General features: G+C 35.1%; 2 protein-coding genes and 1 long non-coding RNA gene across 5 annotated transcripts; 1 reads left to right on the forward strand and 2 right to left on the reverse strand.

Moving 5' to 3' along the window:
* The first annotated feature begins 20,837 nt into the window (after positions 1–20,837).
* On the forward strand, positions 20,838–23,865 carry LOC133778804 (uncharacterized). The gene is made up of 5 exons (XM_062218826.1): positions 20,838–21,720; positions 21,822–21,846; positions 22,005–22,350; positions 22,504–23,405; positions 23,784–23,865. Exons 1-5 carry the CDS (start codon positions 20,838–20,840, stop codon positions 23,863–23,865), a joined length of 2,238 nt encoding a protein of 745 aa, XP_062074810.1.
* Positions 23,866–29,552: 5,687 nt separating this feature from the next.
* LOC133834341 (uncharacterized) lies at positions 29,553–33,230 on the reverse strand. Of its 3 annotated transcripts, XR_009893341.1 has the most exons (5): positions 33,076–33,230; positions 32,527–32,595; positions 32,041–32,157; positions 31,804–31,950; positions 29,553–31,412 (listed from the first exon to the last, which is right to left on the reverse strand). It is a non-coding gene; the product is annotated as an uncharacterized LOC133834341 (long non-coding RNA). The 3 variants fall into 3 exon arrangements; XR_009893340.1 differs by having other exon boundaries at positions 29,553–31,950; positions 32,041–32,153; XR_009893339.1 differs by having other exon boundaries at positions 29,553–31,950.
* Positions 33,231–38,812: 5,582 nt separating this feature from the next.
* Positions 38,813–42,046, reverse strand: LOC133778805 (auxin response factor 16-like). The gene is made up of 3 exons (XM_062218827.1): positions 42,010–42,046; positions 39,205–40,229; positions 38,813–39,079 (listed from the first exon to the last, which is right to left on the reverse strand). Exons 1-3 carry the CDS (start codon positions 42,044–42,046, stop codon positions 38,813–38,815), a joined length of 1,329 nt encoding a protein of 442 aa, XP_062074811.1.
* Positions 42,047–72,089: the final 30,043 nt, after the last annotated feature.

A 72,089-nucleotide genomic window follows, 5' to 3' on the forward strand; every position in this document is an offset into this window, starting at 1 on the left:
CATAACTCTTCCTTGTCCCACCAATCATCCAACTTATCAACATCATCATACTACACTACCTAATATCCATCCTAAACAACCTCCATACATAATAATTTAAATAATTCATATACAAATAACAATTATCTTACTCAATCTCATTTAACATTCCATCAGTGGTATCAGAGCTCCGTTCGATCATATCACTGGGCGTAATCTTTTCCGCTCATCAACATGAGTTTGGAGTCCAACCGCTCTTCTCTACCTCTTCCAATTTTCCATGGAGAAAACTATGATTTTTGGTCCATCAAAATGAGGACCTATTTTCGATCACAAAATCTATGGAAAATTATTGAAGAGGGAGTCACTATTCCGGAAGACATTACATCTCTTTCGGAAGATCAAAAGAAGGTAATGGAGAAGAGTCAACAAAAGGATTCTCATGCATTATACTGCTTGCAGCAAGCTATGGCAGACAATCTTTTTCCACGGATTATGGGCGTAGCAACGGCAAAAGAAGCATGGGACACGCTGCAGGAGGAGTTCCAAGGAACAATTAAGGTACACACTGTTAGACTACAAAAGCTTATAAGAAATTTTGAAAATCTTAAAATGAAAGATAATGAGACTGCAAAAGATTACTATTCTAGAATTAAAGAAATAGTAAATCAAATGGGAGCCTACGGAGAAATAATTTCTGACAAGAATATAGTACAAAAGATACTAATTTCTTGTACAGAAAAATATGATTCAATAGTTTCTGTGATAGAGGAAACTAAAGATTTAGAAACTCTATCACCAACTGAACTAATGGGCTCTCTTGAAGCTTATGAAAGTAGACGAGAAAGGCATAAGGAAAGTGAAGTTGAAAATGCCTTTCAGTCTAAAATCAATCCGCGGTCTCAAAAACCAAAAGTTGATGGGAAAAAGACACAAGAAAAACAAAAAGAAAATAACGACAAGTATCCTCCATGTGGCATTTGTAAAAGAAAAAGTCACTTGGAGAAAGACTGCTGGTTTAAAGGAAAACCACAGTGCCAAAATTGTAAAAAATTTGGCCACACTGAAAAAACTTGTCGTTTAAAGAAATCCCATCAAGCTAATTTTTCCGAAGAGAAAAATGATGAAAGTAATCTCTTCTATGGCTGCCAAGCTGCAACAGAAGAAGGAAAAGATACTTGGTATCTTGATAGTGGTTGTAGTAACCACATGACGAAAAATGAAAGCATCTTTTGTAGTCTTGATAAATCCAAGACTAAAGTCAAAATCGATAATGGTGACTTCATGGAAGCAGTCGGCAAAGGCACCATTGCCACTGACACTAAAAAAGGCAAGAGATACATCAATGATGTACTCTTGGTACCCAACATCGATCAAAACCTACTTAGTGTAGGCCAAATGATTGAAAAAGGGTACTCTTTGCATTTTGAAGGAAATTCTTGCACAATCTATGATAAGCAAGATAAATCCTTTCAAATTGCAAAGGTAAAAATGAAAGAAAACAGATGCTTTCCTATACAATGGAGATATGCAAGCAGTGTGGCAATGCAAGCACAAACAGATGAGTCGTGGTTATGGCATAGAAGGTTCGGTCACTTTAACTTCCATGGGCTAAAGATCCTCAAGCAGAAGAATATGATGCGAGACCTCCCAGTAATTAAGGAGATCAACACAGTCTGCGAAGGATGCATGCTCGGGAAACAACATCGACAACCTTTCCCATCCGGCAAAACTTGGAGAGCCAAAAAACCACTGGAGCTGGTCCATACTGACGTCTGCGGGGCAATGCGCACTCCATCAAATGACCAAAACAGGTATTTCATTCTCTTCATTGATGACTTTACTAGAATGACATGGGTTTATTTTATGCAACAAAAGTTGCAAGTCTTCGATATGTTCAAAAAATTCAAATCCCGTGTCGAAAAACAAAGCGGTCACTACATCAAGACAATTAGAAGTGATAGAGGCAAAGAATACACTTCTAATGAATTCAACAAGTTCTGTGAAGATGAAGGGATGGAGCACCAACTCACTGTTGGATACGCACCAGAACAAAACGGCGTATCTGAAAGGAAAAACAGGACTGTTATAGAGGCAGCAAGAGCCATGCTACTAGAGAAAGGTCTCCCAAAACGATTTTGGGCAGAGGCAGTAAGCACTGCAGTCTACTTGCTCAACAGATGTCCAACCAAAGCCGTGCAGAATAAGACGCCGATCGAAGCTTGGAGCGGACGTAAGCCATCAGCAAAGCATCTCAAAGTCTTCGGCTGCATATGCTACTCTCACATTCCAAAAGAGAAAAGAGGCAAGCTTGATGAGAAGACTGAAAAAGGAATCTTCTTAGGCTATAGTACTCAATCAAAAGGTTATCGAGTCTATAGCTTGGAATCAAATAAACTAATAATCAGCCGAGACGTAAAATTTGACGAAGATGCTGCATACAACTGGGAGACACAAGAAGTTGAAAGAAAGACAGTCAATATTCCTCTACCGCCAAGACAAGAAACAGATCAAAATGAAGTTCCAACTCAGCCAACCACAGAGGAACCGACACAAGTCATAGAATCCCCGCCAGACTCACCAGTAAGGCGAACAAGACCGCTTGCTGAGATCTATGAGACATGCAACCTAGTGCTTATGGAGCCAGAAAGTTTTGAAGCAGCTCAACAGCAAGAAGTATGGAGACAAGCCATGAATGAAGAGATAAAGATGATTGAAAAGAATGAGACTTGGGAGCTTGTAGATCGTCCACGAGACAAAGATACTATAGGAGTCAAGTGGGTCTACAAAACAAAGCTAAACGCAGATGGCTCTATCCAAAAGCACAAAGCAAGATTAGTTGCGAAAGGATACTCACAACAATACAGAGTCGACTACAACGAAACATTTTCTCCAGTTGCCCGCCTCGACACAATAAGGGCATTGATAGCTCTAGCCGCACAGAAGAAATGGAAGATTTTTCAACTCGATGTTAAGTCGGCATTTCTTAATGGCTTTCTCGAAGAAGAAATATACGTGGAACAAACTCAAGGATTCGTGGTGCAAGGACAGGAAGATAAAGTTCTCAAGTTGAAAAAGGCCTTGTATGGCTTAAAGCAAGCTCCGCGAGCCTGGTACAGTAGAATCGGCCACTACTTTACTGAACAAGGATTCAGGAAGAGCAAAAGTGAGCCAACACTCTATATCAAAACTCAAGGTACGAATGAAACACTTATTGTCTCCTTATATGTTGATGATCTCATCTACACAAGCAATAATGAGAAGATGATAAAGAAGTTTAAAGAAGACATGATGAAAGATTTTGAGATGACCGACCTGGGATTCATGCACTACTTTCTTGGGATCGAAATAACTCAAAAAGAAGATGGGATCTTCATCTCACAAAAGAAGTATACGGAGACACTATTGAAGAAATTCAAAATGGAGGGATGCAAGACTATATCAACTCCATTAGACAACAACAAAGCTCTCAAGAAGGAAGATGGCTCACCAAAAGCAGATGAATCAAAATTTCGAAGTCTAATCAGCAGCCTACTCTATCTAACTGCTACAAGACCAGACATAATGTACGCAGTTAGTCTTCTATCGAGATTCATGCATGATCCAAGTCAAGTTCACTACGGAGCAGCCAAGAGAATCCTTCGATACTTTCAAGGAACAAAACTTTACGGAATCTGGTACGAAGTCGTGAATGAGTCAAAACTGATTGGCTACACAGATAGTGACTGGGCAGGATCCATGGACGACATGAAAAGTACGTCAGGATATGCCTTCACACTTGGATCTGGAATATTTTCATGGGCCTCAAAGAAACAAGCAACAGTTGCACAATCATCAGCTGAAGCAGAGTACATTGCAACAGCAATGACTACAAGCCAAGCTATATGGCTTAAAAAAATACTAGAAGACATGGGAGAATCACAGAAGGAAGCTACAAAGATATATTGCGATAGCAAATCAGCTATAGCAATGGCGAAAAATCCAGTATTTCACAGTAGAACTAAGCATATAAGCATCAAGTACCATTTCATCAGGGAAGCAGAAGCAAATAAAGAAATCGAGCTCAAGCACTGCAAGACTGAAGAGCAGGTAGCAGACATATTCACAAAGGCACTACCAAGAGGCAAGTTCGAGCTACTGCGAGACATGATCGGAGTTACCGAAATGTGTACCAAGGAGGAGTGTTAAAATGTGCTACACATTTCTAGAATATTTGTATCTTAGAATATTCTAGTGAAAATTTTAGAAATCTAGAAAAGCCTAGAATATTTAGAAAACTAGAAGTAACCAATCAAGAAGAATGTAAATCAATTAGAAAAGTCTAGAAAAGTTGTAAAACATACAGAACTAGAATAATCTAGATAAAATTAAATGTAGGGGTAAGCAACTATAAATACCCCATCAAGCCTCCAAATTGTAACCAAGCTTGAGTAGCCAAATCAAGTCTTTTACTACTAACTTACTACCTTGTCTCCTCTTTTCCTACACACATAAAAATTGAAAACATAACTCTTCCTTGTCCCACCAATCATCCAACTTATCAACATCATCATACTACACTACCTAATATCCATCCTAAACAACCTCCATACATAATAATTTAAATAATTCATATACAAATAACAATTATCTTACTCAATCTCATTTAACATTCCATCAGTGGTATCAGAGCTCCGTTCGATCATATCACTGGGCGTAATCTTTTCCGCTCATCAACATGAGTTTGGAGTCCAACCGCTCTTCTCTACCTCTTCCAATTTTCCATGGAGAAAACTATGATTTTTGGTCCATCAAAATGAGGACCTATTTTCGATCACAAAATCTATGGAAAATTATTGAAGAGGGAGTCACTATTCCGGAAGACATTACATCTCTTTCGGAAGATCAAAAGAAGGTAATGGAGAAGAGTCAACAAAAGGATTCTCATGCATTATACTGCTTGCAGCAAGCTATGGCAGACAATCTTTTTCCACGGATTATGGGCGTAGCAACGGCAAAAGAAGCATGGGACACGCTGCAGGAGGAGTTCCAAGGAACAATTAAGGTACACACTGTTAGACTACAAAAGCTTATAAGAAATTTTGAAAATCTTAAAATGAAAGATAATGAGACTGCAAAAGATTACTATTCTAGAATTAAAGAAATAGTAAATCAAATGGGAGCCTACGGAGAAATAATTTCTGACAAGAATATAGTACAAAAGATACTAATTTCTTGTACAGAAAAATATGATTCAATAGTTTCTGTGATAGAGGAAACTAAAGATTTAGAAACTCTATCACCAACTGAACTAATGGGCTCTCTTGAAGCTTATGAAAGTAGACGAGAAAGGCATAAGGAAAGTGAAGTTGAAAATGCCTTTCAGTCTAAAATCAATCCGCGGTCTCAAAAACCAAAAGTTGATGGGAAAAAGACACAAGAAAAACAAAAAGAAAATAACGACAAGTATCCTCCATGTGGCATTTGTAAAAGAAAAAGTCACTTGGAGAAAGACTGCTGGTTTAAAGGAAAACCACAGTGCCAAAATTGTAAAAAATTTGGCCACACTGAAAAAACTTGTCGTTTAAAGAAATCCCATCAAGCTAATTTTTCCGAAGAGAAAAATGATGAAAGTAATCTCTTCTATGGCTGCCAAGCTGCAACAGAAGAAGGAAAAGATACTTGGTATCTTGATAGTGGTTGTAGTAACCACATGACGAAAAATGAAAGCATCTTTTGTAGTCTTGATAAATCCAAGACTAAAGTCAAAATCGATAATGGTGACTTCATGGAAGCAGTCGGCAAAGGCACCATTGCCACTGACACTAAAAAAGGCAAGAGATACATCAATGATGTACTCTTGGTACCCAACATCGATCAAAACCTACTTAGTGTAGGCCAAATGATTGAAAAAGGGTACTCTTTGCATTTTGAAGGAAATTCTTGCACAATCTATGATAAGCAAGATAAATCCTTTCAAATTGCAAAGGTAAAAATGAAAGAAAACAGATGCTTTCCTATACAATGGAGATATGCAAGCAGTGTGGCAATGCAAGCACAAACAGATGAGTCGTGGTTATGGCATAGAAGGTTCGGTCACTTTAACTTCCATGGGCTAAAGATCCTCAAGCAGAAGAATATGATGCGAGACCTCCCAGTAATTAAGGAGATCAACACAGTCTGCGAAGGATGCATGCTCGGGAAACAACATCGACAACCTTTCCCATCCGGCAAAACTTGGAGAGCCAAAAAACCACTGGAGCTGGTCCATACTGACGTCTGCGGGGCAATGCGCACTCCATCAAATGACCAAAACAGGTATTTCATTCTCTTCATTGATGACTTTACTAGAATGACATGGGTTTATTTTATGCAACAAAAGTTGCAAGTCTTCGATATGTTCAAAAAATTCAAATCCCGTGTCGAAAAACAAAGCGGTCACTACATCAAGACAATTAGAAGTGATAGAGGCAAAGAATACACTTCTAATGAATTCAACAAGTTCTGTGAAGATGAAGGGATGGAGCACCAACTCACTGTTGGATACGCACCAGAACAAAACGGCGTATCTGAAAGGAAAAACAGGACTGTTATAGAGGCAGCAAGAGCCATGCTACTAGAGAAAGGTCTCCCAAAACGATTTTGGGCAGAGGCAGTAAGCACTGCAGTCTACTTGCTCAACAGATGTCCAACCAAAGCCGTGCAGAATAAGACGCCGATCGAAGCTTGGAGCGGACGTAAGCCATCAGCAAAGCATCTCAAAGTCTTCGGCTGCATATGCTACTCTCACATTCCAAAAGAGAAAAGAGGCAAGCTTGATGAGAAGACTGAAAAAGGAATCTTCTTAGGCTATAGTACTCAATCAAAAGGTTATCGAGTCTATAGCTTGGAATCAAATAAACTAATAATCAGCCGAGACGTAAAATTTGACGAAGATGCTGCATACAACTGGGAGACACAAGAAGTTGAAAGAAAGACAGTCAATATTCCTCTACCGCCAAGACAAGAAACAGATCAAAATGAAGTTCCAACTCAGCCAACCACAGAGGAACCGACACAAGTCATAGAATCCCCGCCAGACTCACCAGTAAGGCGAACAAGACCGCTTGCTGAGATCTATGAGACATGCAACCTAGTGCTTATGGAGCCAGAAAGTTTTGAAGCAGCTCAACAGCAAGAAGTATGGAGACAAGCCATGAATGAAGAGATAAAGATGATTGAAAAGAATGAGACTTGGGAGCTTGTAGATCGTCCACGAGACAAAGATACTATAGGAGTCAAGTGGGTCTACAAAACAAAGCTAAACGCAGATGGCTCTATCCAAAAGCACAAAGCAAGATTAGTTGCGAAAGGATACTCACAACAATACGGAGTCGACTACAACGAAACATTTTCTCCAGTTGCCCGCCTCGACACAATAAGGGCATTGATAGCTCTAGCCGCACAGAAGAAATGGAAGATTTTTCAACTCGATGTTAAGTCGGCATTTCTTAATGGCTTTCTCGAAGAAGAAATATACGTGGAACAAACTCAAGGATTCGTGGTGCAAGGACAGGAAGATAAATTTCTCAAGTTGAAAAAGGCCTTGTATGGCTTAAAGCAAGCTCCGCGAGCCTGGTACAGTAGAATCGGCCACTACTTTACTGAACAAGGATTCAGGAAGAGCAAAAGTGAGCCAACACTCTATATCAAAACTCAAGGTACGAATGAAACACTTATTGTCTCCTTATATGTTGATGATCTCATCTACACAAGCAATAATGAGAAGATGATAAAGAAGTTTAAAGAAGACATGATGAAAGATTTTGAGATGACCGACCTGGGATTCATGCACTACTTTCTTGGGATCGAAATAACTCAAAAAGAAGATGGGATCTTCATCTCACAAAAGAAGTATACGGAGACACTATTGAAGAAATTCAAAATGGAGGGATGCAAGACTATATCAACTCCATTAGACAACAACAAAGCTCTCAAGAAGGAAGATGGCTCACCAAAAGCAGATGAATCAAAATTTCGAAGTCTAATCAGCAGCCTACTCTATCTAACTGCTACAAGACCAGACATAATGTACGCAGTTAGTCTTCTATCGAGATTCATGCATGATCCAAGTCAAGTTCACTACGGAGCAGCCAAGAGAATCCTTCGATACTTTCAAGGAACAAAACTTTACGGAATCTGGTACGAAGTCGTGAATGAGTCAAAACTGATTGGCTACACAGATAGTGACTGGGCAGGATCCATGGACGACATGAAAAGTACGTCAGGATATGCCTTCACACTTGGATCTGGAATATTTTCATGGGCCTCAAAGAAACAAGCAACAGTTGCACAATCATCAGCTGAAGCAGAGTACATTGCAACAGCAATGACTACAAGCCAAGCTATATGGCTTAAAAAAATACTAGAAGACATGGGAGAATCACAGAAGGAAGCTACAAAGATATATTGCGATAGCAAATCAGCTATAGCAATGGCGAAAAATCCAGTATTTCACAGTAGAACTAAGCATATAAGCATCAAGTACCATTTCATCAGGGAAGCAGAAGCAAATAAAGAAATCGAGCTCAAGCACTGCAAGACTGAAGAGCAGGTAGCAGACATATTCACAAAGGCACTACCAAGAGGCAAGTTCGAGCTACTGCGAGACATGATCGGAGTTACCGAAATGTGTACCAAGGAGGAGTGTTAAAATGTGCTACACATTTCTAGAATATTTGTATCTTAGAATATTCTAGTGAAAATTTTAGAAATCTAGAAAAGCCTAGAATATTTAGAAAACTAGAAGTAACCAATCAAGAAGAATGTAAATCAATTAGAAAAGTCTAGAAAAGTTGTAAAACATACAGAACTAGAATAATCTAGATAAAATTAAATGTAGGGGTAAGCAACTATAAATACCCCATCAAGCCTCCAAATTGTAACCAAGCTTGAGTAGCCAAATCAAGTCTTTTACTACTAACTTACTACCTTGTCTCCTCTTTTCCTACACACATAAAAATTGAAAACATAACTCTTCCTTGTCCCACCAATCATCCAACTTATCAACATCATCATACTACACTACCTAATATCCATCCTAAACAACCTCCATACATAATAATTTAAATAATTCATATACAAATAACAATTATCTTACTCAATCTCATTTAACATTCCATCAGTGGTATCAGAGCTCCGTTCGATCATATCACTGGGCGTAATCTTTTCCGCTCATCAACATGAGTTTGGAGTCCAACCGCTCTTCTCTACCTCTTCCAATTTTCCATGGAGAAAACTATGATTTTTGGTCCATCAAAATGAGGACCTATTTTCGATCACAAAATCTATGGAAAATTATTGAAGAGGGAGTCACTATTCCGGAAGACATTACATCTCTTTCGGAAGATCAAAAGAAGGTAATGGAGAAGAGTCAACAAAAGGATTCTCATGCATTATACTGCTTGCAGCAAGCTATGGCAGACAATCTTTTTCCACGGATTATGGGCGTAGCAACGGCAAAAGAAGCATGGGACACGCTGCAGGAGGAGTTCCAAGGAACAATTAAGGTACACACTGTTAGACTACAAAAGCTTATAAGAAATTTTGAAAATCTTAAAATGAAAGATAATGAGACTGCAAAAGATTACTATTCTAGAATTAAAGAAATAGTAAATCAAATGGGAGCCTACGGAGAAATAATTTCTGACAAGAATATAGTACAAAAGATACTAATTTCTTGTACAGAAAAATATGATTCAATAGTTTCTGTGATAGAGGAAACTAAAGATTTAGAAACTCTATCACCAACTGAACTAATGGGCTCTCTTGAAGCTTATGAAAGTAGACGAGAAAGGCATAAGGAAAGTGAAGTTGAAAATGCCTTTCAGTCTAAAATCAATCCGCGGTCTCAAAAACCAAAAGTTGATGGGAAAAAGACACAAGAAAAACAAAAAGAAAATAACGACAAGTATCCTCCATGTGGCATTTGTAAAAGAAAAAGTCACTTGGAGAAAGACTGCTGGTTTAAAGGAAAACCACAGTGCCAAAATTGTAAAAAATTTGGCCACACTGAAAAAACTTGTCGTTTAAAGAAATCCCATCAAGCTAATTTTTCCGAAGAGAAAAATGATGAAAGTAATCTCTTCTATGTCTGCCAAGCTGCAACAGAAGAAGGAAAAGATACTTGGTATCTTGATAGTGGTTGTAGTAACCACATGACGAAAAATGAAAGCATCTTTTGTAGTCTTGATAAATCCAAGACTAAAGTCAAAATCGATAATGGTGACTTCATGGAAGCAGTCGGCAAAGGCACCATTGCCACTGACACTAAAAAAGGCAAGAGATACATCAATGATGTACTCTTGGTACCCAACATCGATCAAAACCTACTTAGTGTAGGCCAAATGATTGAAAAAGGGTACTCTTTGCATTTTGAAGGAAATTCTTGCACAATCTATGATAAGCAAGATAAATCCTTTCAAATTGCAAAGGTAAAAATGAAAGAAAACAGATGCTTTCCTATACAATGGAGATATGCAAGCAGTGTGGCAATGCAAGCACAAACAGATGAGTCGTGGTTATGGCATAGAAGGTTCGGTCACTTTAACTTCCATGGGCTAAAGATCCTCAAGCAGAAGAATATGATGCGAGACCTCCCAGTAATTAAGGAGATCAACACAGTCTGCGAAGGATGCATGCTCGGGAAACAACATCGACAACCTTTCCCATCCGGCAAAACTTGGAGAGCCAAAAAACCACTGGAGCTGGTCCATACTGACGTCTGCGGGGCAATGCGCACTCCATCAAATGACCAAAACAGGTATTTCATTCTCTTCATTGATGACTTTACTAGAATGACATGGGTTTATTTTATGCAACAAAAGTTGCAAGTCTTCGATATTTTCAAAAAATTCAAATCCCGTGTCGAAAAACAAAGCGGTCACTACATCAAGACAATTAGAAGTGATAGAGGCAAAGAATACACTTCTAATGAATTCAACAAGTTCTGTGAAGATGAAGGGATGGAGCACCAACTCACTGTTGGATACGCACCAGAACAAAACGGCGTATCTGAAAGGAAAAACAGGACTGTTATAGAGGCAGCAAGAGCCATGCTACTAGAGAAAGGTCTCCCAAAACGATTTTGGGCAGAGGCAGTAAGCACTGCAGTCTACTTGCTCAACAGATGTCCAACCAAAGCCGTGCAGAATAAGACGCCGATCGAAGCTTGGAGCGGACGTAAGCCATCAGCAAAGCATCTCAAAGTCTTCGGCTGCATATGCTACTCTCACATTCCAAAAGAGAAAAGAGGCAAGCTTGATGAGAAGACTGAAAAAGGAATCTTCTTAGGCTATAGTACTCAATCAAAAGGTTATCGAGTCTATAGCTTGGAATCAAATAAACTAATAATCAGCCGAGACGTAAAATTTGACGAAGATGCTGCATACAACTGGGAGACACAAGAAGTTGAAAGAAAGACAGTCAATATTCCTCTACCGCCAAGACAAGAAACAGATCAAAATGAAGTTCCAACTCAGCCAACCACAGAGGAACCGACACAAGTCATAGAATCCCCGCCAGACTCACCAGTAAGGCGAACAAGACCGCTTGCTGAGATCTATGAGACATGCAACCTAGTGCTTATGGAGCCAGAAAGTTTTGAAGCAGCTCAACAGCAAGAAGTATGGAGACAAGCCATGAATGAAGAGATAAAGATGATTGAAAAGAATGAGACTTGGGAGCTTGTAGATCGTCCACGAGACAAAGATACTATAGGAGTCAAGTGGGTCTACAAAACAAAGCTAAACGCAGATGGCTCTATCCAAAAGCACAAAGCAAGATTAGTTGCGAAAGGATACTCACAACAATACGGAGTCGACTACAACGAAACATTTGCTCCAGTTGCCCGCCTCGACACAATAAGGGCATTGATAGCTCTAGCCGCACAGAAGAAATGGAAGATTTTTCAACTCGATGTTAAGTCGGCATTTCTTAATGGCTTTCTCGAAGAAGAAATATACGTGGAACAAACTCAAGGATTCGTGGTGCAAGGACAGGAAGATAAAGTTCTCAAGTTGAAAAAGGCCTTGTATGGCTTAAAGCAAGCTCCGCGAGCCTGGTACAGTAGAATCGGCCACTACTTTACTGAACAAGGATTCAGGAAGAGCAAAAGTGAGCCAACACTCTATATCAAAACTCAAGGTACGAATGAAACACTTATTGTCTCCTTATATGTTGATGATCTCATCTACACAAGCAATAATGAGAAGATGATAAAGAAGTTTAAAGAAGACATGATGAAAGATTTTGAGATGACCGACCTGGGATTCATGCACTACTTTCTTGGGATCGAAATAACTCAAAAAGAAGATGGGATCTTCATCTCACAAAAGAAGTATACGGAGACACTATTGAAGAAATTCAAAATGGAGGGATGCAAGACTATATCAACTCCATTAGACAACAACAAAGCTCTCAAGAAGGAAGATGGCTCACCAAAAGCAGATGAATCAAAATTTCGAAGTCTAATCAGCAGCCTACTCTATCTAACTGCTACAAGACCAGACATAATGTACGCAGTTAGTCTTCTATCGAGATTCATGCATGATCCAAGTCAAGTTCACTACGGAGCAGCCAAGAGAATCCTTCGATACTTTCAAGGAACAAAACTTTACGGAATCTGGTACGAAGTCATGAATGAGTCAAAACTGATTGGCTACACAGATAGTGACTGGGCAGGATCCATGGACGACATGAAAAGTACGTCAGGATATGCCTTCACACTTGGATCTGGAATATTTTCATGGGCCTCAAAGAAACAAGCAACAGTTGCACAATCATCAGCTGAAGCAGAGTACATTGCAACAGCAATGACTACAAGCCAAGCTATATGGCTTAAAAAAATACTAGAAGACATGGGAGAATCACAGAAGGAAGCTACAAAGATATATTGCGATAGCAAATCAGCTATAGCAATGGCGAAAAATCCAGTATTTCACAGTAGAACTAAGCATATAAGCATCAAGTACCATTTCATCAGGGAAGCAGAAGCAAATAAAGAAATCGAGCTCAAGCACTGCAAGACTGAAGAGCAGGTAGCAGACATATTCACAAAGGCACTACCAAGAGGCAAGTTCGAGCTACTGCGAGACATGATCGGAGTTACCGAAATGTGTACCAAGGAGGAGTGTTAAAATGTGCTACACATTTCTAGAATATTTGTATCTTAGAATATTCTAGTGAAAATTTTAGAAATCTAGAAAAGCCTAGAATATTTAGAAAACTAGAAGTAACCAATCAAGAAGAATGTAAATCAATTAGAAAAGTCTAGAAAAGTTGTAAAACATACAGAACTAGAATAATCTAGATAAAATTAAATGTAGGGGTAAGCAACTATAAATACCCCATCAAGCCTCCAAATTGTAACCAAGCTTGAGTAGCCAAATCAAGTCTTTTACTACTAACTTACTACCTTGTCTCCTCTTTTCCTACACACATAAAAATTGAAAACATAACTCTTCCTTGTCCCACCAATCATCCAACTTATCAACATCATCATACTACACTACCTAATATCCATCCTAAACAACCTCCATACATAATAATTTAAATAATTCATATACAAATAACAATTATCTTACTCAATCTCATTTAATATTCCATCATAATTATTAGCTCAAAATACAAATAAATATAAACATAAACAATTTTGAAAATAATAAAAAAAAACTTATCTCATTAGAATCAAAATCATTATTAAAATTGTAATATTCAATTTACGTACTTAAAATAAAAATCATAAACTAAATAGCACACTATAATGTTTTGAATCTGTGGTAGAAAAAATAGTAATATTTTTAATATTTATTGGGGACACTATATAAACTATTTTCTGTATCAGATGTGTTTTCAAATTGACTATAAAAAACTATGTTGCCAAACACTTTTTATTTTATTTTTTAAATTATAATGTGGTTAGTGGTTAATTACACTACTCTACTTATTTATATACAATACATCATCATACACTCGTGTATTATTATAATTATTTTTGCCTTGTTTATTTGACCTTTAGCAGACATATAAGATAATAAATTACTCTTTTTTAATATATACTATGTAAAAGCAATTTACAATGCAAGTTTGTTTAATTTTAAAGTTGTAAATATTGTCTATAATTTTAATAAAAACTGGTTCACTATTATATATATATATAATAAAGTGAATTATAGTTCTATAATATATATAAATATTTATATCAATAATTTCTACATATATAACATTTAAACACAACGTCGACATAAATATATATTTATATAGTTATATGATATATATATAATACAACAATATTTAAGAATAAATTAATTATAGAAAAAGTCATAGTGTAAACAGTAATATGCATGTATCAACTATTTTTAGTTTCTAATATTAATTTATTTAATTTTATTTAAGTTTAAGTCATGTTTACAATAAGAATATTCCGTTAAAATTAACCAAAAAAAAATAAAAAACCGTTAAAACCAAAACTTTACAATATCTACACACTTTTTATATAGAAGAGACATAAGAGTATAGAGAATATTCCTCTATTTTATTCTTCTCGTAATACTATTTCCCACTATAGAAATTCAACAATAATTCAATCCACTTCGTCCTTTTATTTCATTTAACCCTAAACTTTTATCATATTAAACCAATTAAAATGAAAACACATAATTTGTCAAATTAATTTAAATTTTTAGATAGTATGATAGTTACAACATACATCCCATCAATTTTTAAAAAAATTATAAATAATTGAGAGTGTTGGATCGTGTTGCGAATAGTCTATTTTACAAGCATATAAAAACAATCAAACACGCGTACAACTCATCATTTGAACTCTAATTTCATTATTATAAATTATTTAGAATTTCTTAAATCATATAATAATTTTTTTACGTGTCAAAATAAAAATACCTCAATGGGCAAGTTCAAAAATAATATTCCTACCCAAAAATTGTCCCAAATTTTTATTTCCTTAATCAAAAGTTTTTTTTTTATATATATACAATAATAGCTTTAGCTTCATTCATAGTCTATTGAAGTTAGCAAAGAACAAATCACAAATTCACAATTCATTTATCATTTTATCCTAAATAGAAAGTAAGAAGAAAATTAATATAGGTTGTGTTTGGTAAAATTTTTGTTTTTGAATTTTTTAAACACAAATTGAAATATTATTTTTATTTTTAAAAAATTAAAATATTTTTCGTAACTATTTTTGTTTTTTGTTTTTAAAAATAAAAAATAATAAATTTGTTTGATAACTTTTATTTTTATTGTTTGTTTAAAAAAATAAAAGAAATAAAAAGTGAAAAGCAGTTTTAAAAAATTTTTAAAAAAATTATTTTTAAAATATAATGAATTTTAATTAAAAATTTTAAAAATAATAAATAAATAATTAATTATTTTAATTATGCTTGTCAAAATTTTAATTAATTAAATAAAAAAACTATTTTTTTTAAGTATTACCATACAGCAGCACCATGGCAATTTAATTTTTTTTTTATACAGAAGCAAATAAAAATCTGCTCATCTATAAAAAGCGTGTTGAGAGAGTTACCAGAACTCAACAATAGCCAGAGATTTCAGTTGAAAATTCGAGGAAGAAGAAGAAGAAGATAATAATGGCAGTGACCAATCAAAAGTCGTTCGAAGACCAAACGCATAAGAAGAGGAACGAGGAGCTGGAGCAAGAGCTGAGGTGGAGCCAGGAGAGAGAGGAGGAGATGACGACGATGTAATATCCAACATTTTTATTATACATTTTTTTTATTATAAATCAGAGTTTTAATACATAAAATGTACAAGTTTACAAATTTAAGAAATAGTAATGGAAAAATAGTGTTTAAAATATCATTTTATGTTTTAATGAGATTAAAGAGAGAGAAACTTGAGTAGTCAAGTATTGGACCCAAATGTCATATAATTTTAATTGGGGATTTTTATAAAATTAAGAAAGTTTTGCTAAAGGGCTTATTTGAAAAGAATTTTAGTATTTTGGGTCCAAGTGTAATTTTAAAAAAATAAATAAATAAATAAATAAAAGGCTTCAGCCTTTCTTTTTACCCGAGCCCCTCTCTCTCTCTCCTCTGAAACTCTCTCTCTCTCTCTCTTTCTCTCTCTCTACGTGCTACTGTTGCCGACGACGCAGGAGTACTTTCCAGCCACCACTTTTAGCCACGCGCCGGACCGTTGGATTCAAAGGCCTCCGAACTATCATCCCACGCGGGAATCTAGAGCTCACTCGCCGATTAAACGCCTCAACCACTCGATTTAAGTTCGGCCACCCCGCGACTTCAAAGTTGCGATTCGGCCACCTCGGGCATCCGTTTGTCGATCCGTCACCACCATCGTGCTCCTCGTGTTGTGGGCTTCAAAACCCAATAACTTGTTCCTACATCTACCATAGTTGGGTGGTGGGCCCATCACGAGCCATCGTGATCCACCGTAGACCGACGGTCGAAACTTAGTGTTCGAGGTTCCGAAGTACGTTTTGAGTTTCAGAAAATCACCGTTTGACTTGTTGTGGAACCCGATCATTGTGGTATAATTTCTTTGACCTATATTGTGATTTAATTGTTATTGATTAGAGTAATTGTTATTATGTGTATTTATAGTATATAATTATATATTATTGATATATGGAATATTTTCTGTAATTTACTGGCTGTCTGGGATTATATGTATTTTTATACAGGTTTTGATTTTGGGATTTTCCACTTTATAGCCGTTGTGCTGTCCAATTTCCTAGAAAATATTAGATATTAAATAAAGTATAAAAATACATATTTAATTGATTTTATATTAATATGGAAATTTTTATGATTAAGTAATTTTAATTATTATTGTTATTATTTTGTTAAGTAAATCAAGAATATAGTTTCATATATATATATATATATATATGAAAAGTGTGATTTATAGTAAACCTATTATTTAACAATTATTCTTATATATTAATATTTTGTTAATATTTGAATATTTAAAATAATATCAAATATTAGTTTCTTACAGTTATTGATATTTGTAAGACCAGTAAATTTTGGAAAAAGTATATTTATTATATCATTGGATTGATGTTATGACTAATTAGTAATAATATAAATATTTATAATTATATTATTATCACAATATCGATTATTACAATTTTATGTTAAATATATAATTTCTTTTATAAAATGACTATTTGAATATATACATTCATGTACGTATTGCTATTGAAGTATTTTATTATTAATATTGAAATAAATTTATTTATAGACGATAATTATTATTGTTGTTGTGATTATTATTATTATTATTATTATTATTATTATTATTATTATTATTATTATTATTATCATAAGAGTACATTATCTTATGAGCAAGGTTTAAAGCATGGTTTTATATGAAGAGTTATTTGTATTACGTTGATAATAATTATTATTATCATTCATATAGTTTATGGTATTGTTAATATACAATATCGATAGTGTATATTTACGATTTTGATAGAATTTAATAAATGATGTGCCTTGAATAGGATTTGTATGGATTTGATTGATTGATTCTTGCTGAGCAATTTTAAAATAAGCTAAGGACCTAAGGTAAGTAAATCTCACCTTTCGTGCTTAAGTGTAAGATACATGACTACATTGAATGTGTACATCTAATGAGTTAAGTATGGTATGATGATGATGCATATGATAAGTATGTGAAGAATGGTTATATGAACACCATAAGGGTGTTGTGTGATATGTAATTGATGAATTCCGTGATATGTGAAAGATGTCTTACTTGGTTAAGAATGATATGAATTATGTGCAAGTATGTGTTCTTATGTTGATGGATATGTGGATTACTTTATGTTCATGATTTGTTATATGTTATGATATATGAAACGTTTAAGTTTTTAGGCTGGAAACCTTAGACCTGAGCCATAGCTCTACGTTAAGGTATAACAACGCCACCAACCCAAAGCTTCATGTATTATGACTAAAGATGTTTTGAGTTATATGAGATGTGATACAATGCCTTGATTGAATACCATCAAACATGAATCATGAACATGAACATTGACATTTCAGCATCAGCATGTATGCATGGCATGTACAGTTATGTGATATAAGACCATGCATATAAATATGAGGAAAATTGTGAAATGCCTTGAAATGTCTTATGTGAAGTGAACATTTTAATGACACAAGGCTTAAGCAAAGTGATAAGAAGATGTTAAAAAGGGTGCCACTGTTTCGATGAAGCAATTAAGTAAGTGCAATGATGAAGACGGAGGTCTATAAGACTTATATTGGCTGCCCACTAGTGTGGGCTAGGTCAGAGTTGACCATTCAGATATGTTTGCCATGTTTCCGTCTTTCTCCTCCATATGTGTAATAAGTATGGCAGCTATGGCAACGATGAAATGAGTGTTATGATGAGCCTAGCTGAGATGATGGCTAGCTGGAGGAGAACCCATGGGATTCTATATGATATGTGTTATAAGCCCTGCAGGCATTTGCCGAATCAAACAGTGTGCACAAGTGATATTGGGCCCATAAAAATGTGAAACTAAAAGAAAGAGCATAAAAGTAAAGTTGGAAAGTGCATGAGCAATAAATGAAATGCATAAGTATATAAGTCAGCATACTAGTATATGTGCACTACAAACTCACGACATTCATGTGTATGTGTATGCATGAGATTTTCTTGCTGAGCGTTAGCTCATTATGTTATTTTCCAACATTTTTCCAGGTGTGGCTTTAGATGTTGAGCAACTTGTGGAGCACGGACTCATTAGCAATGCAATAGTGGTTTAGAGTTTTTCATATGGATACATTAAGTTTATAGTATTCATACGTGTAATAATTTCTATTAATAAGTTTATATAAAAGTTTTAAATTTTGTTGTATTTGTTAGTATCTTTTTATTTAATTCATTTGGTCAAGTGCCTAACATACTCGTAAACCCTAGAATTACGAGTATGTGGCGGACGTACTCTACCTTAGGGTCGTTACAGACGGAGCTTCTCAAAGCTTGGAAGAGGCTCCGCATCGCCGAGGGCGCCGAGGAAAGGCTTTGCTCTCAGCTTGGTGAGCTCGAAGCCGAGGCCGTCGATCAGGCACGTACTTACCATGCGCGGATCGTCTCCCTTGTCGATCAGCTCTCTTGCGCCCAGCAGCTCCTCCACGCCGCCGCCATTTCGAACCCTCCCTCCTCCGCCTGAAGCTTGGTTGGTCGTGAAGATCTTGAAGCGTAGAATATTCTAAGCCATTCGTTCATTTTTTGAAGGCCTCGTTTCCACATCTTTGATTTTGATTGTATAATTTACAGTTTTTTTTTTTTTTTTGTAAATTTATTGTGTGAATTAATTTTCTTTGATGTCAGTTTATTAGTTAACAAGAAACAATAATACTAGATTATAATAATAAGAGGCGTGCGTAGAACCTCTCTTCTCTCCTGCGATGAAGAAGAAGAAGGTTGCTCGAAAGCCTGCATCTCGAGCTCGAATCTAGGAGCCCCCTTCAAACCAGGAAATCACGATTGTGAATGAATCTCCAAATAAGGAACAAGAGCGGATTGCGTTTCCAGAGTTAGACTTGCTAATGCAAATGATTGGAGAAAAGGAACTGATGAATAACCCATTATCGAAGATGCATGAGAGCTCAGTCCATGGTGGTCTGAAGAGCTCAGAGGAAGAATTGTCGAAGATGAATTGGGCTAAGGAAGCTGAGAAGGAAGACTTTCAATCTTCAGCTCAATCTCATTGGGCAAAACTCAAAGAAAAACATCAGATTAGTGTGGTGGCCAAGCTTCATTATGAGGAACCGATGATGAAAAATGGAAAGCGAGTTGCTCAAATTGATATGGTAGAGGTTGCAGAGCAAGCTCAAAATTGGAACTCTGTGGTGATATGTATGGTGATGGGAGCTAATCCCCAATTTTCAGTTTTCGAAGGCTTTGTTAAACCTATCTGGGGACACCTTGGCATTGAACGAGTTGTGCGAATGAACATGGGACACACCATTGTCAAATTCAATGATGAGGCTACTTGAGATTTAGTGCTGGAAACTGGAATTGTGCAGTTTGACAAGAAACCAGTTATAGTGCGACCCTGGACTCAAGATTTAGACACAGTGAGGTTAGTTCGTTCTGTGCCTCTTTGGATCAGATTGCCTAATCTAGGGCTTCAATATTGGGGCCAAAAATGCCTTAGTACCTTAGTTAGCACCATAGGGAAACCAATTATGGTGGACAAGTTCACTAAGGAAAGATCCATGATTAGATTTGCTAGAGTTTTGGTTGAAATGGAGATAACAGATGATCCCTCGTTTATTATTTACTTTGTGAATGAGAAAGGCCAAGTGCAAGAACAGTTTGATGAGTATGAATGGCTCCCCATCAAATGTAACAATTGCAAGGGCTTTGGCATAACATGGAAGAATGCAAGAAAAATGGTCCAAAGTTTTGGGCAAAGAAGAGTGTGATTGAAAAGAAGACTGCTGAAACTAATGTTGAAACTGAGATTAAGGCAACTGCTGAAATTTCAGGAGATTCAGCTGGGGAACCTAATGCTACTAAGGAATCTGGTGAGAAACAAGAAGAGGCAGGGGTAGAGATTCAAAGGGTAGCTAAGGAATGGGGAAATAAACAGAAAAATCTCTTAACTCCTGAGCAAGATAACAAAGAAAATTGGGAGATTCCTAAGAGAGTTGGGAACTCAAAGATCATAGGGAAGTTAGTGGTGACTGATTCAGCTAAAATACAGAATGCTTTCAATGTTCTTCAAGAACAGGGGAAAGGAAAGAAAAAAGGGAAATCAACTCATTCAGAGGTTGATGGACTGCTCCAATATAATTAGTTGGAATGTCAAGGGTATGAATAAGAGGGATAAGCAGTGTGATATCTTGAGTCTCTTGAAGATGAACAAAGTTGGGATTGGTGCCTTATTAGAGAATAAATTGAAGAAGGATAAAGTTGATGATATGATGGCTAAATTGTTCCTTGGCTGGGATTATTACTGCAGTAATGTCACAGAAGGAAGAATTTTAGTTATTTGGCAGAAGTCTTTTATCAAAGTTCAAGTCCTGATGGAACACCAGCAGATTGTTCACTATTTGGTTAAATTAACAGGTATGCATATGGTTTTCTTGGTCACTTTTGTGTATGGCCTAAACACCATTGATGAGATATTGGAGATGTGGAAGGGTCTTTCTTATACACCTTTACCTGTAAAGCCTTGGCTGATTGTAGGAGACTTCAATGCTGTTTTTAACTTTGATGACAAAGCTGGTGGGAAGACAATAAGTGATGCTGAGCTTCTTGACTCTGCTGCCTGGCTAGCTCAAATTCAGATGGCTGCTCTCAAGAGCATTGGCTCTAAATATACCTGGTCTAATAAGCAGGATGAAGGGGATAGGGTATACTCAAAGATTGATCATGCTTTTACTAATGAAGATTGGGTGGATGAATTGCCTAACACTATTGCTGAATTCCAATGGGATGTTACCTCGGATCACTGTTATTGCCTAATTAAAAGTCACAAACATGGAAATTTGGGCACAAAACCATTAAGATTTTTTAATCTTTGGATTGCTCACAGAGGGTTCAAGGATGTTGTTAAGGGTAACTGGAACAAACCTATGGCAGTGAGGGGATTGCAGGGTATGATTAAGAAGCTGCTCCGGCTCAAGCATGCTTTGAGAGCCTTCAACAGGGATGAAATTGGAGATGTAGAGCAGGGATATCATCAAGCTAAAGGTGAGTATCAACTGGCCCTTACTAGCCCCAACAGATAACTCAGTTCAGGAGGCTGAAAAGCTTGCTGCATTCAGGTATCAACATCACTCTGCTATGTATAGAAGCTTTTTTATTCAACGTAGCAAAGTAACTTGGCAGTAGAAGGGTGATGACAACAACTCGTACTTTCATGCTTGCATTAAAAAAAGGAGAGAGGAGAATCGAATTGTTTCATTTTAGAATGAGCGGGGGGTTGTAATTGATGATTACACTGAAGTTGTTCAACATTTCTTGGATCATTTCAGGGGATTTATGGGAAGCACCAGTTCAGCAACGAGTCCTATTAATTCTCAATGCATTGATTTTGGTCCTTGTCTTGATATTGAGATGCAGTTGAGACTTATTAGGAAGTTTAGTAAAGCTGATGTTAAAAAGGCTTTGTTTAGCATTCCGGGCACAAAAATTCCAGGCCCTGATGGCTATGGCTCTAAGTTTTACAAGGCAATGTGGCAGGACATAGGTGATGAAATCTCAGAGGCAATTCTTGAGTTCTTTAACACTGGGAAGATTCCTGCAGAGCTTAATGAAACAGTGCTAGCTCTGGTGCCAAAAATTTATATGCCTAGCAGTGCAGTTGACTACAGACCTATTGTGTGCTGCAACACTTTATATAAGTGTATTTCAAAATTGATTTGTAGTAGGCTCTCGGAAGTTCTTCCTAACCTGGTCAGTTAGAATCAAGGTGCTTTTGTAAAAGGGAGGTCTCTAGCTCATAATATTCTCATATTTCATGATTTGATCAAGAATTACAATAGGAAGAATACTTCCCCGAGGTGTGCTTTGAAGATAGACTTAAGCAAAGCCTATGATACAGTTAATTGGTGCTTTCTGGAGAGGCTGCTGGTCTGTCTGAGATTTCCTACCAGGTTCATTCATTGGGTCATGGTGTGTCTTCGTAGCACTTCTTATGTTCTCATGATGAATGGAAGATTGCAAGGGGGTTTTCAGGGTGTTAAGGGTCTTCGCCAAGGAGACCCTATCTCCCCATTATTGTTTGTACTGATTATGGAATACCTCACTCAATTGCTTCAGCTAGGGGCTCAGCAACATGATTTTAGGTTTCATCCTTTGTGTAAAAGCCTCAAGATCATCAACCTCTGCTTTGCAGATGGTCTAATTATTTTCTATAAAGCTAACAGAGGCTCTGGTCAGTGTGTTAAAAAGATATTCGATGACTTCTGCAGCAGTACAGGGTTGAAGGCTAACCTAAGCAAATCGCAAGTGTACTTTGGAGGTGTTTTGAATGCTAACAAGGTCAATTTGCTTCAGGTATTGCAGTTTGAAGAGGGAACATTTCCTTTTAAATACCTTGGGGTTCCTATGAGGCCAAAAAAATGGAAAGCGGCAGATTGTGGAGTGATTCTCAGAAAGATTAAGCTAAGGCTTCACACTTGGGCAAGTAGGCATCTCTCTTATGCAGGGAGGTCCCAACTCATACCTTCTGTCCTGTTGGGTTTGCGGAACTACTGGATGAATATATTCTTGCTCCCTCAAAGTATTGTCAAAGAGGTTGACAGATTATGCATGTGGTTCATGTGGGGTAACAACGGTACCAGAAGTAACTTCCATCTTACCTCCGGTCCAAAGTTTTCTTGCCAAAAGCTTTTGGGGGTTTGGGTTTTGGTGAAGGAGCTAAGTGGAACAAGGCAATGCTTGCTAAATATGTTTGGGTCATTAGTCACCAACATGAGACTTTGTGGGTGAAGTGGATAAATAATGTCTACTTAAAAGGCCAATGTTTTTGGCAATACCAACTTAAGTCAGATTCAAGTTGGTAGGTTATTGGTATGCTTTATAAGAGTTTTATCCACCAAGATAAAGTCAACTACCAACACTTTGTGTGGAATAGGATGAGTGTGCCAAAGCATTGTTTTATAATTTGGCAAGCTGTGAATGATAATTTGTTAACCCGGGATCACTTGCAAAAGGTGCTTATGCATCTAGACTGCTACCTTTTCCCGGTTTGTGGAAAGACTGAAGAGAATCATGATCATTTATTTTTTAATTGTGATTTCTCTCAGCAGGTTGTGCACTAGATCCAAGCTTGGATTGGCTGCAATTGGTCTTTACGGTTCAGAGATTGGACCCGTTGGATTGAAGATATGAGCAATGGTGTTAAGGCAGAGATTGTAGCAGCAGTTTTTTCAACAACAATTTATTACATTTGGCAAAATAGGAATACTTGTTTTTTTAATAGTTACTCTCATAGAGTGAATGTAATTGTAGATATGATAAAAAGAGATATAGTTTATAGAGTTAGTAGCTTTACTCAAAAGAAAATGAAAGAAAATGAGAGGATCTTTGTGAGGAAAGTGTGCTCCTTGTAGTGTTGCTGATGTCCTCTCCTTGAGGGCGATTGTTTGTTTGTATTTGTGTTTGTTTGTAATGAAGTCAGTCCTACTACTACTGAGATAGTTCGTTTTCAACTTAACAACACGAAATTACGATTTTGACCTTCAATTTCGGCCACTGGTAATAAGTAACGTGCAAGAATTTCTTAGAATATCAAAGTAAATTAGTAATTTCCAAAAGGATTGACTTTCCATTTTTCCTCGACTTTTTTGGCCAATGGAATTTATTATTAATACTATTTTATTTTTATAGGCTTATATTTTTTTGGATTTGTATTTTGTTTTATTATTTGTTTGGACCTTGTATTTTGACAAATTATTTTTTGGACCCTATGTTTTGTAAAATTATTCAAATAGAACCCTAAACCCGATTTTGATCAAAGTTTTCTCAACTGAAATCATAAATAATTCACCAAACTAACAATTCAAAATAAAAATAAAATCAAAATACTTAAAAACTGTGTTGTTATATTCAATTTTTTCTTCATCAAAATTGATTTAAAGGTCTATTTGAACTATTTTACAAAATATAGGATCCAAAAATAAATTTTTTAAAACACAGGGTGCAAAAAAATATAAACCCTATTTTTATTTATTTTTATAGTTGAGCTAATGGAGAATATTATTTTGAAATGTTTGCACATTGGATCGGTGCTCAACTATAAAATAATAATAATAATCAATATATACAGACATATACTATTGACAACTTCTTTCTCTTCCTATTCTTATTAATTAATTAATTTAGTAAATTAACTTAAATATTCTTATCAAATATTTTTTTTTTAAAATTTATTATTCTAACACACTTCCAAAATCATTAATATATCACTTATATTTTAATTAGTTTAATATTTTTAATAATAAAAATTATTTTAAACTTATTACTTTACATTTAAAAAAAAAGAATTACATAATCTTTTTTAAGGTAGACAGCTGCCCACTTTCAATTGTAAATATCAAGAAAGTAATAAACTATTTGCCCAATTTTAATATTAATCATTTCACCAAGACAAGAGCCAATTGTTTTAAATTTACTTTTAATATGTATTAGATATTTTAAACCCTCCACTCAAAATCACATATAGAATCTAAGATTCAAATATTCAAAGCGTGGAAACTATTATTTTATTGTGGGTTGTGGAATCAAACCACATTTTGCAAGTGTAAGCATATTCTTCTTCAGTAAAAGATTCGTTTCAATAAAAATAACGAATAAAACTCTCGAATGATGATCTAAGGAGGCTGAGAGGGTGTAGATGCAACGAGATATTGATATGTTCTGGGAACTTGGCACATATTTTGTGGATTGCATACCTACATTGCAAGCAACAGAAAAAATCTCATGATTCCATGATTAACTGATGGCATATGTTGCAACTTAATGCAAGTGGTCTCACAAATTCATGTAGGTTATGCTCATGACTAAAATGTTGAATAGTACTCTCCATCAATTCTCACAATTTGACTAGTTCAGACAATAAAAACAAAACATGTAGAATCATATGAAGCTAGTTATACCATTATATAGTACTACTTTTAGCACAACTTTTATAATATGAAATGCTTTTCATACAAGGTTATCCAAAAAAAAAAGTCATCAAATTATTTAATACAATTTTTTACTGTATGTATGAAGCATATATTTTGAGAACAATTATAATAATTTGATATCAATCAGTATTTGCCCATTGATAATACATTGTTGTGTATTTTTCTCTTTTGCAATTCTCTCAATTTATTATTAAATAATCAAAATAATTAACAGTCTTTTGAAAAAATTTCTATATATTGAAAAATTAAAAATTTGTAATATATATAATTATTTTTTACATTTATTATTTTCATTAAAAAGAAAAAAGATAATAAATAAAGTAATATACTTTTTTTTTTCTTTTTCCTTTTCCTTTTCCTTTATCTCTATCTCTACTTTATTATGAACTTCATTAGAAAATATATGAATATTTAAAAAATTTCTCAATAAAATCAATAGTAGTAAAACCTTTTTTTATATGTATTTTTTAAAATTTTTGTTTCTCTTTATTAAAGATGATGAATATTCTTATTCTTATTGACTTTGTTAAAATGAAAATTGTTTGCTCATTTCATAAGCAACCAACAAGTATCATTCTTTTCTTGTTCTTTTGACATTATATGTAATATATATTTTTTTATTACTTTCTTATATTTGACCAACAAAATTAATTTATAGAAAATTATAAAGAGAAAATATCCAATGCATCTCCTTCTTATATTGTTTTTTTTTACTTCTCAGTGATGTAGACGACTATCTTTTTCATCTATTTATTAAACATAAAAGATAGAAATAATTCTAATTCTTATTAGCTTCATAAATACAATACAAATTGTTTATCCATCTCACAAGCACTTCATAGTTTTCATTCTTTTTATTTTTTGTTTCTTTTGGCATAATTAAGTAATATATTTCTTTTTTTATTACTTTCTTATTTGAGTAAATAGTAATTGAGGTCCCCAAAACTTCATCAATTGTATCACTTAAATCCATAGCCTTTATATTTTTATTATATATTAATTAGTTCATCATTTTTAATAAAAAAAATATAATTTAAATTTTAGAAACGTAAAATTTATTAAAAGTGTTCTATCTTCCTACATATTTAAACTCTTCATATATTGAATATATAAGCCAGTAATTATCTACTAGAATATATATTTGACTAGTTCATATAATAGAAGCAAAACATGCAAAATCTAATGTGTTACCTGTAAGAGATTTTATAAAATAAAATAATAAAATATCATAATATTAATATTCATGCAAATGCTTTATATATATAATATTAATATAAATTCTAGATAGTTATATTTTTTTAATATTATTATTTGGCTACAAATCAAGAAAATTACAATGATAGCATACACAAATTTAATTTTTCTAATATTGGTGATATTATTGTATATAACAGAAATATTAGATGTGTTTAGAGAAATATTCCTATTAAATAATATAATTTTATTGTTTAATAGTTTAGGAGGAGATTGGTGTTATTTTATAAAAATAATTTTTTTTTGAAATAATTAAAGTTTGCTTCTAACTACACCCATAAGTGTTTTATTCCTTTTTAAATAAACTTCTCATATATTTTTAAAATTTATTTTCACACACCTTATAGATTATTATTACTACAAAGTTATCATGGATTATTTCTTAAAAATAGATTCTCTCTATAATATATTATACAAAAAAAAGACACTCTTAATTAAAAATAATAATTTTTTGATGATAGAAAACCTAAATCATAATTTTTAATTTTATATTTTCAATTCAAAATAAAATTAATACGAATCATAATTTTTAATTTTATATTTTTAATTCAAAATAAAATTAATATGCAAAGGGCAATTTTTGTTAAGAATTTTTAAAACAAATAAGTCACAGATATATATAATTATATTTCTATAAAAATACAATATACACATGTAGAAGATAAATGAATAACTCTCTTCCATAGATCTATAACAATTTAGTCATCAATTTTTTTTATCTTGATATGTAAATATAGTAAAAACCTTGTAAAATTAAAGTTTTATTCTTTCAAACAGTTAAAAGAAAAATAAACATAAATATAATTAAAAAAAAATATCATCAATGACAAATTATAACTATAGAAACATCTTTACCATAAATTTGGTCTAAAATAGAAATGGTTTACCCGTCTCTTTATTCCCCTTTCTTTTTCACATTCTTTATAAATAAATAAAGTAATAACATTCTTTTTATTTATTTGATCAACCTATCTCTATGTATCTCTAATTTAAACTTTGCTTCAGCTGAGAAAATTTTATTCTAATTTTTAATAATATATAGCTCAAATTTCTTTTTTCTTTTTTCTAATGTGTGTAAAAACTTACACCAAACTTTTTTTTTTTTACTTCTCAATGATAGAAGTCTTTCTTTTTCACATCTCTTTATTGAAAATAAAAGATGAAACCATTCTTATTCATATTACAACTTTTCATTCCTTTCTTGTTTCTTTTTGACCTAAAGTGATAATTACAACTTTTCTCATTTACCAAGTAACATACATTCTTTTCTTTTTCTTTTTTTTTAATCTTTTGTCCTCTACTTTATTCTTAACTTGCATATAGAAATTATGATTCTGTTTTCTCATTAAAAGCAGTAATATATACTTCTAATTCCTTTTCTTTTTCTTTTTTTTTCCTTTTGTGTTAAAACATTCAGTTATGCATTTTTTGTTTTGCTTCTCAATGACGTAGAATACCATCTTTTTCATGATCTGTTTATTATTAAAGAAGATAAAAATCATTATTATTCTTATACGCTTCAATAACATTTGGTAAAGAAGTAAATAGGTATGTATAAATTATGTGAAAGGAAATATTACAAAAAATAAAAATATTAATTTGATTTATGTGTTTTACCTGAATACTCAATTGATATTTATGTTTTGTTAAATGACATTTTGGATTTAATCTTTTGCAAAATGGACCAAAATAGTACATTGCACTGATCTTGATCAAACTTATTTTAGATATGACCAAAATGCTCTCAAATTTTAATCATTTCTTTTTTCAAAGCTAATAACAATATTGATAATTGTGCAATTAATTGAATAGACTCTTTTTTTTTTTTTTTGTCTCAAAATTCTCCCTCTTTTTCTTAAATAAATCATTCATGAAATTTAGAAATTTAAATTCTCATTTATGAATTAATAATAAAATAATTATTTTTTCTACACATATCCTTTATTTTTTTTTCTTTTAATCTTTTGTCCTCTACTTGATTCTTAACTTGCAGTAGAGAAATTATAATTCTATTTTCTCATCAAAAGCAGAAATATATACTTCAAATTCCTTTTCTTTTATTATTAATCATAATATGAGGTTTGAAACCTTTGTCCAAAAGTTTATTTCTCCCTAACTCAAACACTAAGGGAACTCTCACAATTTTTCGAAAATAACTTTCTAGAATTATCAAGCCTCTAGGTGTTTTCTAGCCAAGTGTTCTAATGGATAGAGAAATTATGTTTTACAAGTACGCGATAGACTCTTATTTATAGAGTTTAGAGACACCATTTGAATTTCAAATTCCACCAACCCTCATGGCTGTTACCAATGATTAATTTGATGTTTATGGAATTAAAAATGAGATTTGAGAGTTATTTGTGTTTTTCAAACCGTTCAAAAAAGTTAGAAAAAACTGAAAAAGTAAAATACAAAGTACAATATGCTATTTTGTCAAGGTTTATTTGCGTTCCAAGCCCCTCAACTATAAGTAATTTGGTAAATTGGTTCCCGAACTTTTGTAAATTGGTCCCCCAACTTTGATTTTTTCGTCATCGTTAGTCCTTCACTATTACTAATGGTTGGTGACCAATTTGCCAAAAAAGTATCCGGAGACCAATTTGTGGAAAATAAGTTTAGGGACCAATTAAGCAATAAGAATAATTAAACTTCGTTGAATAATAATTATGGCTCATTATTTTCTTTTCTTTTTTTCTTCTAAGTTTAGATTACAACTAGCTTACTCTTCAAGATAATTGAACAAGCTCTTATCTAGGCACATGTGAAAAGTACAACCAGAGTCCAAAATCCATTCTTGTCTCGAATCTGAATTAGCAACAACCACTACATCGACTGATTCATAGCCATCTGTCACAGTACCTGCTTTACCTCTATTGCCTTTGTCATTCTTATCTCTGTTCTTATCTTTGTTGTTCTTATTTTTTAGCGAGTAGCACTCATCTTTGTAATGATCTTATTTCTTACAATAATTGCAAAACTTTTAATGTCTGAACCTTGACTTGGATCGATGACCCCCATGATTTCTGTTACTACCGTTATTCTGATGATTCCCATTACTGTTGTTATTCTTGAAACCCCTATTTTCTCTCTTTTCTGATCTGCCTCGGACCATAAGCCCGTATCCATTTGAGTCATTCTTGTCTTTCGATCTATTTTGGGTTTCTTTTGAATTTTAATGCAGCTTTGACTTCTGACATTGTTAAAGTTTCTTTTCCATAGAGCATGGTGCCAAAAAATTGCTCATATGATTTTGGTAAAGAACTCAGTAAGACAATCCCTTAATCCTCCTCATCGATTTTGAAACCAATGTTCTTAAGTTTAAGAACTATTCTGTTGAACTCATCAAGATGTTTTCTGAGTTCATGAGTTTCATCCATTCTTAGCATGTACAATCTTTTCTTCAGATACAGTTTATTGGCCAGAGTTTTCTTCAAGTAGATGACAGCTAACTTATTCCATAACCCAATAGCAGTCTCTTCATGTGAGACTTCTCGAAGAACTTCATCTCCATCTCCCAGACTTAGAAGAATGACACTGTGAGCCTTGGTCTGAAGCTCTTTAATCTTTTTTTATCTTCTTTCGAATCCTTGAAAGCCTCCTCTTCAATGACTTCTGAAATTCTCTGAGGCACTAACAGTGCTCTCATTTTGATTCTCCAAAGACTGAAATCATTCTCCCTAGTGAACTTATCAACTTCAAACTTTGTTGAACTCATTCTTGATGTAATCTTGATTGAGATAAAGACAGTTCTTGATCCTCAAACCTGGCTTCTGGTACCACTTGTGGTGATCAAACCACACAAAACAAGAACAAACAAGTGACTAAGCACAGCATCTAATCACAAACATAAAAATGAGAAATGATAAAACAATAGCAAAGTAAATACAACTCACAAAATTACATGGTCAAGAGATGTTGAATCTATTGTCTACTCCACGGGAGAACAACCTATAAGGCTTGTAGTCTTTATTAGCCACTTAGCTCAATTATTCAGTCTCGATTACAAACAATGGAGATCAAAAACTCCTTACAAAACAGAGATTCTTGGTTCTTGGAGAAACATGAATCCAAGAATCTTATACGGGAAGAATTTTACAGATGAAAGAATAAAATGAACGTCTCAACAATGATAGTAAAGGCAAGGGCTTTATACAAGAGAGCTAACTGTATTGACCAAAAAAAAAATGTGTTTGAAAAATATGCAAAAAGGTTGTCGAGCTGCTAAGTGACATACTAAATAACTTAACTAACTTCCACATTTATATTTTAAAAAGTTGTGGTTTACAGTTTAATGGGTTGTGGTTTGCATTTCAAAACCTAGAAAGGGTAAAATAGGTATTGTGATTAGAAAAGTGGGTATCAATTAACAATTTTAAAATGTTGGGTAAAAATAGAAGGATACCTACTTTTCTTCTAATTTATCCTGTGCAGAGTCATCTTCCTTGGAAGAATTTCGATATTTTTTCTTCTTCAAAGATTTCTTTGACCTGCCTACTAAAGAAGAAATACCTAATTAAAAGACAATTTTCAGAAGAGCACAATGAAAATGGTGTTGCTTGATAATATGACAAATTCCCTAGAGCGAACAATATGCTTTGGGTTGTGATTTCATAACACAGATAAAGGTAAATTTCTTAAAGCAATAAATAAATTATAAAAAAAAATGGTACTTGATCTTGCTTATGTGTGAAAATTACCATTTTCTATTTGTTTCTACTTTTATAAAAGAACAATATCCTAACCTTAAGACTCAAGGCACACACATTTTACTACCCTTCTACCCGTTTATGCCCCCAAAACACAAGAAAAAACTAAAAGAATATCCTAGCCTACATAAAATTCCGGAATCTAGGAAAAGAAACAAATGTATCAGAGTTTAGTGTACCATGTTCATTTAAATCGTCAGCAGGCTCGCAATCAATTTGCTCATTGTTTTCAATCAAAGCATTGTTGTTCTCTGCATTCTTCACTTTTCCCTTCCTTGCTGATTTCTCACCTTTCTTCTTTTTCCCTTTTCTTATTCAAGTATCGTCTAAAGCAATTTTGAGAAAATGGTTACAAGTTATCAACCACAAAGGCAATCAACAAATAATTTAGCGAGTAAAAAAAAACACAAATTTACCATCAAAAGGAAATTGAACATAGTTGCCAACACCAACATTATGTTCCTTCTTCCTTTTTCTCTTCTCTGAATGTTGGTCCTCTTGAGGTTCGATAACAATTTTGTTTAATTTTCTATCTAGACACAAGCCAGATAAGGATTAGAAGGTTCGCACCCCTCAATGAATTCATACAAAGAATATCATTCTTGATTTCCTTCATTGCATTAAATATTTGCTTCGAAAAGCTAAACAAATTTGGTTAACTAACTCTCATCTTCAAAAGATCACTAAATACGTTTGCAAATCCTACTGCTAAGAAACCTAGAAATCTCCATCGGTGTATTGAAGAACACAAAAACCGTGCTTTCAATCTCAAGCAAGACAGAAAAGAACCCAAATTAGAAAAACACAATTTAAAAGCATATCCTAAACCATGGCTGTGACTTGTTACATACGCAAACCAAATAAAAATATAATAAAAGAAGTCATAAATTAAGTGGACAAACCTTCTTGGGAAAGCTCTGTAAGCTTGTTATTTTTCCTTTTCTTCTTCTGAAAACCATTGGTTCCCATCTCTATAATTTTCAAGACACACAGTGGCCCCAATTGAGAGTGAGAAAATCAATAAAGTTGAAAATTTTGATAAGTAAACAGACAATAACCAAAAAAAAATGATTGGAGCAATATTAGAGTACTTCTCTACCTATAAACAAAGATATATGATATATAATATTAGCTCTACTTATAAACAAAGATATATGATATATGATAGTATGATGACCACAAAATCAAATTGTCTCTGATGATTATCATTTTTATCTGATTTTAACTTTTCAAGATACAAAGACGATGTATAAACGGCAGCCCTTTATTGCCCAACTCTCATTCAAATAAATATGTATGTATTTCAGCAAAATTTACAACTTTCCTCACAATTTTTCTGCAACAATTTGACATCATACCAATTTTTCTTTCTTTGGTGATGAATAAAGAATACTAAAAGCTGCTATGTAAGAATACCAATTCTACAACTTGATGAGAGAGAGAGAGGCTACCTGCACCGTGCCTGAGAGAGAGACCCCGGTGGTGGCCGACGCCGTGCGTGAGAGAGAGACCCCGGTGGTGGCCGACGCCGTGCGTGAGAGAGAGAGGGAGCGAGTAGTGAGTGAGTTCTGTGTGTGTGTAACCTATGTTCTTCAATAGAGAAAAGGACTAATCGTGCACTGAGAGAGTCGGAGATGGGCTTAGGGTTAGGATGCTTGGGCTTTAATTACGGCCTTAATATTAAGTTGGCCCAACTTGAATAGTTATATACATTTTGGGGTAAATTACATGAAATGTGGTCATTTTTCCCTAAGTTTGATAAATATGGCTTTTTTACATTTTGTGAGCTTTTTTCTATAAATTTTTTTTTATAAAAAATACTTAATTTTGCTAAAGAATTACATTTTTAGGGTCAAACATTTTTTTTCTTTCAATTTTACTATTTCAAGGAAAAGTTTACATTTTTATATATTTGTCTTTTTTTCTTTCTATGTGTTGTTCTCACATTTTCTTTTGGTTTATTTTGGATTGATGTTTAGTTCTTTTAATATATATATATATATTTTTAGTTTATTTTGGGTTGATGTGACGAGTTATTTTCTAGTTATTTTTCTTGATACCGTATTTTTGTAATTATGAAAATTTGAAAATTGTATTTTTGAAAATTTAAGTACGTATTTTTTAGAAAAAAAATTAGGAACAATAAAAAGTAAAAAAAAAAAAAAAAAAGCAAAAAGCAAAAACTGTATTTAAGAAAAAAACTCATTTTTTATGGTATCCAGTTACTACCACATTAATTTTTAAAATGTCTAATTTTATACTAGTAAACAGTTACCACTATCAAAATAATTTTTTTAAAATTAATTTTACAATAGTAAGTGGTTATCTCCATATCACTAACAAACTAAAAAATTGATAGTGGTAACTGGTTAATATAACTAAAAAAACTTTCTTCATAGTGGTAACTGGTTACTACCACATCAATTTTTAAAATAGTTAATTTGATACTAGTAACCAATTATTGTAAAAAATATATGTATGGAAGGAAAAGAAGCCATAAAAATGTTTAAAAAAAAAATAGGAAAGACCATATTTTGGTGACATTATTTTTTTGTCCATATTTATAAAAAATTAAGTTTAAATTTATCATAATTTTGTAGAGCTCTCTAAATTATGTTGGTATGAATCTAAAAAAGGAAAATATCAATTTGGCTCATGTGTTTTGCTTGAATACTCAATCGGGCCTTGTGTTTTGTTAAATGACAATTTGTACCATGTGTTTTGTAAAATTGATCAAAATAATACATTATGCCCAGTTGTGGTCAAACTAGTTTTAAATATGATAGTAGATATTGCTTGCGAATTCTCTAGTTTTTGAAAAAAGCCCCTTTTTTTTTGTAGTTCTATTTTGTTTTTTAGTATTCTCATCTGATGGCATGCCACCATTGCTACTTTAGAGCAACTCCAAAGCTCGTTACTAAGTGCTTGCTGACATGGACTCTTTTTTGGCTACTCTAAATGGAGTTAAATACTGAAGCAATGGTGCCACTGGCAATCACCGTTGCTATCTTTAATATTTTTATTTATATATAAATTAAATGAAACATTGCAATTTTTTAAATAATGATGTGTGTGATCATAGTATGCAATTTTTGGGGTTTACTAGCATTGGGATAATTTAGAAAGAAAAAAAAGTTGTCAAAAGTGATATAGATGAGATAGAAATTGAAAAATTATATTTTGGGATGATTTAGAAAGTTTTGTCAACTTTAGGTTAATAATATATTCATGAATTGAACATATAAACTTAGCATAACACAAAAGCTCTAGCATTGATCATAACCATTTGTACTTATAATCTCAACCTCATCTCACATGAAAGATTATTGACAATTAATTAATATATACCTTTAAAATGTAAGATGTTAGAGTTGATAGATACATTCACATATTCAACGTGGTTGTATTCCAAGTAATTAAGAGTAAAAATAAGAGAAATGCTAATGGACATCACTGCTACCTAACACTACAAGAAAGTGACATATCGTTATTGGTGCAATCAAATATCAAGTCTCACATATTTAAATTTAAGTGTCACCTCATGTGCTGTCGGGTGACACGAGCTGACATTTTGACAGCGAAAATACCCATGCGGCACCTTGACTCCTCTGAGCCAAGGTCAGCCTTCCAACCATTCGAATAACAATGGGCACATTTTTCGCGCGACCGTGTGCCTCTGCACACTTCCGTCTCTCGAACAACTATCGCTGAGTCATGCTCTCAAGCATCTATGAGTGCAACCATGCATCAAGGCTATCTAGCCAAGACACTCACACTATCCATAGGTTCACACTATGGCAAGGCAAATCCCAACACCGATGCTCACCCAGACATTCGCAAGTCAAGGTAGCATGTGTGGCCAAGAGCCAACACCAAGCTAACATGCCAACACCTCTCATCATGCCCCATTCGATACTATCTGATTAGTTCACGTCACAGACCAAGGACTCTCATACATCCATGGTCCAATCCTCGAGGCACCATGCATTCACGCATGTTGGCAGGCCGTCGAGATTTGCTGCCAAACTAATAGCACACACTGGACCTCTGTCATTCTCAAGCATTGCACACTCTTCAATGCATGTATGCTAGCAAGTCCTACGAATGACTTCCCGTGTAATCTTGTGTCGAGATTTGTGGCCATGGCACACCACGACGTCTCTCGGAAGTTTCGGCCACGTTCCATGCAAGCGGCATCCCGGCAAGCCAAGGGAACCGTACCCACAAACCTCTGGCAGCACACTTCGACACACTATTGGAGCGGCCCGATAATGTCCATGAGTACTCCTACTCATGGAGACATATGAGTCCCCTTGTGGTCCTCATATGCTCGTCCTACTAGTCATCCCAACTAGTAGTAACTCACTTGACGCACTTGCGCCAGAGGGTGGTGGAGAGCTGACACTAGGTGCTCCCCTACAAAGAGCCTTCTGAGTGTTTAGCCTTCTACCAGGAACATATATGATTTTTTCTTTGGAGACATATTTGGCTCTCAGCTCACCAATTCTTCGAATCTCCCAAATCTAATCGCACCATTGCGTTCATTGACCCTTCAATCTGGAACCTACCAAGTTCCGTCCACTTCTCGGCAATATTGAAGAAATTTACGAAAATGTCACTGCCGTACAAACTAGGCATCAACATGCTCACCACCCTGCACCCTCGCGTGCGCATCTAACCGAGCACCATCCTAGCTTGTAACATGCCCTCAAATCTGGCATGTTACATCGGGCACACATTAATGTGCCAAATAGCAATATTATACAAACAATAGTAAGAAAGCAAATATATATATATAAGTATAATCTCCTAACCTAAAGCCCATTAACTAACTAAACTAACAAATAGCAAACCTAACTTAACTTCCACCTAGTACGGACACACATGATATGAGAGTTAGTTAATGTCATGATAACAAATTGGCGCCAAAACCCGTTAAGAGAATCCAATCCAATCCAAACACTATATATATATATATATATAATTTAACACCACCAATCTTCATTTCTCTCTATCTCTCTCTTTTTCTATGTTTCAAGTATGGAGATCACTAACCCATTGTTTGGAAACGTAGTGAAAGACATCAACACCTTCTTTCTCCCGAATCCACTAGCAGCTCCCATCGAAGCTCTTCCAATTCTTCAGAGAACATTTATTTTCTTCAGCGACAGAACTTTGGGTGTAGGCGACGTCCGTAGTCTGAGCCCTATCTTCTTGACCTCCGGGCGTGTCAAGATCGAAGGAACCGAATGGAACTTCTTTGTCAAAGACCGCAACATCAAAGGCGGAGACTCCGGCTACCCGGTTTAGAATGTCAGTTTTTCTATGGTGGGTAATGGGAACTAGGGATCTAGTGGACGGTGTGATGTGCACTTGTAGCTATGCTCTTATGATTATTTGTGGTTTCTCTCTATTTTGGTTTATACATGATGATGTATGTTTTGTTTTGAAAAACTAACCATGCAGGAGTTTTTATTAAACTTTTGAGTCTTATGTTATAAGCTCACCCCTATATCTCTCCCATTCTAGGATCCTAGTGACGCAATTGTGGATAAGGTAAATTATTGTTGAAGCCAATGTGTTTAGTGTTATAGTCCTATCTTTTGAACATTGTATGTATTTAATTTGGAACCTACTGGTTTGTATATCTAAATTGGCTATGTCATAGTTAGAAATGAGAAATGGTGGATGCTAAGTATTATTTAAGGAGTTTTATAACTTATTAAATTTAACTGTTTGGTGACTACATAACTGTAAGTATATTATTGTTCTATGTATTAAGATAAATAATCCTACTATTATCACTAATATTTTTATATATAATTATAGGAGTTATTCTATTGTTTTGACTTATAATTATAATAATATTTAATATAAATTAAAGAATCATTTATAAAAACTATTTTCCACCGAGGATCAAAGTTTGACCTTTGAGCACCCAAATTATGAATATTACAATTCTGCCTCAGCCTAGGGCTGTGACAGAGACGTTCTGCTCTTGAAAGTTCTCACCAAAGATCTTCCCACCAACATCAGAGTCACCGTAATCCGACTAAAAAGCGATAGCAGCCACCGCACTGTGATTCCTCCCTTGCCACCACCACCACCGCAACCACCACAACCACAAGACGGTTGCCGTATTTATGGTTTTCATTTACAGCCATTTCTGTGCGTGAAACAACTGAATAGGTCGGACACTAGCAGGCGCCGCCGTCATCAGCTGCAGCTGCCGAGAGAGATAGCAGAAGCAATAACACCAGGAGAGTTGAATAGTAATGATTTTGTGATTCGAGTGAGGGACCAGACGTACGAGTACATCTATGTAGTGGCGAAGCTGCAGTTGAGGGCTGACGGCGAAGTCTTGTTGGGAGATTGTCGATTATCGTGGCCTCCAAAGGGAAGATATCGTCGTCTTTTGTGTTGATCTTGCTCGGCGAATGTTCACCACCACCGTCTTTCGCGCCGATCAAGTACAAGACTTTTTCATTCCATTTCCACCGTATGATGATTATCCTTAGATCGATATATATAATGTAAATTTCATGGTCATGAATCGTCATTCTGCTAATTATGTCGTTTTCTTGGTTTGTTGAATCTTGGAGCTTCAATTCTTTCTTTCTTTCTTTTTATTTTTTGTTTGAATCTTGAGCTTGGAGCTTGGATCTTGGAACGTTCTTTCTTTCATACTTTGTTTTTGTAAATATATATTTATATATATTGATAATATTCCTATAGTAATTTCTGAATGTTGTCCGATTCATATATGGTTTTCCTTAATTCTCTTAAAGAAAATGACTAGTTATTTCACTCCACCAATGCGAATTTTTGTTGTGTTATCTTAAAGTGTTTAATAATTTTCATAAATTAGTCTAATAGTGTTAATTAATGTGAACTACTTTCACTTAATAAATTTATAAAAGTATTCAAGTAAATAAATTATCTGTATAATATGGTAGGCATGTACATATTATCTGTGTTATATTATATCTAGAAATAATAAATTATTAAATGGAATTCAAAAATAAAATATTTCTTCATAATTAAAGGAGGACGTACGGTTCAAGACATAACCACAAGAATTAAAGGAAAAAAAAGTAACATTTAAAAAAAAAATGCATAAATAAAAGTAACTAATAGTAACCTAACCCTATTGTCATTTTGTTTCTTTCTGTGTCTTAATGAAATGCATTAGAGACAGCTTTTTTGTCCAGTGTCTATGCGTACACCAAATAAGTGAAGTATCTGGTTGTTGTTGTTTTCAGTATTGGTGGACTTCTCCAATTGCTTGGCTGCATGTGTGCCGTCACGGTCACGGTCACGGTCACGGTCACGGTCACGGTCACGGCCACGGCCACGGTCACGGTCATTGTTTTGGATGGTATGTGTGCTCACCACTCGGACCAACCATGGGTTGATGCACCTCACAAATTTGATATCTCCTCCATCCCATGTCACCTACAGTTACATAATTTTAATTTTAACAAACGAGTCTATAGGATTATTTTGTACAATCAATGCATGCGTGTAGAGTTATATATATATATATATATAATCAACAAAAACAAATTGAATATTAATACCTGTAGAAGGCGCCACAGAGAATCAAGCCAGCGGCTTGGTTGATCATCTACGTTAGAGTTAATGGATCCCATGAACCAGCTCACCCGAGAGGAATCCTCACTCTCGAAAGCCATCTTAAATCTTGCCCCAGGGCCCAACTGACTCTTCCTCATCACCGCCGCATACACCGCCGTGGCCTCAACGCAGAACTCTGTGGTACCATTATTTGGGTAGTAACTCACTTGGAATGGCTTCACTTGCACCGCAAGATTTACAGCTTCAATAGCACTTTCAGCCCTCTTTCTTCCTACCCTATTGTCCCTCTTCACTCGCCTGATTCCGACAGAGACCTCGCCATTCTCAGCCTTCGAGAACACGATCGAGTCTCCGGCTACCAGTTTCTTGGCGTTAACGAATTTACTCCAACCTGTAGTCAACAAATGCCGAAGAGGCCTCCCCCTATACACATGCCGAAACCTCCAAATCCTGCCCTGAACATCCCTGGCTCGAAGAGTCTGAACCGGCGGATCATCATTGTAATCTAATGCCGGAAAAATAGTCTCCGCCAGTTTCTTCGGAACTGAGAAACCACCGCCATTGTGAGCGTCGGATTGTGTAAGCACCTTAGAAAAAAACTGCGGTCTCTCTAAGTTCACAATCCCGCCCAGAACGTCGTCGACCCAGTCGCGGTTGATGGCCTCGATATAGGCTTCAATCGGCAACGGGACGAGACTAATCCTGGTGAAAACCTCATCGCTATCTAATTCCACGTTGAACTCCACGGCCGTGACTCGGCAGTGAATGTTCGGCGGAACTCTACATGCGGCTAAGTAATCGGCGTTGGCCCCGGCGTGCTCGGCGTGGCCCTGAGGGAAGTAAAACACATTCGCATTGACCGGAGGAACGTGAACCAGTCGTCCGGCGCAGGCGTGCCATAGCAGGGGATCTACCACGTTCCTCCTATCTCCTGCTTCACCAGGTTCGTTCATCTTCTTCTTCTTGCTCTTGTTTTGGTCACACAGAGAAACAAGTCCAAAAATCGAAACTGAGAAGGAATAATATGCACAAGAACAGTAGTAGAGAAACCAAACCCTACAGAGTTCTTGTACTTATATATAATATGTAGTGTTTGAGATCATTATATTAAATTCAAATGAAGTCGGTCGTTAAAAAAAATATCTTGACTTCAAATTTTAATAAGTTGTTTTTAAAAATTTTGATATTTTTTAAATATATTTAACTGAAAATCTGCTTCACACTTTAAAAAATTAATATAAAATTATAATATTTATATATATAGTGTTAAATTAGAGGCCGCGTATGCTCATATTATATTTTATTTATAAAAAAAACTTTTTTTTATTTGTAAAGAATATATACATATAAATTTGTCGACTAAATTTTTGGACTCACTGTTTAAATTATGAGAAATTATTTTATAAAAAAATATTAAAAATAGAATCGAGAACAAAATCACTTTTAAAAAAAATAAGTTATTAATGACCCTTATATAATATATGTATACTTGCACTAGAGATTATAATACATATATTTATAAATTTATTATTTAATCTGTTAATTTGTAATAGACTAGTTTTTACATGCAAAATAGGAATTGATAGTTGTGATGCATACTTATGAACATTTTTTTGAAGATAAATCATATTTAACATATATAATAGTATAAATAATAATGAGACAAAGTAAAAGTAATGAAAATAATGGTAAGAAAGCAAAATCATAAAGAAGAATGTATATTTGAAACTAGGGATGCAAATTTTTTTTTATGGGGACTCGCCATTTTTTATATCTAAATGGAGAACGGAGTTGAGAATAATTTTTTGTCCCAAAATATTAAATGGTGTACAGATGAGGATGGCACTCCCTATTCCAACAGTAACACGCATGTAATTATTTTTATGTATTATATATGTTTTTGTTGTAGTTTATTAGTAATGTTTTAAAGATTTGTTAATTTTATATGTGATAATATTTAGTATTTTATATTATAAATATAGTTTAATATTTTTATTTTTATATTATTAACTATTTCTATTTTAAAATTTTAATTTTTAAATAAATAAATACCCATACCAATTCTTTGCCTTCCCATAGACAAGGATGAAAATTAAAATTGTTCATGTGGGAAAACACAAATAAGAGATGCATGTTTGCTTAGTTTAAAGTTGTAAACATTGTCTGTAATTTTGATATAAATATTGATACTAATAAACTCTACTTATATGAGTATAAATATATATATTTACATGACTACGTGACATGTATATAAAATACAATAATATTCAAAGTGAAATTAATAATAGAAATAAAATAAGAACAGAAAAAGTCATAGTGTAGACAATAGTATACATGCATCAATTATTTTTAGTTTCTAATGTATATCACAATATCATTTGGTGAATTTGATAAATAAAAATAACTCTAATCACTTGATAAAAAACAAAATATTATACAAATTTATAAGATAAAAAAAAGTTATATGTATACTTTTATTATTTCTAAATAAACATGTTTTAATTATTTAAATTATCATAAAATATCTTATTTTTATTTATTTTTATTTAAATTTATGTTTGTTACAGGTTTTTAAATTTAGTAGTTACAACTAAAAAATTATATATTATATATTTAATATAATATTAAGTTGAAATTTAATTAAATTTTATTTAAGTTATAAAATATATAATTTTATTATTTTTAAATAATTATTATTATAAAATATCTAAAAAAAATATCTTATTTTAATATCTTTAACTATTTATTTAAATTTAAATAAGGTTTACAATATAACAATATTTAAATACCACTCTTCATATCTCTCTCACTCATTAGAGACTCCATTCTCTTTTTCTATCTTTCGATAATGGGGAAGTCATTGTTCGGAAGTGTAGTGAGGGACATCAACACTCTGATTCTCCCGAATCCACTAGCAGCGACCCTCGAAACTCGTACGATTATTCTTCAAAGACTGTTCGGAGTATTTTCATCAGTGACAGATTGATGGGTGTGGGTGAAGGCCGTGCCGTTAGTCTGGTGTTCTGCAACTTCGGCCGTGTCAAGATCGAAGGAGCCCAATGGAGCTCGTTCGTCAGAGATCGCGGCATCAGAGTCGGAGACGTTCTTCTCTTGAAATTATACGATGACACCATCAACATCACCGTACTCCGATTAGACGGCGAGGACTACAGCACTGTGATTCCACCCCTGCCCCAACAACAACCACAAGATCATCACCATCATCATCATGATCGTGATCGTTCTGATCAACAGCAGCAGCCATTTCTGTGTGTGAAAAAACTGACCGAGGCGGATATGAGCAGTCGTTTCCGTCATCAGATACAGCTGCCGACAGAGGTAGCAGAAGCAGTAACAGAGCCGGGAGATTTGAATCGTGATAATTTTGTGGTTCGAGTGTGGGACCAGACGTATCGGCACATCGAGATGGAGACGAAGCTGAAGTTGAGAGCCGACGTAGAAGTGTTGTTCGGCGATAACTGGTCCAACTTGGTCGATGGTCGCTGCCTCAAAGCTGAAGATGTCGTCGTGTTCTGCGTTGATCTTGCTCGGCGAATCATCACCACCACCGTCTATCGACAAGATGATGAACGACATCCTTTCATTCCATTTCCATCACGGCCATGACTGTCGTTTTTTAGGCTTGGATATATTGAATCTTGCAACTTGTTTTTTTTTTCTTTTTTGATCTTGGAAACGTTCTTTCTTTCATTGATTTTCAGTTTTTTCTTTCTTTTATCATATAATGTAATGTACTTCTTCTTTGTCGTTTGAGTATTTAGGGCTGTCGTTTTTAGTTATTTACGTTTGGTCAAGTCATTCTCATTTACGAATAATTATTTAATCTTTTAATTAATAAGTAGAGACTAGTTTTTACATACGAAATAAGAATTGAGTTGTGATGCATTGCTATGAGCATTTTATATGAAGATCAATCGTGTATGATGAACATTATTATATAGTCGTATTAATTATTACAAAGTTATAGTTAAAATGTTTCTGTTCTGGTAATTATTATTTGATATATGTTGTATGCTCTTAAATGAAAAAGAAAAAAACTCCTTAAAAAATTAAAATAAGATGAAAATGGAAAACAAAAGTGTATATGGCCTTGATGCTTTCTTAGTCCACTACTGTCTGCCAAGTGTCTTTGAATTTGATAAGTTTTGCAAAGAGCTCTCTTTGAATATAAACTATATGGTAGATGTTAGTTAAAATCTATTATAGGAAATAAAGATAAATTTCCTAGTTAAATATCCTCAGATGAATCTGAGTGAACTTAATATGAAGCTATAAACACAAATCAGTAAGATTAATTATCAAATAGTTTGAAAACTAAAAACATAAATCGGCACAAGTATATACTGGCTCAGAACAAGATCAATGTGATCTTGAACCTAATCCAGTTTTAGGAACCACTATCTCTTCTTTATTCGATCAACGAAATGAGTACAAAACTTCTATCGAGCTTCTTGGAACAATTTTGGACTGACCACTCTAAATATCTCACAGGTATTTTCCTCTCAATCCCAGAACAATATAGTTCCCAAAACCAAGCCCTCACACACTTTTCTCTCAATACTCAATCTTGATCTCCACACTAACTCCCTCTTTTTGATCTAGTGTGTTTTTATAATAAGTGGAGTGAAGTAGTTGTTTTATAGACCAATGACTCATTTAACACTTAGGTCAATGGGGTTGTTGTAACAGTTGGGATCCTACACTACAAAAAACAAGGCTTATACCGAGAACAAATATCGTCGGCATAAGCCTGAATGCTCTCGGTATAGCTTCTACCGAGAACATGTTCTCGACACTAAATCCTTGGTACAGCCGCGTCGGTAGAGGTAAACTTCTACTGACGACATACAATATGTTCTCGGTATAAGTTGTACCGAGGACATGTCGTCGGCAGAGAGTGACCAATGTCCTCGGCACACCCAGTCAAAAAATTTCATATTGATGGGCTATACCAAGGACAATGTCCTCGGTATAGAATTAACCAATAATTTTTTTATATATTTGTAATGTTTATTCACTTATTTATTTATTTATTTAATTTGAATTAAATATAAAACAATAGAATCAAATTAAAACACTTATATTTAACATATAAATCAAAACATAAGAGTACATTTACTGAATCAAAATAAAGACTTGTCCTAAACATGAAAATGTAATAATCCATAGTAATAAAATTCACACATAAGTCCTACTGACTCGGTGCTCCAACATCGGGATCATCAGGTGGTGGTTGGGCACATTGAAATCCCGGGGTGATACAATGAGTCTGAATGTGTTCCTCTAATTGCCGAATACGCTCTCTCATCTCAGACATCTCTTCATCTCTAGTTTGTGGAGGATCAATAGTAAATGGAGTTCGGTCCCTTATGTTAAGGATACGTCTATATCCTTTCTGGTGGCCCCGTCGTTTTCCGAAGACAGGTTGTACCAAAGATATGTCTTCATCTTCAGGCGCACTCGAAACTGGTGTGGAACTCTCAGTATCAGTTGTCTGTGTCTGCTGTGTGTCGCGATATGCACGCAATTCCTCCCATGATACAATGTATAATGTAATTATGTATTGTAAACAAACAATTAAAATTTTGAAAAATGTGTTAAAAAACTTAACGTACCCAAAGTTTTTTTGGCTGTCTCTGTCACCCACCCTGTGCCTTATTTATGGTGAGCATCCATCCAGCTATCCGGGATGGGCTCAAGTTGCCCAGTCTCTAAATTGCGCTGTCACGTACATATAGTTTTATAAAATTAATAATTAAACGTAAATAAGAAAAACAAACTAAAAAATAATTAATTAACTAACTTTTTTATAGTGCAGCGCTGGGATTGACTGAGAACCTCCATAGCTAAGCTCTTTCAGTTTCTTCCTATTTTCCTTGTTGACCACAGAACGTTTCTGCAAAAAGTTATTGTTATACCCAGATTTCGAGCCATGAGAAGTGTAACCTCGAAAGTTGGATGCATAATAAATGAACTCGCAAAGTCTGGAGTACGTTCCAAAACTAAACATCGAGCCTGCAAAGCTGAGATGAGTTCGAAGATGGTGGCCTCGAAATCCCCACGATCTCGAAAGGTAGGCTCCGAGGTGCATTTGTTCTCAGGGGATGACCTCGAATCACGGGCTCCGAGCCTGACGCGCCCACGATCTCGGAGTCATGTGGTCTCGGGAGATGTTATTAGCTCGAAAAGTCAATAGGAGACTTGGGAGAATAGGGCCTTGGTGATATAGGATAATAACCTTGAATATCCTAATGAGTTGTCTATAAGAGACGTGGTCTACATTTATTACTGTAAATCCCCTACAATCATGGGATATTATTTGATCAGTTATACGCCCCCTGGTCTTCAGGGGACGTTTCCTTTTATACCGGATTACAGGCATTTAAGGCCATTTAATTTATTTGCATAAAAAGAGTAACTACCCAAAATGTGTGGGATAGTATTCAGAAATCTTCTCTATAAATAGAGAAGATATGCACCATTGTAAAGGACCGAACTTTTGTGATCTTGAGAGAATACTCTGAAGAATTTTCAGAGAACATCTTGAGTTTAATAACAAAGACTCGTGGACTAGGCAGATTTAACTGCTGAACCGCGTAAAAAATCGTGTTTTGCATTATCGTATTTTTATTGGCCATTACTGTTTATTGTTAACGTGCTCTTCTTTCATTGTTGACGAAAAAGGGCGTCAATAGTTATCATTAGTAATATATTTAATTTAGATAGTTAAGTTTACAAGAAATTAATACCGTAATTTCTGGGAGTCGAAAAAATTCAATGGCTTTTTGCCACTGCGTATCTGTGCAACCACCATAACGATTTTGTGGCCCATTAATCGTTAAATGCTCTTTAATATCGTACTTCCAGTCAGAATACTTTTTAGCACATGATGTATCAATGCCTCTCAAGATCCCAGGCATGTTCCCTTTTCCATATCTAGTACATCCAACATCAAACAAATCATCCTAATTTACAAACATTTATTAGTAAATATGATATATAACATAAAATTAGAATTAACATAAAAATACATAAACTACTTACGTCCAGATGTGCAAGTATTCTTTGTTTTGAGGCATTTGGTACTTTTGACCATTGAGGACAGTCCGGATCTGTGTATTGTTGAAGAAGTAATCCGAGCTCTCTTGAGAAATTTGAGCTGTAATCTCCGATCTCTTTATATGTTCTCCCCCGCACATCCCACTCGAGAGGGAAAGGATGCCCCAATTGTTCCTCTTTTTCCCGCGTGTTCAATCCTTTATGGCGTCCACGTTTGTTTGGAGGCGCAATTGTACGCAAATTCAATATTTTAAAATTAAAATGGATTAATTGTTAAAATTTAAGGAGTATATCAATGTGTAAAGTATTACCTCATTCACAATCAGCTAGGATATCTGACGGTCCACGTGGAGGATCACAACCTCCACCATCACCCCCATGAGATCGAGCAATAACATCAGCCATATTTGTCAAATTAATCGAATTTAAAATTACATTTATCGGTTAAAAATAGCTATATAAAATTAATTATTGTTAAAAAGAATTACTTCAACATATTATAAAATTTTCACTTAATAATCACTATAATAATCTTCACTATCATCTTCGGTTTCTATGTGTTCATCTCCCTTTTCATCATCTTCATATTCAACTTCCTCCTCCTCCTCCTCCTCCTCCACTTCCTCTTCCTCCTCCTCCTCTTCCTCTTCCATTTCCTCCTCCCTCTCATCCTCAATTGCAACATTATCTATCTCAACAAATTGTAATGGAGCCCCCGTACGTTCAAAGCTGATTTGTGGCAACGGTCCAAGATCAACGAATAATTGGAAATTAGAGGAACTAATGTCGTGCATAACATCTACTTCTACATCCTCTGCTTGTTCTTCAACTAGTGGGATGTCCCACACAGTTCTGTGATGCACTTCTTGGACGACTTTCCAATGAGATTTATTTTTAAGGTCATCAATGTAGAAAACTTGGTTAGCCTGAGTTGCTAAGATAAATTTATCATCTTTGAAGGCCTCCGAACTGGTTTTGATACTCGTTATGTTTTGCTCAAAATTTAATCCTGAAGACCGATTAGTGTCAAACCATTTGCACTTAAATAATATAACAGAACAACCAGAAAGATATGACATCACTAAAACTTCTTCACTTCATCTTCCAAAATTGTCAAGGATTTCTTACCAATTGGACGACCCTGAGATCAAAAAACCGACATCTTTTTAAGTGATGAACCAACATCTACATTTCGGTCTGCATGATTGAACTTTGTCTCAACACCTTTCAAGTACATGGAGCAAAATGTTAATGCCTCATCAACCACATATCCTTCTGCTATTGACCCCTCTGGACGTGCTTTATTACGAACATAATTCTTCAATTTTTTCATAAACCTTTCAAAAGGATATATCCACCTCATGTGAATCGGTCCTCCAAGTATTGCTTCTTCCGGTAAATGTATTAGTAGATGGACCATGATATCGAAAAAAGCAGGTGGGAAAATATTTTCTAACTTGCAAATAATGTCAACAATTGAAGTTTTGACTTTTTCTAAATCTGAGCCTTTTAAAATTCTCGCACAAATGAGCTTAAAGAAAGTACATAACTCAATACACTACAACAAAAATTAGTATTATCGGCGGAGGATTCCGCCGGTAATAAATGGTGTGTCTGCCGATAAAGGCCCGCCGGTAATAATCGGTCGGTATTAACTCAATTACCGGCCGACTGACACACCCGCCGGTATTGTATTAATACCGGCGGATTAATGGAGGCGGGACTTCGCCGGTAATGTGTAACGCTGTCAACCTCGTTTGACTCGTTTAATACCAGTGGGTTCCGCCTCTATTAATTCGCTGGTAATAAAATACTAATATTAAAATATAATAATTTATTTTATTTTATTTCTTAATAAATATACATATAATACTTATTTAAAAATAATAATATTTAACATAAATTATAATTAATAACACAATTAAAATTCATCAAACAAAAATAGCATTATAATTAATCATAAAATTAACATAATAAAAATATTAATTGTCTCATTTTAATTACATATGAATTAATTATAAAATAAACATAATAAAATTTCAATTGTCTTAATATAATTAAAAAACGTAATCTAATTATTATTGTTTTGATCGGGCAAACCAGGTGTTAAATATTCATTAAGGTCAATATCTTAATCACTAGTATTAGGGCGCGACAATGGTGGTGAAGCAAACTGTGGTGCTTGTGGAGAGTGCTGAAGCAAAATGTGCCCATTGTTATTCGAATGGTTGGAAGGCTGACCTTGGCTCAGAGGAGTCAAGGTGCCGCACGGGCATTTCCGCTGTCAAAATGTCAGTCCGTGACACAACGCACGTTGCTTCTATCTAGTATATATATATATATATAAAAAAATTGATTTTTTTCTCAAAATTCAATGGAGGCAATTGCTCCCTCTGGACCCTAAACAGCTCACTCGACTCTTATTATGGCCTGGTTGACAAAGCTTCTCAAAGACAAATTTTGACTTTTAGCATTTTAAAAAGTTTTTTTAAAAGAGTGTTGTTTTTTAGCGGTAATTTAGCAATACTCACTACAAGAAATAAGCTTTTTACCTGCGCAATTCCGAATTGGGCCGGTAAAAGCAACTTTCACCGGCGCAACAGGCGAATTGCGCCGGCAAAAACAAGCACCTTTGCCGGCGCAATTCGAGGTTGCGCCGGCAAAAGTGATCGCTTTTTAAAAATGGAGTACCTTTGCCGGCGCAACCCCGAATTGCGCCGGGAAAAGTCCAATCAGATTTTTATATATAAAAACCCACAAACTTTTGCCGGCACATTTCACCTAACGCCGCGGCAAAAGTCAACGTGTTTTTTGAATTTTTCACGTTTAGAAGAAGTAGGTGGGTATACTTTTGCCGGCGCGTTTCGTTGCGCCGGAAAAAGTCAAAAAATGCGCTGGCAAAAGAGGGCATTAGTAAAACGACACTGTTTTGTGGTAGGGTTTACTAAGTACCTTTACCGGCGCATTTTTTGACTCTTGCCGACGCAACGAAACGCGCCGGCAAAAGTCATAACGATTTATCACAGCCGCAAGCCTTCTTCTTCCCCATTTCAGTCTCAAAGTTTTTCAGAAAAAACTCTCTCTCTCTCTCTCTCTCTCCTCTGTTAATTTCTCCGACCTTCTTTCTCTCTTCTTTTTTTTCAGACACTATCTTCTTCAACGACTCCATCTCTCTCAAGTGTAAGTTGTTTTATTTTTTTGTTTGTTTTGCCCCTAAATTTTCTACTCATTTCATTTTTTGTTTCTCTGTTTTAGTACGCCGACCGGACCACCACCACTCTGCCACACCTAGCCGACCGGACCACCACGCCGACTGAACTAGAGCTGTAAATACGGGCCGGGCTTTTGAGCACAGCACGAGCCCGAAAGGCACGAGCACGACACGACACGAAAAAATATGGGCTTGGGCCAGGCACGACACGAAAAAATATGGGCTCGGGCCAGGCACGGGCACGACACGGGCTTAGCACGGCACGACACGACAAGCCCGAAGGCACGACACGAAAGCACGACACGTAAGCACGAATATAAAAAGCCTGAAAGCACGGCACACAAAAAGCCCGAATTAAACTCAAATAATTAAAAAAATTATTATTATATCATCATTTTTTTATAGTATGTAAAAATATCATACTATTTTTATAGATTTTATTTCTTAAACTTTTTCTTGGTAAAGTTTTTAATGAGGCAATGTTTATTTTATTTTTATTTTTAAATTTGGAATTTTTATTGTGTTAATTAAGTAAATATACATATATATATGTAAAAAGTAAAACAGGAAAAAAAGGAAATCAGGTAAAAAAAGCGGGCTCAAATTAGGCCCAGATTTTGGCTGACTTGAGGCCCATTTTTAGGGCACGAGAAAAGCCCATTTTAAAAAATGGGCTGGCCCACTTTAGAAATATGGGCTGGCACGATCTGGGCTCGGTTCGGCCCGGCACGTGGCCCGTGTGGGCCGTGCTGGGCCTATATATTTTTATGCGGGCTGGCCCGGCCCGGCCCACTTTCTTAGACGGGCTGGCCCGGCCCGGCCAGAATTTATCGGAGGCACGAAAAATTTGGGCCGAGCTGGGCCGGGTGACCCACATTTACAGCTCTAGACCGAACCGAGGGTATAACGATATATATATTTATATATGTTATATTATATATTATAATATACTGATATATAAACTATATATATTATATACCGATATATATATTATATTATATTATTATATATAAACTGATATATATTATATTATATATAATTTGATATATATATTATATATTTAAATTAATATATATTATATATAAACTAATATTATATATAATTGGAGTATCTGATGAATGGTACGCTGCCAACAGATAGGAACAAAGCCAGAACTCTACTAAGGCGAGCTTCTAGATACATACTGGTCGATGGTGTTATGTACCGAAGATGATATTCCTTGCCATTACTAAGATGCGTTACACCAGAAAAAGCTAAGGAACTCATGAGAAAGGTGCATGAAGGCTTCTGTGGGGATCACGCTGGGGGGCAGAGTTTGGCAAAAAAGATACTACGGCAAGGCTACTTCTGGCCAACTATGAACGAGGATTCGATGGAGTTTGTACGAAGGTGCGATAAATGCCAAAGGTTCTCCAAGATTCCACGAGCGGCTCCAAACGAATTGAAGCAGATACAAAGTTCGTGGCCTTTTGCAGTATGGGGGATAGATTTGATTGGATCCCTACCTACAGGGAAAGGCGGAGTAAAATACGCAGTCGTGACGGTCGATTACTTCACCAAATGGGTCGAAGCTGAACCGCTCGCTACCATCACAACCAAGAAAGTCCTTGACTTCGTTATCAAGAACATCGTCTGTCGATATGGTCTGCCCAGAAAGCTAGTTTCAGACAAGGGGACCCAATTTGACAGCGATTTATTCACCGATTTCTGCAAAAGACATGGAGTCATTAAAAGCTTTTCTTCAGTTGCACACCCCCAGGCGAATGGGTAGGTCGAAGCCATGAATAAAACTCTTAAGGACACCTTGAAGAAAAGTCTTGAAGAAGCTAAGGGAGCGTGGCCAGAGCAATTGCCTGAAGTCCTCTGGTCGTATAGAACGTCTCACCGAACTGCAACAGGACATACCCCATTTTCCTTAGCCTATGGATATGAGGCAATGTTGCCTATCGAGTTAGATCCCCCCTCACATCGACGTCTAACGTACGACCAGGATCAAAACAACCAACTAATGATGGAATCCCTAGACTCGATTGACGAGATACGGGAGAATGCCCAACTCCGAGTTGCTGCATACCAACAAAAAGTCGCCCGGTACTTTAACTCCAAAGTTAAAGAAAGAAAATTCAACGTCGGAGACTTGGTGCTACGACGAGTTTTCTTAAATACCCGCGACCCTACTGCTGGAGTGCTCGAACCTAATTGGGAAGGACCTTACCAGATTGAAGAAGTCCTTCATCCAGGCACCTACAAACTTGCACGCTTAAATGGAGATCTCGTTCCACATTATTGGAATGGAGAACACCTGCGCAAGTATTATCAGTAAACAGTCCTTTATAAAGGACTGGCTTGTATTAATTTTTTCTTTTTACAAGTTTAGCAAAGAGGGTTAGCCACGCTGTATGGCTAATCGCTCGTATATGTAAGATTCTATTTCAGAATCACTCGTAAAGACATGTTTAGTCCATTTTTAATACGAGATTATAATGGACTGTGCGCAGCCAGTCGTTCTTGCCAACCTTTGTGAATTTACATTTACAAGTATTTGTTCATTACGTGTGTTATTTTGCTGTATTACAAGTATCATTTTTGCACACGAACAGGAATGTTCGAACAGGTCATGGTCAAGGCAAGTGACCAAGGACCTAAAGCTCCTCGATCACTTGGGGGGCATATAAGGCACATCGATAGCAAAGCGTACCATGAGGTATGTAAACACATGAACAAAATGAGTGAAAGCATGCTAGGGTACTTAGAGTATTTTTCAAAATTTATATTTTGTTAAATCATGTCAAAGTACTATGCTAAGTTCGGTCATACGGACAAGTGTTATAATAAATAAAAATATTATAGCATCATGCAATCTTTTACACCGCAAGCATCACTGCTTGGATGTAATTGTTCAAGTAAAAGAAAAAAGATTTACTGCCCGTGCAGCAAAGTTTAAAGCAAAAATATTGTTTTTACATCACGACCCGTGGGTCGTGTAATCAAAAGGAAAGAAAAAATAAATGAAAAAGTTCAAGAGGCATTTGGGGTCGGAGGGTCCTCACGGGCAGTCTGGATAACAGCATCCTCAGCAGCAACTTCTTCTTCTACGACAGCTAGGATTGGGGAATCAGGGATCCTCGTTCTTGCCTCCTCTTCGGCTAGTTGGGCAGCACAACGAGCCAGCTTGGCAGTTCTGACATCTTCCGAAAGATAGCTGAAGTCGGCACCCTGATTGTGTTTCCAGAAGTTGTAGAAACACCGGAGCGTCGTCCTCTTGTACTTTTCCAGATTTTTGGAGTTATCAAGCTTCAGCTGCTTTACTTTGCCTTCAAGAGTAGCAGTGGCCTCGTCCTTAGACTTTAGCAGCCCTTCCAACCTTTTGATTTCGCGAAGATGGGTTTGGCTGGAATCTCGATACTCTTGCCTCAACTTTATCGCAGCTGCCTTTGCAGCCTCAGCCTCCGACAACTTTGTCACCGCAACGTCCCTCTCTCGAGCCATCGCCTCCAACTCCTTGGCGTGCCTAGCCTCTGCAGCCGAAAGCTCTTCGGCTGCCTTCACCTGATACCTCTCAATGGCCTTTGCCCGAGCCTGGTCGATAGAGGCTTGGGCACGGGTGCGAGCAGTGGTAGCAGACAACAAGGCCTGTGAACAAAGGAAAAAGTTAAAGCCTATTGCGAAGAATAAAGGACTAAGGCTTGAGAGACAAGGGAGTACTTACGCTGGAAATTTCATTCAGGGTCCTGTTCAGGATCAAGTTGACCGACATATTTTCTGCTTCGACCATTGCATCCTTGACACGGTCGTTCTTACCGATGTGTACAAGGCGATCCTTGGCTGATCGCAGAGTGCGGCTCAAGATTTTGGCCCCGAGAGCTTCTTCCCGAGTAATCTGCTCTCTGGTGGGCGCAGTCGGAGGTTTTTGCGTGGCAGAAGGAGTCTGTTTCTCTGGAGGAGTCGGGGGATGAGCAGAAGTTTGCCCAGTGGGTGCGTCCCTTGGAGGATCTTCGGTTCGACTCTTTTTGGTGGGCCCCTGGCTGGTCTCGCCAGTGTGCTTCCTTGATGACTTCCGTCGGAGTTGAGGAACTTCCTCTTCCTCCTCGGCCTGGTACATGTCAAAGACGTTGGGAGTGGCCATGTCTGCATGCAAGAAAACACAAGCAAATGATAAGACAAAAGGCAGATGAAAATTCTTTATACAACAGAAAAGAGGTAACAAAGTGAATACCCGAGCTACAACTACTGGTCGCTATACTATTGACTCTATTAGTCATACATTCACTATCTGGCATGAAGAAGTCTGGCCCTAATTTTGGAGTATATGTAAAGTTGCCCTCCCCGTCAAACAAGTGACAGGGAATTGACTAACTATTCAAAAGTAAAATAGTGTTACCGTTCTCATCAGAAGACTCCCCCAAGTCCACAACTGGCTATTTGGCCTTTTGTTTCCCCTTGCCTTGGGGAGCAGAAGGCCTTTCTACGGAAGGATTGCCCGTGGGCTCCCTGATAGTAACCCCCGTTGGCCTCCTCCGAGGAGGGGACACAGGAGGTTGCTGCTCGGGAACCCCCTTGGCGGTGGCATCGTCTACCACAGACCCTCTTGTTTCATGGCGAGGAGCCAAGAGGCCAGACCGCCTCAGGTTTTCATCAGTGACCAGGATCTTGACACTCTTTGCTGCGTCAGTCATCCTGGCCAAAGTATTGGACCTCAACACCATGTCTGGTGTTGGGGTCGGACGTAACCATGGGCCTGAAAGACAGATTTCAGTTTGAGAAAAATGAAAGAGAACAACTTGATTAAAAGTATCGACCAGTCAAATACAAGCACTTACCTCCTCGAGCGAAGGCCAGGTTATTGCTGGTTATGTTCGGTGTAAGGAAGTACTCCTTACTGTATTGCCCCACGTTCGAGATGTGCGTGGTGTCACTCAGGAACGTCCGGTTGGTCTCCTGGTGATAGAAGTGGAAGAAACTCGTTCCGTGTTGTTGCGGGTTGGATTTAAGGTCAAAAATATAGTTGACATCATGAGGCGAAGGTTCTGGCCATTTCTTTAGTTTATACAGGATATAGAGTACGGCCAGCATTCTATATCCGTTTGGAGTTATTTGGAAGGGGCGACACCGAAATAATTGGCCACCCCCTCATAAAAAGGATGAAGAGGGAGGTAAGCTCCCGCCTCTAAGTGATACCGGGACCAGGCGCTGTTTATACCTCTGGGGAGGTTAGCCCTCTGGTCTGCGGCAGGACGTATAATGGAAACCCCTGTGAGAGGGTATTTCCTAAAGTAGTTAGCAACCATCCGCATGGTCATTGAACTGGTCGGAACAATATACCACTCGACATTCGGCAGATTCTGATGTCGAGGGCGGGCCTTAGTTTGGATATTAGGGTCAGGGATAGGATTTTCTCAACCACTGGTCCAGGGAGCCCTAGCCTGCGGATCAGGCTGGGTAGGATGGTTTGGGCTGTTTTCAGACTCAGGTCTTTTCTTGCCTACTGATTTTGAACGGGCCATTTGAGGAGAAGGACGGGGTCTAGTAGAGGACCGTGAGAAGGGAATCTCGTGAACCCGGTCGGCCGGTTGTTCTTCACCCTCGAGCAGCTGGGCGAAAAGGTCGTCATCAATAGGCCGCTCACCTCCCCACAAATCTGGCATCAATGTCTGCAAACAGAAGAATGGGGAGGTGAGGATAGAGAATTTTTAAAAGCTTTTTAGAATAACGCTGGACGAGTATAAAAAGCCAAGCTTTTATACAACAGCATTCTAACAAGAAGCTAAAGTGTTCCATACGAACAGCTTGAAAGACGGATTAAAGGGTGAAAGCAAAAAGTTTTTCAAGAAAGCTTTTTCAATCCCCTTAGGGCGGGAAAAACCTACTTTCCAACTAGCCTAAAGATAGAATTTTTACTTCGATCTTACGTCCTAAACATATGATCCTGACTAATCAAACTAACTCGTAACCCTTTTTGCCTACAAAACATAATCCTAATCACAAGCATCTCAAACCAGAAACAGATAATCTCAAATAGTCTACATACAAAAACATGCGCCATGAAAATCTGAAGCATGAGAATTCGAAAACTTACCAAGAAAATGATCGTGGAGATGGAAGAAAGATCTTCGGAGGTCAAGGAACTCGCGGTCTGAGTCTTGGAAGTGCAGAAGAACGGTCTCCGGAGAAGTTTAAAACTCTAGTTTTTAGGGTTTCTTGCAAAGACAGTGGCGTGCGTAAAATGAAAAGGAAGACTTCGAAGGTCTTATATAAGTTTGTCTGTGGCATTAAAAAGTGTAATCATCAGTTTCCCTTTTTCAAAGTATGGGGAAGCGGAATGGCTGTTGAAATCATTTCTGGGAAACCGAAAGGACGTGATTAGACAGAAGTGGGTTACTTTTTCCAAGAACACACGAAGGGTTCTGACACGTCAGACGGGGTTACCGAAGAGTCGTTCGTCCAAAAGTTTATTTTACTGCTCGTGATAAATAAACTTGGGGGGCAAATGTTATCCAAAAAATTAGCATTGATGACGTGGCAAGTAATCCCTGGACACGTGGCTGACACCTGGAAACGTTCTGCTAGAGTATCGACCAGAAGACACATTAGAAGCAGTGCGGCCCAGTCTTACCTGCGACCAGTCTGGTCGGTAGTTCCGCATACAAAGCAACATTTATGAGAAGATCTTTGTGAATCCCAAATTTATCTCACACAATCTCCTGAATATCCGATTATTCGGGAAAGAATATCTGTAACAATCTTTTGTAATCCCCCTTGAGCCTATAAATAGCAAAAGATAGCTCAAGGAAGGGACTCTTTTTGGCTTTTGAATTATTTGAGACTATAGTAATTCTCCTAGTGATATTGTGTTGTTCTTCAGAGGTTAGTGAAACTCATTGAACCCTTGTTCTTTGATCACCCATTTGATTCTATATCAATAATAGTTTAAGTGGACGTAGATTATTACCAAACCTTGGGGCCGAACCACTATAAAAATATTGTGTTGTTATTCATTTTTGTCATTACGTTATTCTCATCAAATTCATTCATATCAAGCAAATTCTGACACCGTGTCAGTTGGCCAAATCTTGGGTCAACATTATCCATATATATATTTTTTTAAATAACAAGACTCATATATTTTTGTTTATAATTGAAATCATTTTAAACTCTTTTAATAAATCAATAATACTTCAAATTTATTAAAACAAATAAAATCAAGTGTTAAAGTTTATTAATACATGATACTTGATTTTAACTTAAATAAATAGTAAAAAATATTTTTATTATTATTATTTAAGCATATAAATTTTATTTAAGTTTTATTATTATTATTATTGAAATTTTTTATGGTATGGACTTCAAAAAGAACGCTACCAATGAGACTTTTTTATGTTCTCAACTTGTGAATAGTTTTAGGCGCGCTTTTTTTTATTACCGTATATATTGCAGTTATTTAGAGTATCCTGCAAATTTTCAGAAAATTATGAATAATTTACAGTATCGAAAACTAGTTTAAAAATAGGTTGTTGCACGCCTGAATAATTTTTTTATCCGTGTGGAAAATAGCGTGTTTGAACCTAGTTTCACCACTGTAAATTATTCCAAATTTTCTAAAAAATTGTAGAAAATTCTAAATAACTACAATATACATAATTAAAAAAAAATCGCATCAAAAATTATTCCAAGGTAGAAAATACGAAAGAGTGCTATCGGTGGTCTCTTTTTTAATAGAATACTTCATTATTATTATTATTATTATAGTAACGCAAAATTTGTGGTATATACTTAAATAGTAAAAAATATTATTTATTTCAGCTTTCTGATTATTTAAGTTAAAATCAAATATTATATAATAATAATAAACTAAAATAGTACATTCCGAGACAACTAACTCTGTTAACAAATAACAAACCTAACTTAACGGTAATGAGTTCGGTAATATCATGAAGAAATTGGCGCCAAAATCCAATCTACATATATAAATTATTAACCACCACTACCAGTACCAGTACTCTTGATCATCATTTCTCTCTCTCTCTCTCTCAAAGACTCAACTGTGTTTTTCTACTCTTGAAACTATGGTGGATAATTCATTGTTTGGATATGTAGTGACCGACCTCAACACCTTCTTTCTCCCGAATCCACTAGCAGCTTCCATTGAAGCTCTTCTAGGCCAATTCTTCGGACAGTTTATTTTCTTGAACGACACGACGTTGGGTTTCAACGATGTCCGTAGAGCTAGCCTGGTGTTCTTGAGAAGCGGCGGTGCCATGGCTGAAGGAGCCGAATGGAACTCGTTCGTCAGAGATCGCGGCATCAGAGTCGGCGACGTTCTGCTCTTTAAAGCTCTTTTCTTAACTCCCAACTTCATCAAAATTGTCCCAATTCGTTTGGACGCCGTAAACAACCGCACTATTATTGCTCCTCCGCCTCTGCCTGTGCCTCTGCCTTGGCCTCTGCCTCTGCAACAGCCATTTCTGTGCGTAAAAAAGCTGACCGAGGAAGAAGTCGGTAGGCATTATCGTCTTCCTCAAGTGCGGCTGCCGAGAGAGGTAGCAGAAGCATTAAGAGAGTCGCGTACTGATAATCGTGTGGTTCGAGTGATGGACCAGACGTATCCGCATATCCAGATAGAGACGATGCTGATGTTGAGAGATGACGGCGAAGCCTGGCTTGAATTGAGATGGTCCGAGTTTGTGGAAGATCGTGGGCTTTTGTCGGAAGATGTCACCATTTTCTGTGTTAATCTTGCTCAACGCCTCATCACCACCACCGTCTGTCGTTCCTCCGGAGAAGATATTCTCGTTCCATTTCCACCGGCGCCGCCGTTCTTATTTTGAATCTTGAAGCTTCTTCCTTTCTTCTTGATGATGAGCTTTGGAGGGCTGTATTATGTAATTGTCGTTTTACTTCTTCTTTGTCGTTTGAGTATTTAGGCCTGTCGTTTTTAATTTGCTCTTTTTAAGCTTTGTCATTTAAAGAAAATATGAATTGAGTTGTCGTTCATTAATTGCTATGAAGATCAATCGTGTAACATTATTATATGGTCTTAATTATGATCACAGCAAAGAAGAGTTAGTAACCACTCGATCAACTAAAATTAGTAATACCAAAGGAAACTAATAACTAACATAACCGTTTTGATAGTATAATATCTTTTTTATGCATAATAAGTGTAAAGATAATAGAATTTTTTTGTTTTTACACTTAAATTTAAATAAAATAAAATCAATTAATAGTTTGTAAATAATTAAATTTAAATCAAATGAAATAAATAATTAAATATGATATTTTTTAGATAATAATTAATTAAACAAATTAAAATATGATATTTTTCATATATTTTACATTGATAATTATTTAAAAATAATAAATAATTAAACAAATTAAAATATGATATTTTTGAGATATTTTACAATAATAATTATTTAAAAATAATAAAATCATATGTTTTATAACTTAAATAAATTTTAATTAAACTTAAACTTACTTATTAAAATAATATCATATTAAACATATATTATAATCTATTATAAATTAGCAACAAATTTTATTTTTAAAATTAGTAAAAAACATAAATTTAAAATCTTCTACTTATAGTATTTAATATTAATACATAATATATAACTTTCAAATTCAAAAACTATACCAAACATAAACTTAAACAAAAATAAATAAATTATTTAATTTAAATATGATATTTATTTCAAAATTTATTCCTAAGTCTATTCTCTTTCTGCAACGTGAAATAAAGCTAAACAAAATTACATTGAAATAAATGACTGAGCAACTCCATAATTTTGTTCATTATCCCTTGTAATTATATTTTATATAAACATTAGAATAATTACATTTCAGACAGTTGTATAGAAATAACATCTAAATTTGTTAACTAACTAACCTAATATCATGAACAAATTGGCGCCAAAATCCCTTCAGAGAATATCCAAACTCTGCATATATATATAAATTTAACAATCTTCTTTTTTCTCTCTCTCTCACTCTCACTCTCAAGACTCCATTTTTTTTAATCTTTTCTTTCTTTCAAGAATGGATGATTCCTTGTTTGGAAATGTAGTGATCGACGCCAACACCTTCTTTCTCCCGAGTCGACTAGCAGCTGCCATTGAAGCTCTTCCAACTCTGGAAACCATTTCCATCAGTGACAGATCGATGGGCATAGGCGATGTCCGTAGCGTTAGGCCGGAGTTGCTGAACTTCGGGCGTGTCAAGATTGAAGGAGCCGAATGGGACTCGTTCGTCAGAGGTCGCGGCATCAGAGTCGGAGACGTTCTGCTCTTGAAACTTGTTTATAGAATTCCCAACATCATCAATATCACCGTAATCCGATTAGACGGCGCCGGCGAGAACATCCGCACTGTGATTCCTCCCATGCCACCACCGCAGCAACCGCAAGAACAAGATCACCATCGTTCTGATCAACAGCAACAGCAGCAGCAGCAGCAGCAGCAGCCTTTTCTGTGTGTAAAAAAACTGACCGAGGCAGATATGAGCAGTCGTCTTCGTCATCAGATACAGCTTCCGAGAGAGGTAGCAGAAGCAATAATAGCAGAACCAGGAGATTGGAATGGTGACAATTTTGTGGTTCGAGTGAGGGACCAGACGTATCGGCACATCGAGATGGAGACGAAGCTGAAGCTGAGAGCCGACGGTGAAGTGTTGTTCGGAGATAACTGGTCCAAGTTGGTGGAAGATCGCGGCCTCAGAGCGGAAGATGTCGTCGTGTTCTGTGTTGATCTTGCTCGGCGAATCATCACCACCACCGTCTATCGTGCCGATCAAGAACGAGATTTTCTCATTCCATCTCCACCGTATCATGCATGATCGATCATCATCAACTCGTAAATTTCATGCATGGTGTCATGAATCATCTGCTAATTATATCGTTTTTTGAGATTTAGATAGATATATTGATCTTGGAACTGTTTCTTTCTCTCTTTTCTTTAATGATGATCTTGAGCTTGGACCTTCGAACGTTTCTTTCCCTTCATTTGTTTTCACAAGAAAATTTTGGATAGAAATAATCCTAATTTTATTTATACGAAGTTGCACACTGTAGTTATTTAGAATATCTTGTAAATTTTTAAGAAATTATGAATAGTTTACAAAGTCGAAACAAAATTCAAAATGTCAAATTTTACAAACTTACACAAAAAACAAATATACGTGCAACAAACAGTTTATACCATGTTTTTGGTATCATAATTTATTCAGAATTTTTTAAAAATTTATAAGATGTTCTATATAACTACAATGTATATTATTATATAAAAAAAAATTGAATTATATCTATTCAGGTGCCGAAAAAAAAATGATAAACTAATATTACAAAATAAGAATAAATTGTAGTCACTACCTATATATACATATATATTCGACCAATTAATATATACATATATATTCAACCAATTAATAATTAATTTGTTAATTATTAAAGAAAGAAAAACTGTTGTTACAAAACTTATATGGCTAGTAATTAATTAGAGTCATTACTTTAAGGTGCTCAACACCTTGTAAAGTGACACTTTATAATCGGTTAGCAATACATCATAATACTTATTAAATTCAAATGTGTATGATCCAATATTGAATTACACCAATAACAGTATAACACTTTCCTGTAGTATTGAACACTAGTGTTATCCCTTCTCATTTCTCAATTAATTATATGAAACTTAAGATGGTAAAATAGATCAACATTAATTGCTTTCATCATATACTACATTAAAGGAATAAAAATCTGTTGTCCCTGTTTCTATGGCCCAATCCTGTCCCACCAATTAAATATTGACACATCACTTAGTTTAACACGTTAATTAACAGATGTCTAAGATTAAAAACTATTGTTAACTTTTCCGTTACAAACCATTTGCCCTTTATCTTCTTCTTCTTTCATTTTTAATTATTTTTTAATGAAAAAACAGAGTTTGGTCTTGCAATGAATTCATATTGCAGACAAAAATAATATCATCCAAGCACTGGTTTAAACATATATTTTTATATTATTATTTTTTAATGAAGAAACATTAATATGGGAAGAGTACAAAGGAAGCTAGACTAAGTTACGTGAATGAAATATATTTTATTAGCCATTGTTATTTTCCTTCTTTATGTTGTCTATTTATTTTTTGTTACCATATTTGCGCTTTTTTTTTCTTAATTTTGTAATTTATTTATTTTTTTATCATTTTTATATATAAAGAAAAAACATGGATAAATAAATTTTTTATCACCATGAAAATAGGTGGCGATGTTAATATTCTACCTGTAAACTCTATTTTTTTCATAAAATACAAAAAATAAACAGAAGAAAATAGAAAAGGCAAATGGTTAATATAGAACAGAAAAATAAATAAAGTTTTTCTCTACAAATTTATTCATTGCTAGAACATGTATAGACTACAATCTCAGTTATTTCTTAAAGAAAATGTAAAAATAAGATAAAATGACATATATAGCTGTAATACGAGATCGTACTCTATTTTGTCATTAAAAAAATGTATATATAAAAAAAAAAGATGAAAGTGTTTTATCACTATAATATACTAGATTAGACTACATAAATAAAAATGGAAGAAGAAGACAAAAGGGCAAATACTTTGTAACAGAAAATTACAAATTATTTTAGTGTTAGACCTCCGTTATTGATGTGTCAAACTACACTACAGAAAAAAGGGGTATTAGCGACGACATTTTTCGTCGCTAGAAGGGAATTTATCGTCGCTGGAGGCTCTAGCGACTACATGGTCGTCGCTAGTTGTCGTCGCTATAACCCGGTCGCTAATTGGTTTTTATTAGCGACGATCTTATAATTGTCGTCGCTATAGGTTATAGCGACAACATTAGTCGTCGCTAGAGCCCGATAAATTCGTCGCTGGATGACTTCATATTTCCGTATTTGCTTTTTTTCTAGCGACGACTTATTCCCTATGTCGTCGCTAGAGGTCTTATACGTTGTCGCTAGAGATATTATTTATTTTTTTTTAATTTGCTTTTTTCTATAATTATTATATATTTTATTTGATTTTTTTTATTGAAACATAAATAAATCTAATAAAATTTTTTAATTTTCTTTTTTTTTTATATTTATTATATATTGTATTTGATTTTTTTAATTGAAACATAAATAAATCTAATAAAATTTAATAATCATAAAATTTTATAAATATAATGTTCCAATAAAACAAGGTAAGTCTAAATAAAGTAGAATGTGATATATAATATTTTCCTAAAGTTAAATTACATAAAGTATAAAGTCATAAATAATGTTCTCCAGCATCCTATTGAGTAGGAGGTGTCGGATCCTGACCATCACCTGGCTGAGAAGATCCAGAACCTGAGGCTCCACCAAGTCTAGCCATGTACTCCTCAACGATTCGGAGACGTTCGACCACATCCCGCATCTCTTGGGCAGTAGGGGGCGGTGACGGTGGTTGAAGTGTGTCAGTCACTTCACGTTCCGCGCTCGAGCGAATCCGACGACCAAGTCCTGTCTGATGGCCCCGACGGCGTCGAAAGACTGTCTCAACAAGGGCAATGTCGTCCACCTCAGTTGTGGCAGTACTCGCATTAGAGGTGGTCGTAGAAGATTGGGTCTGCTGAGTTTGACGTACCTCCAGCAACTTTTCCTGTATTATTGAATTTTTAATACAACTATTGCAAATTTACAAAGTAAGAAAAATATAAAAAATATAAAAAATATACAATTACTTACATAATTATCATGTGCTACTTGACTGACCCAACCTCTCCCTTCTTTATATTTAGTATCCATCCAAGTTTCTGGAACGCCTGAGAGATGGCCAGTTTGCATATTGCGCTAATATACAAAAATTATTTAGAAATTTAATAAAAATATATGAATTTTTTTAAAAATTTAATAAGAAAAAATACCTTCTTATAACGAAGTGCTGGCGTAGACTGCGATCCTTGGAAGCTATTTTGTTTTTGTTTTGCTCGATTCGCAGCATTAATCTCAGAGCGCCTCTACAAAATGACATTGTGTTAATTATATATATGTTATATTAACAAAACTAAATTAAAAAGAAATTTTACCTTCACTTCAGGTCGATCAAAATAATCAAGCGCTTTCTTCCATTTTTCTTCTACCAAACCATCAGAAGCATGTCTCCGACCATGCTTCTTTATGTGAGTAGATATATCATTCTTCCATTCTGAGTAACGATCAGCGCAAGATCGTTGAATGCCGAGAAGAATGCCACTTCGATGTTCTGCCCCATACCGAGTGAGACCAATATCGAATAAATCATCCTAAATTAAAATAAATTAAGTTAATTAGTCAAATTTAACATTAAATTCAACAAAATACAAAAGATAAGAAATAAATTACCTGTAGACGAGGAAATATTCGATCTCTAACTTCCTTTGGTACTTTATCCCATCGATCATAGTCGGGATCGACATATTGTCGAATGAGAAGGCCGATCTCCCGAGACAAATGGTGAGAATATTCACCAATTTCCTTGTACGTCTTTCCTCGAACATCCCACTCAAGGGGTAATGGTCTACCTAAGGCAGCCCTAGCCTCTCGGGTTGATATCCCTTTGTTGATGCCACGCCTTTTTATTGCAGGCACTATTATTTTACAATTGCATAATATTAAATTATACATTTATAGTTATAAGGTTAATTTATGCATAAATACAGTAGATAGTGCATGAATTACCTCTCTCACAGTCAGCCTCTATATGTGTTGGATCTCGAGGAGGATCTGCCCCGCCATCACCTCCGTGATGTCGCATTACCGCAGAAGACATCTAATAAATTTAAATATAATGATATATATATGTGTGCATATAATAAAATTTTGACAAATAAAGATAAACATAAATAATATGGTTATCCATAAATAATATTATCATTCAATCTTTGAATGTAAAAATTACAACTTAATCATCACTATAATATTCATTATCACTATCATTCTCATTTTCTTCTACATTATCTTCTTCTAAGTCCATCTCTTCCTCTTCCTCTTCATCGACCATCTCCTCTTCCTCTTCATCAACCATTTCCTCTTCCTCTTCCTCTTCATCTTCCTCTTGATCAACAGGAGTATCTACATTGACAATAGATGGCGGTTGATCTCTATGGCAAAAATTTATTTCTGGCAACGGACCAAGATCGACAAACAATTGGAAATCAGATGATATTGTGTCATGCATAACATCTATTTCAATGGGATCCAACTGTTCATCAGCTGCTGGGGTGTCCCACACATTTCTATGATGAACTTCTTCAACAATTTTCCAATCTCGGTCATTTTTCAAATCATCAAGATAGAAAATTTGTTTTGCCTGAGTTGCCAAGATAAATTTGTCATCTTTGTACCACTCGAACTTGGTAAATATTCTGGTTATATTATTTTCATTCTTCATCCTACTCTTGGTAGGATCTGTATCAAACCATTTACACTTGAATAATACAACAGAACAACCAGCAAGGTATGACATCACTATAACCTCTTCTAATTGCCCGTAGAAACTTTTGTTGTCTACTCCGGGTACTAAGATACCACTGTTTTGAGTTTTCAAATTTTTATCTCTATCATAGCACAAAAATCGAACTCCATTAACAATACACCCAGTGTATGAAGAAACAAGATTAGAGGAGCCGCTTGCTAAGGAGAATAACTCTTCAGAAGCTTCTGCAGATCCCGCTTGTCGAAGATTGTAAAGCTTATTGTAAAACCACATGGGGAACTCCTTTTTCTGTAATTGATCTAGGTTTTCAGCACCATTAGATAAAAGGATCTGCTTGTGCTCTCTACACATATAAAATATGAAAGACTTAAAAAATTTGAAAGATAAATGGAAGAGTAGATAAATATATTGTTAGTGTGATCAAAGTACTTACTGAATATATGGGAGAATCTCAACGCAATTGTTGAGAATGTACCACTCAGCAGTTTTTTTAAGTTCATCGTCCAAAGTTGTTAATGTCTTCTTACCGATTGGACGACCTTGAGATTGAAACACAGACAACTTCTTTGGTGATGGAATTGCATCAACATTTCTATCTGGACGATTAAACCTTGTTTCCACCCCTTTGAAGTACATAGAACAGAATGTCAATGCTTCATCGACGACATAACCCTCAGCTATGGAACCCTCAGGACGAGCTTTATTACGCACATAATGTTTCAATTTTTTCATGTATCTCTCAAAGGGATACATCCACCTCATGTGTACTGGACCTCCATCTATTGCTTCTTGAGGCAAATGTATCATTAGGTGAACCATAACATCAAAAAATGCTGGCGGAAAAATGATTTCTAGTCCGCAAAGAATTTCAACAATTGATGTTTTCACTTTCTCCGGTCAAAATTCTTCCATGCTTTCCCATCTGCAGGATGCCGCATGATACCATCTTCTTTAACACGCCCTTCATGATGCCATCTCATATGTTGAGAAATGTGTCTTGACGCGTATTTTCGCATCAACCGAGGGGTCAATGGAAAATAACGCATAACTTTTTGGGCCACTTTCTTCCCCTTGGTATTTTTATCCACCCAACGATCCTCCCCACAAATTGGGCACGTGTGTTTTCCTGCATTTTCCTTCCAAAACAATGCACAATCATTCTTACAAACATGGATTAACTCGTAACCCAAACCCAATTTCCTCATCAACCTCTTCGCCGCATAATGTGACTTTGGTATCTTATTTGGAGATGGGAATGCATCTTCCAACAACTCCAAGATTCCATCAAAAATTTTGTTAGGAATTTTCCCCAACACTTTGAAATGCATCAACTTAGCTACGAAATTCAAAGATGTGTATTTGTCACACCCTGGGAATAACGGAGACTCCATCTCGGCAAATAAGTCATTATAGTATTGGCTAGTACCTCTGCATTCTGATGCTGGTGGTATCTCATCATCAACCTCGTTCTCATCATCTTCACAATTGTTAGGTTGTGCTATATCATTAAGAACATCCATCATCTCGTCCTCGTGACATTGGTGGACCACTCTATTGGTCGGTATTATTTCCTCCTCTCCATGCCAGTACCAATTTGTATAACTTCGTAGAAAACCATTCTCAAAAAGATGACTTTCTAACACACCAATCGTTTACAATTCGATATTAAGACACTTGTTACAAGGACACTTCACTAGTCCCCTTGTATCCACAAATTGTTGAGCTCTCTCAACAAATGCAAACGCTCCAGCAACATACTCATCAGAAAATTTATTTGAATTATTAATCCAAGTCTTGTCGATCGACATTCTATAGGACACTGCACAGTGTAAGAAATTATTAATTATTACACTGCACAGTGTAAGAAATTATTATTTGAATTATTATTTTTTCAATGAATTATCATGTTTTACAAATAAATCAGCAATAACTTATTAGATTAAAGTTTATTAATTAATAAATTAAGTGAGTAATTAATAATCAATTTAATTTCAATTTTATATATAATATAGTAATTACTTTTATTTGATTTAATTATTTGTTTTATTATACTTATTTTATTAATTATTACCTTTATTGGTTATTAAATTTAGTAAAAAATTTATAAGTTTATGCATATTGACCATTTATGATTATTATTTGTTGTATAATTTTATTGATTCACTCTTTACTACTTTTTTCTTTTTATTTTTTTTAACGAACGCAAATTGCTTGCTCAGAGTTGATGTATGGTACATATATACATAAATTTCCCTAAAAAAACACACACATGTACCATACATCTTAATTAGAAATATATCATATTTTTTCTTGGGTAAACCTGACTCCATATTTCTTGAGGAAAAATAATTGCATCAAGAAAATGGATAGACTATTACAAAAGGATAGGAAGTAATTAAAGAAAAATAACATCACAAAGAACAACAAATATACATATTATTCTGAAAAACTCAAAACTTGTAAAAATAGTAAGACTTCTTTTTATTGATAAAAAACAAATATATTATTTTAAATAGGATTAAATATGTGTAAATATCAATCTAGTTATAGGTAGCTATAGCTTAAACATATTGTATTAATTGCATGGAATTAGATTAACCTCCACTTAACTCTATATTGGGTTCTATTAGAACAACATATATTTTTCTACATACATTAAAGTTTTACAAAAATTCAATTGAAACATGTATTCTCTTAAACTTATAACACATAATGAAGAAAAAAAAACCAAAATAAACAAGCCTAAATACAGAGAATAAACACATTTGAAGAGTAAATACCTCAATAAATCAATCAAAATCCAAAGTCTTTCGTTATAGAAAATCCTGCAAAACCAAGCTCTTGCTCAAATTGCAATCAACAATTAATCCTGAAAATTAAAAATGCAGTGGTTAGTCAACAGAGTACAAATTAATAAAAAGAAGAGTAATGCAGTAGTGATTTATTATGTGGTTTGGTGTTGTTACATTTCGTTAGTTCAAATTAATTAAACCCAAGATATTGAAATTTGCTTCAGCATATGTGTATATATAAGTATAACCTTCTTCACAAATAATTTCTTCAAGAAAGTAAAGAATGGCTTGAATCATTCATTCATGCATGCATTTTTCCACTTTTTTTTTTCTGAAGTGAACCCCATCTCTCAATAGAGACAATGACATACAATTCATGAATTAGAGGTAAAATAACAAACTAACTATCATTTAATGCAATATAGTCTTTCTTAACTCACACATGTGCAAATATATATATATATATTTATAATTTTTTTTAAAATATATTTTTTTCACAAAAATTCTCTACCATTTCCTCTTTGATCACCTCTATACGTTGCCCTTGCTCTGCCACACATTCTGGTTTCTATCTTTTTTTTGCATTCTTAAGCATAAAACAAAATAACATAATTAAAAATTATTTCTTTAAAAAATAACAAAAACACAAACCAACCCCACCACGTTCAGCTAAAAAAGTGGTTATTACAAAGCTGAGAAAATTTCATTTGTTTTAAAAAGAAAAAAAAAAAAAGACAGAACACAGCACAGACACGGTTTAGCCACGAAGATATTTTCTCTCGTTCTTTTTATTTATTTATTTTTCAGTTTCTAAAGATTTTACAAAGCATTGCCTTTTTTAGTTTGTGCTTTTCTCTGTTGTATAACAGCAACATCCCAACTAACCGTTCCATATACCATTTAAGCTCTCACACACTCTTCTTTTTCTTCTTCTTCAACACTCACTCATTTCTCTCTTTAATCCTCTCCCAACGGTTACTTTCGTTTTCTTAAATGACTAAAAACACATAAGGAAGTTTTGAAATATAAGTAAACTCATAATTTACTCAAAAACAGTTTCAATTCTTTCAATTCCTCAAAGCATCAAACTCAGCAGTATCAATTAATTCAGCTTCAAAAGAAAAATACCAATCCAATCCAATGGTGAATGCTTGTCGTTTGAAGGCAAATGGTTTTGCTAATTATTATTCTATGACTGTCAAGATAATAAAATAAGCTGGTTGACCCAAAACTAATCAACTCATTCAACATTAATTAATCAAGCAAGAAATTTCAATATTGTAGCTTATTAAAAGTGGTTAGTCAACATAGTACAAATTAATAAAAAGAAGATTAATGCAGTAGTGATTTATTATACCAAGCAATATATATATACCAAGTAATAGATGGGTAGTTTTGTTTCCTGTAATACTACAACCAAATATTTTAAAATGTCAAACAGTAGCAACTAAACATATAAAACACAATTACGATCCAAAGAAATCATTTCGAAAATGCATGTGAAGATATCAAGTTCGAGTTCATAGTTTGCCTCGCCTCACCACAATAGAGTCGCTTACATGTTTTTCTTCACACAAATTTTGTCATAATAATGCAAGTACTTCTTTTTAGATTGATGTACTACACATATATTTATTTAACTTCTTCCATATTTTATGTTCCTCTGGCTCTGTATTGCTCTTTGATTTCTTACTTAGTTTGTGTTTACTAACTGTTTGACAAATTGCTTTAACTAGCGTCTAGGAGTGTGTATTTCTGATATTGTACTGTGTTAGTTGTCATTGCAGGAACTTATAATCTAGATAAACTACCAAGTTTTCATATATATATATATATATGTATAAGTATATATAAATCTTTAAAGGAATTGGAAACTTAATATTGTGATATTGTTTAATGAAATGACAAACTGAGAAAGTAAATTTGTTGAAACTTGAAACAGGCAAAAATGGCAGCATTAGGCAAGAACTCTCTATATCTCTCTCTAATCCCTAATAACCAATATAACAGAGTCAAACTCCATAGTAAAGAAACTGAATTCTACTAAATTAGCACCAGGAAATTCTCATTCGAAAACTCAGTTAAAGAGTATACAAAATTAGCTCTGCTACTGCGACCAGTACAAGTAGTGATAATAGATTATATCCATGTCTCTCTACTAAAAGATGACAATAATGCAAGTACTTCTTTTTATATTCTTTTTCCTTTATTCATTGGCACCTTAAATGGTTAGCTAACTAGGAAAAGGGAGAGAAAGAACTCATCAAGTAAGAATTGTTGCCAAATTACAGCAAATGACTGAGACATTATTATAAGCATCAGAAAAACTAAAACCCACGTCTAGAGAGAGAAATGAGTGAACAGAGTTCTAGCATGAACGGTCAAGCTTACTTAAACTAATACATTATTATAAGCATCAGAAAAACTAAAGAGGAAGCAAGATTGATGAGTCGACCAAAGAAAAACCTTACCAGATAGACAAATCCTTCAGCAGCTTGAACAATGGCTTTCATTCGATCATTAGGAGTAGTGGGTGTGGTTAGCAATACCTTTGAAGCACACAAGAAGATGCAGGTTAATTTCATTTAAAAAAAAAAAAACAGAACACTGTATCTATCCAAATGAATGAAAAATCGGAAGGCCAATAAGACACACCAGTACAATATTCTTTTTCAGAGCTTCCTTTCTTAAATTATCAGTCTCTTCTAATGGAACATCTGGGACTACAAGCCCTGCAAACATCAAGAAGTGCAATAAGATATATAACAACATAAACAAAATAGTTGTCCTTTTCAAAGAGATAATGAAGAATTTAAATCAAAATATAAGACAGTAATTACTTAAAAAACTAAAATTCTCAATTTCCATATATGCACATTACTGCATATTCTTTGAAAGAACCTTCTTATAATTTCATAACTCCATTTATCATAGTGAAAAGTGAAAACCTATTGGGTTAGCAATATAAATTCACCCCTAAAAATCAAGAATATTTCAGAGCTTATAAACTTAGCTACATGACAATAAACTACAAGCATCAAAGTGTGCCACCAAAATTAATTTACTAAATGATTTAATTAACCATGTAAATCTGAGCAAGGACGACCAAGAACTTAGAACTTTCTATATTTACTCTGCATATAACAAACTCTACTACCATTCCTCAACTCCATCAGTATCAATTCAAAAGCATTATATTTCTACACACTCAGAGCCTAGCTAAGCCAAGCAAAGGCAAATAGAATCACCGTATATATGTACAGGGTCCCATAAAAGAAGAAAATGAAAAATCCCAATGTAATCCTAAATCTTTAGTCAACATTTACATATGATAGTTTGATTCTACCACAGGAATCAAAAGCGCTGAAAAATGCACTTTACTCAAACAAGTCCAAAACAGGACATACACATGCAAAACAGAGAGGGTGTCACAAAAGAATATATATATATATATAAATGAACTGAACAATACTAATAATAAAAAACTAAATACTTATATATATATATACCGTATAACTAAATATTTATATATATATGTATGTACCGTAGATGGAGATTCTCCGATGAAGCTTGGAGGAACCGTACGTCTCCGGCGGCTTGGAAGAGCCACAGACGGCGCTTGGAGGATGGGCTTTTGTGCGATTGGGGTTCTCACGGTTTGGGGTTTGAGTTCTGAGAGAAGAGAGAGAGGAGTTTGGGGGTTTCGGTTTGGGTTTGGGTCTGAAAATAAAGGAGGTTGGGTCTGAGAAGAGAGAGAGTGAGGAGGTTGGGTCTGAGAGGAGGGAGAGAGGGGTTCGGTTGGGGTCTGAGAGGAGGGAGACAGGGGTTCGGCTGAGAGGAGAAGGGTTTGGGGTTTGGGGTCTGAGAGGAGAAGGGAGCTGTTTGTGTTTGGGGAGTCGGTTTGCTTAATCTGAACATAAAGGGAGAGAGAGAGAGAAAAGTCAATAAAGGAGGGAAATCAATTGCTTTTCGCGCGAACAGGGGCCGCGTGTATGAAATAACCTCTAGCGACGATTTTTTTCATGTCGTCGCTAGAGGTGTCGTCGCTAGATACTGTTATTCTTGTAGTGCTAAATGATGTGTTAATATTTAATTGGTGGGGGCAGGGTTGAGACACAGAGAAGGGGACAGCAGATTTTTATTCACATTAAGTGCCTAAAATCTTATATTTTGATTGAACCAAGATTGAGAGTAGAATCCCATTTGTCATTTATTAGACTCTGTTTTATGTTACTGTCGTTTTACTTGCTATACTGTACCGTTTTGATCAAGTTGGTATCATAAATATAGTAACTTAAATATCAGTAATAATGAATGAGAATTAATGACCTAGCTGA

Source organism: Humulus lupulus, chromosome 5 (assembly GCF_963169125.1).
Source record: "Humulus lupulus chromosome 5, drHumLupu1.1, whole genome shotgun sequence".
Lineage (NCBI taxonomy): Eukaryota > Viridiplantae > Streptophyta > Magnoliopsida > Rosales > Cannabaceae > Humulus > Humulus lupulus.

What these genes read in the sequence shown, in the direction of transcription:
- LOC133778805 (XM_062218827.1), bottom strand. Translation starts at nt 42,046, where the DNA reads ATGGAGTCTCTAATGAGTGAGAGAGATATGAAGAGTG. An exon ending in TGAGAGAGATATGAAGAGTG is followed by an intron (nt 40,230 to 42,009) that starts GTATTTAAATAT and finishes ATTCCTTCTCAG; the next exon opens with TTTCGATTTTTGGACTTGTT. An exon ending in CTCTGTGGCGCCTTCTACAG is followed by an intron (nt 39,080 to 39,204) that starts GTATTAATATTC and finishes ATGTAACTGTAG; the next exon opens with GTGACATGGGATGGAGGAGA.
- LOC133778804 (XM_062218826.1), top strand. Translation starts at nt 20,838, where the DNA reads ATGAATAAGAGGGATAAGCAGTGTGATATCTTGAGTCTCTTGAAGATG. An exon ending in CAGTTGACTACAGACCTATT is followed by an intron (nt 22,351 to 22,503) that starts GTGTGCTGCAAC and finishes GATTTGATCAAG; the next exon opens with AATTACAATAGGAAGAATAC. An exon ending in AAGGAGCTAAGTGGAACAAG is followed by an intron (nt 23,406 to 23,783) that starts GCAATGCTTGCT and finishes TTCTCTCAGCAG; the next exon opens with GTTGTGCACTAGATCCAAGC.